Below are 62,102 nucleotides of genomic sequence, written 5' to 3'. Positions count from 1 at the left end.
GGCACGAATGATCATGCGGCCTGGCCATGACACGGACGGATTATCACCACGTAAAAGGGCCTAAAGTCACCATGTTAGGTCTTCTGGGACTAGTCACCTCTGGGCTATCCACCTCATATTGGAGGTGCACACTGGCTAGATAAAGTATAAGGAATACACTATCTTAGAAAATCCATGTAATCATAACTAGAGATGAGCGAACCGGGAACAGGTTCGAGTCGATCCGAACCCGAACGTTCGGTATTTGATTAGCTGAGGCTGCTGAAGTTGGATAAAGCTCTAAGGTTGGATATATGGATACAGCTAATGACTATATCCATGTTTTCCACATAGCCTTAGGGCTTTATCCAACTTCAGCAGCCACCGCTAATCAAATGCCGAACGATCGGGTTCGGATGGACTCGAGGCTGCTCCAGGTTCGCTCATCTCTAGTCATAAGCAAAGAAAAAAGCCCAAGATAGAAAAAAGTATGTACATCCCAATGTAAAATTGTAATATACCTCATTGAGAATAGCAGACTAAAAACAAACCCTATACAGAATATAAAAACTAACCTGAAGAAGGACACAATCTCACCCTACCTTACTAGCCTTCTTTCCTCAATATCACAGTAAAGTCACAGAAGAAGTGTGCACCACGCTATATGCACTAGAATGATGAATAGCAAATCATAAATACATATGGACCATAAAGGTATAAAGCAACAAAGTGCAGCAAATACAGTAAACACTAAAGATAAACACTTAGTTATATGAGTACAATAAAAAGAAGGTGCAATGAGCAACCTCACCAATGGATCCTTCTACACCCAGTAACAGGAGGAAGAGCGGTCCTGGCACGATCTTGCCCCACACATTTCGTCACTATAAACCTGACTTCATCAGGGTTAAGACCTCTGTCAGGACTCCCTGGAAGCCAATCACGGTGAGAAAACCTTCCCTTCTATCTACAAGGATTTCAAGACACGAACCTGAAATGTTTTCAATCAATGTCTTTCTGATCATCTAGGAGGCTTTGCAATCTGTAAGGTGGATCCAAGAGAGCTCGTATCAGATTAGAAAAACATGGCTGATTTTGTCCAAAAACAGTGCTACACTCCTGTACAGGTTGTATGTGGAATTGCAGCTCAGCCCCATTCACATCTGCAATACCAAACATAACCCATGCACAGAAGTGGTGCTATTTTTTAAATATTTATTTTAGAAAGGGAGCAGGACCCACTTCAAGAGCACTGCTGCTGCTGAGATGGCAAGGACGCCCTACCTTGTATAGACACCTTGTGTAGAACTTTTGGGCACTTAGAGATGCAGGTACACACTCTCACTTTCTACTCTCTGGAGCACAGAATACATACAGTACCCAAACTCCCACTTCCTGTGTTCTGTCTTGCTGTTACTAGAGACAGATCCTCCCTAACAGCACACAGTGGAAGGCAGATTGCAGAGAAGAGAGACACCTAGTGGCCAAGATTTTTTGTTAATCGATTAGTAAAAATGTTAGGATCACATAGAGAAAGGGTTATTTGAAATGACAATGACATTTTAAGGGGCGCAACAATAGTAAATGTCCCCCTTAGACCTTAAAAATAAGTATTTAAATAAATGGATCTTTAAAATGTATTTGCAAAAATCTTTTTGCAGTGTGGCGTTTGCATCTTACACCAGGCCCCCTTTAGCCACACCTGCAACCACTTGTCATATAGTCCAATTTTTTTTTGGGGGGGGGGCCCACATAAGTAACATGGGGTAGTATATATATCAAGTCTTGTAAGTTTGCCGACTTTCTTGTGTAGAAATAAAAAATAAAAAAAATAATGCACAGCTCTCATTTTTTACAAAAATTTGCAACTAAATAAAAAGAAAGAAAAAAAAAGCATGTTTTCTGGAGTAAACATTGATAAATTCTCTCCACAGATTGTAAAGACAATTATATCATATAATGTGATAATGAGAAAATGATTAAAATGAACAATAAAGAATAAAAAAAAACTAAATCTATGTATAAAAAATTCTCGATACGCAAGACAATTGCTGAACAGCAAATAGCCGGAGTTGCAGGGCTCTTACAGCAAAAAATAAAATAGTCAAGACTCCATAAAAAAAAGTCAAATATTACATCCAGAGTTTGTCCTCGATTAGGTCATTATATATATATATAGATTTGCACATATATATAGATGAGTAGCCGTATATGGCACGAGAGTTTAGTCAATTGATAGTTTTGGATAGCCAATGGTATTATTACGTTGTAGTTATATAGATGGCTGCCCGGGATTAGTAGTAATAGTATTCCAGTAACTTTAGAGCCAGGCACCCTCCATATCCGTCTTGTTTTATTAGCCTGTGGGCGCAAAGGCCAGACAGAACACCTGGAGCTTCCCCCATTATCTCGATACCAGATCAATATGGCTGGTAGAAGCACTACACATGATTGGTAATTATTGCTGTCAATATTTAACACGATCCCTGACTATATATGTATTTCCTGTTAGTGTATATGTTTCCTCTTTGTTAACCCTTTCGTGTAGCTGTGTAATGTCACTCACTTTTATGTTTAATATATGTGTACGTCACATGACCCAGTGGGGAGAGCTTTATAAGACACATAGGAGGTGCTATAAGTGAGGTTTGATACTGAAGCGCGTCAGACACCTGACTTGTGTGTGTCGCTCCCTTCCACTTTTACATGGATCAATAAGGGATATGTGATTGGTTTTGCAAGAACGGTGGTGCTGGACATTATCTCTTCGTATCCTTGGACATTGCTCTCTCCACCAGCGGATCCGTGCACAGGCGGCTCCTTCACTCCTATGGTGAGCTGGCATATCCACTTGTCCGGTGTTTTTTTTTCTTTGATTAACCTGTAATATTATTACACTCCAGAAATGTATTCTGATCTCTTTTATTGAGTTTACCATGGCCACTTTATCTGGCAGAGAGTTTCATAGTCTCGCAGCTCTTACAGAACAGAATCTCTTCCCTGCTTGTGGTGAAACCTTCTTTCATCTAAACGTAAACGACTAATACTGCCCCCCTAACAATGACCCACTAATACTGACCCACTAATACTGCCCCCCTAACAATGACCCACTAATACTGACCCACTAATACTGCCCCCCTAACAATGACCCACTAATACTGACCCACTAATACTGCCCCCCTAACAATGACCCACTAATACTGACCCACTAATACTGATCCACTAATACTGACCCACTAATACTGACCCACTAATACTGCCCCCCTAACAATGACCCACTAACACTGACCCACTAATACTGATCCACTAATACTGACCCACTAATACTGACCCATTAACTCTGACCCACTAACTCTGACCCACTAATACTGACCTACTAATACTGACCCACTAATACTGACCTACTAATACTGACCCACTAATACCGATCCACTAACACTGACCGACTAACACTGACCTACTAATACTAACCCACTAACTCTGACCCACTAATACTGACCCATTAACTCTGACCCACTAATACTGACCCATTAACTCTGACCCACTAATACTGCCCCCCTAACAATGACCCACTAACACTGACCCACTAATACTGACCCATTAACTCTGACCCACTAACACTGAGCTACTAATAATGACCCACTAATACCGATCCACTAACACTGACCAACTAACACTGACCTACTAATACTGACCCACTAATACTGACCCACTAATACTGACCCACTAACTCTGACCCACTAATACTGACCCACTAATACTGACCCACTAATACTGACCTACTAATATTACCCTACTAGCACTGACCCGCTAATAGTGACCCACTAACTCTGACCCACTAATACTGACCCATTAACTCTGACCCAATAACACTGACCCACTTATACTGACCCACTAACTCTGACCCACTAATACTGACCCATTAACTCTGACCCACTAATACTGACCTACTAATATTAACCTACTAGCACTGACCCGCTAATAGTGACCCACTAACACTGACCTACTAATACTGACCTACAAACACTGACCGACTAATACTGACCCACTAACACTTGCCCACTAACACTTACCCATTAATACTGACCCACTAATACTGACCCACTAACACTTACTCACTAATACTGACCCACTAACACTTACTCACTAATACTGACCCACTAACACTGATCAACTAACACTGACCCACTAACACTGACCTACTAATATTGACCCACTAACACTGACCTACTAATATTGACCCACTAACACTGACCCACTAATACTGATCCAATAACAGTGACTCACTAACACTGACCCGCTAATACTGATCCACTAACAATGACCCACTAATGCTGACCTACAAACACTGACAACTAATACTGATCCACTAATACTGACCCACTAATACTGACCCACTAATACTAATCCACTAATACTGATCCACTAATACTGATCTACTAATACTGATCCACTAACACCGACCAACTAATACTGACCCACTAATACTGACCCACCAAAACAGATCTACTAATACTGAGCCACTAATACAGGCCCACTAATACTGACCCACCAACACTGACCCTCTAATACTGACCAACTAATACTGACCCACTAATACTGATCCAATAACAGTGACTCACTAACACTGACCCACTAATACTGATCCACTAACAATGACCCACTAATACTGACCTACAAACACTGACCCATTAATACTGACAAACTAATACTCATCCACTAATACTGACCCACTAATACTGATCCACTAATACTGATCTACTAATACTGATCCACTAACACCGACCAACTAATACTGACCCACCAACACTGACCATCTAATACTGACCCACTAATACTGACCCACTAATACTGACCCACCAACACTGACCATCTAATACTGACCAACTAATACTGACCCACTAATACTGACCCACTAAAACAGACCTACTAATACTGAGCCACTAATACAGGCCCACTAATACTGACCCATTAATACTGACCCACTAACATTGATCTACTAATACTGACCCACTAATACTGACCCACTAATACTGACCCACTAACACTGACTCACTTATACTGACCTACTAAAACTGACCAACTAACACTGATCCACTAATGCTGCGTTTACACGGAACGATTATCGTGCGAATTTGCATGATAACGATTGAATTCGAATGATAATCGTACGTGTAAACGCAGCGAACGATCAAGCAGAAATCATTCATTTTGATCTTTGAACATGTTCTCAAATGGTCATTGGTCGTTCGCAAAAAATTCGCAGATCGTTCCGTGCAGTCGTTCACCGATTTAACCTATGTTCGAGATAGGCTTAAACGATCGCAAAACGATCACAAAACGATTTTTCCATATGATATATCGTTCCGTCTAAACGCTGATCGTTATAAATAAAAACGTTACTTCTAAATCGTTAATTGTACGATAGGGCAAATTATCGGTCCGTGTAAACGCAGCATAACACTGACCCATTAAAGTGACTCTGTACCCACAATCTGACCCCCCCAAACCACTTGTACCTTCGGATAGCTGCTTTTAATCCAAGATCTGTCCTGGGGTCCGTTCGGCAGGTGATGCAGTTATTGTTTTAAAAAACACTTTTAAACTTGCAGCGCTGTGTCTAACAGCCGGGGCTTACATTTCTATATGCATTAGGCTGGCACCACCTCTCTGTCCTTCCTCCCCACCCTCCTCATGATTAGGAATACTCCAGGCAGATTGCTTCCTATTCCCCTTCTGTGTGTATAATGAACATGGGCTGGATCGTTAAGACACCTGTGCAAAGCTCAAACAGCAGTAAATGTTCCTGGATCATTCCTAATACTGAGAAGGGTGGGGAGGAAGGACGGAGAGGTGGTGCCAGCCTAATGCATATACAAATGTAAGCCCCGGCCGTTAGACACAGCGCTGTAGGATTAAAAGTTGTTTTTAAAACAATAACTGCGTCCCTTGCCGAACGGACCTCAGGACAGATCTTGGATTAAAAGCAGCTATCCGAAGGTACAAGGGGTTTGGGGGGTCAGATTGTGGGTACAGAGTCGCTTTAATACTTACCTAATAATACTTACCCACTAGCACTGCCAAAAACGCAGGAGGGTTAAAAATACCTAAACTATAGAGAGAGAGTGTGCAAGGTCCAGCACAGCCACAGCCAAGAATATATCTATCTGTCTTTTATTATCCCAATATCTTTTTGCAAATAGAGAAATCATGTACATCAGATACTACAACAAGGGTGGGAATACTTTATACAGCGAGCCTGTATGTGATCCCATGTGCGTTTTTTTGTCTGACGTTTGAGATTTAGGATGAAGGGACTGTAGATTCTGGGAGTTTAGATTAAAGCCAATTGTCTTTACCTTCAGTCTGCCTCTGTGTGTTATGTGCTAACCCTATCTCCAATATCCCATTAGTTATAGTGTGCTCCATTATTGACAACATGGGCCAATGTTAATCTTGCTCAGTGTGTGTTATCCATCACCAGCCATGCATATTGCCATACCTCCCAACATTTGCTGAGAGCAAAGAGGGAACGTGCCACGCCCCCATAGCCACGCCCATAGCAATGCCCACATAGCCACGCCCCACACACTTTCCCATGGGGCAGCACCATATATTGCAGAAGCCAGAACTGGATTCATACCATGCCGTCACATTGTTACTGACCAAATTGAGTAAACCAAGACCAATAAAACCAGTATATAAGAAACTAATATTACCACAACTCCTTCATGGCATGACTGATACCACCACCATACCATTACAAGACCAATAATACTACTAGTATATAAAAAAAACAGAATTACTTACGGTAATGATGTTTCCATCAGCCCATGACAGCACCCCTGGAGAGGACCTCCCACCGCTTGACAGGAAACCTGAGAAGATAAAAGCTGACACACCTCTCCACACCTTCAGTTCATATAAAAGTACTCCAGCGGAGCAAACATATCGTATGATATCATAGAAAAATAGAAAGAAAAATAGAAAGAGAAATCAATAAGGTAAAGTAAAATCAGTAGGGTGGGTATACCTGGAGGGGTGCTGTCATGGGCTTATGGAAACATCATTACCGTAAGTAATTCTGGTTTTACCCAGACGCCCTATGACAGCACCCCTGGAGGATAAGCAAGTAAATGGGACAACAGCAGAAAGAACCTTGCGCCCAAAGGACAGGTCAGAAAGAAGATTCAGTTGGAGTCTATAGTGACGTAGAAAAGTGTGAGGAGAAGACCATGTTGCAGCCCTACAAATCTGATCTAGAGAGGCGTCTGCTTTCTCTGCCCAAGATGTGGCTACTGCTCTAGTGGAGTGTGCGGAAAAGTATGCAGGCGGGTCTTTCCCCTGAGAAGTATAGGCTAATGAAATTGTATCTTTAATCCATAATGGTCGGTCTAGAGGCTAAAGTCCCTTTGTTCTTGCCTGAGAACTGAATTAGTAGGTTTTCTGATTTCCTAAAGTCCTTGGTAGACTCTAAATAACTTATCAAGCATCTCCTGACATCTAAATTGTGAAAGTTCTTTTCTCTATCATTCTTGGGGTTGTTACAAAAAGACGGGAGAATGATATTCTGGTTCTTATGGAATTCAGATACCACTTTAGGAAGAAAGGATGGTAAGGTCTTCATTGTTACTCTATCCTCCAGGATAAGGGTATGAGGAGGAAAGGCTGATAATGCCTGGAGCTCACTAACTCTCCTAGCAGAAGTTATTGCTAAAAGAAAGGTGAGTTTAAGGGTTAGCATTTTTAATGATAAAGACTCTAACGGCTCAAATGGTGGTTTAGTCAAGGCCTCTAGGACTAGGTTTAGATCCCATGGGGGAATAGTAACCCTGACTGATGGATTTAATCTGACTGCCCCTGTGATGAATCTTTCTATTAAAAGGTTATCTGCTAGCTTATGGTTCAGAAATGTACTTAGGGCTCAAATCTGAACCTTGAGGGTGCTAGGCTTTAAGTTTTTATCCAGCCCTGCCTGCAGGAAACTAAGAATTAATGGGATGTTAGGTTCTCCTAGGGGGTCTTGTTTTCCCTAAGAAAATTTTAAAAAGGCCCTCCATGTCCTTAAATAGATAGAAGAAGTTACTTCCTTCCTACTTGCTAGCATCGTGTTTATGACATCGTCCGTGAGGCCCCTACCTCTTAGGATTAACCTCTCAGCATCCATGCAGTCAAGTGCAAGTGTGGGCAGACCGGGTGCTGTACTGGGCCCTGGGAGAGGAGATTCTCCTCCGGGAGAATCCATGGCTGGGCAATTGATAACTTCCTTAGCAGCGTGAACCATGGTCTCTTTGGCCAAAATGGAGCTATGAGAATGACGCGGGCTCTGTCTTCTATTATCTTCCTCAGAACCCTGGGGATCAGGTTGAGAGGGGGAAAGGCGTAAGCGATCTCTCCCTTCCAACTCTGGGAGAGTGCGTCTACTGCCGCTGGGCAGTCTGCAGGGCTGAGGGAGTAGAATTTTCTGACCTTCCTGTTGGCTCTGGTTGCGAACAGGTCTACTGATGGAGTCCCGAACCTGCTGATGATTTGCCGAAACACCTTCTCGCTGAGGGACCACTCTGATTGAGTTATTTTCACTCTGCTCAGAAAGTCTGCCTGGATGTTCTGGTCCCCCTTGAGATGAACCGCTGTTAATGATAGAAGGTGTTTCTCTGCAAATAGAAAAATCTGGGATGATAGTTGCAGCAGAGTCTGGCAGCGTGTTCCTCCTTGATTGTTTATATAAGAGACTGCTGTGGTGTTGTCTGAGTATACTAACACATCCTTTGAGGACACTAAATGGACTAGGTCTTGTAGGGCTTGAAAGATTGCATACAGCTCTTTGAAATTGGAAGTCTGCTGTCTGAGATGAGGAGACCAACTGCCCTGGATAAAGGTATTTTCCAGGTGCGCTCCCCAACCCCAAGGGCTGGCATCCGTTGTTAACCTCAGTTGCTGTGTAGGAGACCATCTTACCCCCTTCTCCAGATTTCTGGGGTCCGTCCACCAAAGAAGACTTATCCTTGCTCTTGAAGATAAGTGGAAGGTCTGGTTTAACATTCGCTGACTGCCATTCCATGCCTGAAGAATGTCCCACTGTAAGGCTCTGGTTTTGGACTGGGCCCAGAGAACTGACTGGATACAAGACATAAGCAGGCCCAATACCGACATGGCCTGTCTTAACACCGGCTTGGGACAGAGAAAGAGTTCTGCTCTCCTGATAACTACTTCCCTCTTTGGAGGAGGGAGGAGGGATAACTGTTTCTCTGAGTCTAACAGAGTGCCCAGAAACACGCACTGCCTGGAGGGACACAGATTTGATTTTTTCAGGTTTATGTTCCACCCTAGTTTCCTGACAATGTCCGACACTAGCTGGATCTGGGCTTGAAGACGAGGGATCGAGTCTGCTATCAGCAAGAAGTCGTCCAGGTATGGTACTATGAGGATATCCTGTTTTCGGATATAAGATGCCATATCTGCCACAATCTTCGTGAAGGCTCTTGGCGCCTGAGAGACTCCAAATGGTAGAGCTCTGTACTGGAGTCCATTTACCTGCTATACACACTGCCACTCTGAGAAATTTTTGATGGATCGGATGGATGGGAACATGATAATATGCGTCCTCCAGATCTATGGACGCCATGACGCAATGTGGGGACAACAGATTTATTGTGGCCTTCAAGGTCTCCATACGGAATTTCTTGCATAGTAAGAACTTGTTGAGACCTTTCAGATTTATGATGACTCTGTAAGAACCGTTTGGTTTTCTTACCAGGAACAGCGGGGAGTAAAACCCCTGCTGACGCTGTGATGGAGGGACTGGGATCAAAACATTCTTTTTGATGATAGACAAAACTTCTCTCTCTATAATTACCTGTTTTGTCTGATCTGACAAGATTCTGGTGGGGAGGAACCTATCTACTGGTGAGCTTTTGAACTCCAGAAGCAGACCAGAGGAAATTGAATTGAGGACCCAAGGACTGGGAGATATTTCCCTCCAGGCCTGGGCAAAAAAGACAGGCGCCCCCCCCCCACCTGCATCCCGTCATTGTTGAGGGGGTTTAGACTTATCATCCTTTGAATTAAACAGGAATCCTCTGCCTTTCCCTGGCACTCTGAATTTCCTGTTGTCCTGGTTTGAACGAAAGGGTCTCCTGGACTGTCTTCTGCCACGAAAGGCCTCCTGTTGTTTGGGGGGAGCTGGAAATTTCTTCTTGTCTGACGCCTTTTCCAAGAGAGAGTCTAGAACAGGACCAAACAATAATTCACCATTGCATGGAATACCACATAATTTCCCTTTTGCAGCTACGTCCCCCTTCCATGACTTGAGCCAGAGTGCTCTTCTTGCAGAATTAGACAGTGCCGCCGCTCTTGCTAACATTTTTATGGTGTCTGTAGAGGCGTCTGCCAGGAAGTCTACTGCTTTAGATATCACTGGTAAATCCTCAAGTACCTTAGTGGTATCTTGATCGTTAGTTAATTGAGTCTTAAGTTTAGTTAACCACATTCGCAGAGGTCTTGCCACACAGGTTGCTGCGACACTGGTTCTTAATGCACCTGTGGCTGCTTCCCAAGTTCTTTTGGAAAAATAATCAGACTTTCTGTCCATGGGATGAGAAAGAGTTCCAAGATCATCAAAGGGAAGGCTATTCTTTTTTGCAATTTTTGCTACCGGTGCATCAATAGCTGGGGCTTTATTCCACGAGCTACATTCACCTTCATCAAAAGGATATGAAAAATTTTCGGTCTGGGTTTTGCCACTCATTGTCAATTAAAGCTTTAATACTCTTATGTATAGAGAAGGCACGCATCTTTCTGGGGGCTAACCCTTCATATAAGGCATCCTCAGGTGATACAGACACCCAGGGGCGTAACTAGAAATGGCTGGGCCCCATAGCAAACTTTTGATTGGGGCCCCCACCCCCTCAATCGACCACTACGCCATCAACACACTCAGCTCTACACAGGTTCTGTACACCATATAAATTACAGTACAGTTATATTAAGTGACTCACAGGGGACGTCTTCTCTGATCGGAGTTGTTTCCTTCATTTTCTTCTTCATCCTTCCTGGGCCATTAGAACTTCTCCGAGCCACGAATCCACAGAATCTGCCAGAGAAACATATTAGGCTCCTCACTATGGCACCATCCTCATCTCTATACAAACTGCACATCTGTATTGGCCCCTTTACCCCCTTGTTTAGTGGATAGCCCTGACACTATGTGATCCCCTTATAGTATATGCCCCTCTGTGTATTCCCCCTTACCGATGCTACCCTTGTTGGCCCCTTATAAATTACCCCCCGTGTTGTCCATCCCCCTTAAAGATGGTCCCCCATGTTGTCCCCCTATAGATGAACTCTCATTTGGTCCCCTTATAAATGCCCCCTCATGGTGTCGCCCTATAGATGGCCCCCTGTATTATCCCCCTATGTATACCTCCCTGTATAATCCACCATAGATTGGCACCCCTGTATTATCCCCCATAGATGGCCCCCTGTATATCCCCCATAGATGGCCCCCTGTATATCCCCCATAGATGGCCCCCTCTATATCCCCCATAGATGGCCCCCTGTATATCCCCCATAGATGGCCCCCTGTATATCCCCCATAGATGGCCCCCTGTATATCCCCCATAGATGCCCCCCCCTGTATATCCCCCATAGATGCCCCCCTGTATATTCCCAATAGATGTCCCCCCTGTATTATCCCCCATAGATGGCCCCCCTGTATATCCCCCATAGATGTCCCCCCTGTATATCCCCCATAGATGGCCCCCTGTATTATCCCCCTATATATACCCCCCTGTATATCCCCCATAGATGGCCCCCCTGTATATCCCCCATAGATTTCCCCCCTGTATATCCCCCATAGATGTCCCCCCTGTATATCCCCCAGTATATCCCCCATAGATGGCCCCCTGTATATCCCCCATAGATGTCCCCCCTGTATATCCCCCATAGATGTCCCCCCTGTATATCCCCCATAGATGTCCCCCCTGTATATCCCCCATAGATGGGCCCCCTGTATATCCCCCATAGATGGCCCCCCTGTATATCCCCCATAGATGGCCCCCCTGTATATCCCCCATAGATGGCCCCCTGTATATACCCCATAGATGGCCCCACCCTGTATTATCCCCCTTTGCAAAGCAGATAGAAAATAAAAAAAAAACACAACTCACCTAACTCCCCCGTCGGCTGTCTTCTCCTCTTCTCCCGGGGAAGCGTCCTGGGGATTCCCAGGCAGCACAGGTGTCGGGCTCAGAGTGGCTCAGTGTCCGCCGGGGCAAGTACTTCCGGCGCAGGGTGCATCTCTAACAAGTGCTCCTGTGCCGGAGATACAGGCTGGGGGCGGACGCTGAGCTCACCGGTACCTGTGCTGCCGGGACAGCAATACGGTGGCAAGGGGGGGGCAGCATACCCGGAAGCACCGGTACCAGTGAGCTCAGAGTCCGCCCCTAGCCTGTACACAGGAACGCTTGTTAGTGCTTGAAGTCCCTGCGCCAGAAGTACTTACCCTGGCCCCCGGCGGACGCCAAGCCACTCTGAGCCTGTCACCTGTGCTGCCTGGGAATCCCCGGGACACCTCTGGACCCAGGGGCGTAGCTAATGTCTCCTGGGCCCTGGTGCGAGAGGCCAACTTGGCCCCCCCCCCCTCCTTTCACGACCAAGTGATGCTATTGGTGTGTGTGTGTATAAATATTATATATATATATATATATATATATATATACACCAAGACAGATATTACGAATAACACCAGCATATTGGAAGAGAAAGTATTATCACCGTACATATTACTGCCATACTGTTACCGACCAAATCCTATATACTGAGACCAATATTACCAGTAATACCAGTATATAGGAAGGAAACATTACTGCCACACCACAACCACTACCATCACCACCATATTGTTACTGACCAAATCCAGTACACTAAGTCACCTCATCCAGTCATATAGAGGTGGCCCCAGCTCTACACAGGTTCTATACACCATATACATTACAGTGCAGTTATATCAGGTGACTCACAGGGGACGTCTTTTCTGATCGGAGTTCTTTCCTTTTCATCTTCTCCATCCGTCCTGGGCCATTATGAGAACTTCTCCGAGCCACGAATCCACAGAATCTGCCAGACAGACATATTAGTCTCCTCACTCTGGCACCATCCTTATCTCTATACACACTGCACATCTGTACTGTCCCCTTTACACCCTCATTTAGTGGGTAGCCCTGACTCTATGTGACCCCCTAATAATATATGCCCCCCCCTCTGTATTCCCTCTCTCCCTATGTTGCCCCCCCCCAAATAGATGGCCCCTCTCCCCCCATGTTGCCCTCCTTATAGATGGCCCCCTCTCCCCCCACCCTCCCTTACAGATGGCCTCCTCTCCCCCCCACCGTCATAGATGCTTCCTCTTCCCCCCCATCCTCATAGATGCCCCCTCTTCCCCCCACCCTCATAGATGCCCCCTCTTCCCCCCCACCCTCATAGATGCCCCCTCTTCCCCCCCACCCTCATAGATGCCCCCTCTCCCCCCCCCCACCCTCATAGATGCCCCCTCTTCCCCCCCTCCATATAGATGCCCCCTCTTCCCCCCCACCCTCATAGATTGTCCCCTTTCCCCCCACCCTCATAGAAGCCCCCTCTTCCCCCCACCCTCATAGATGCCCCCTCTTCCCCCCCACCCTCATAGATGCCCCCCTCCTTCCCCCCACCCTCATAGATGCCCCCTGCTTCCCCCCACCCGCATTGATGCCCCCCTCCTTCCCCCACCCTCATAGATGCCCCCTCCTTCCCCCCACCCTCATAGATGGCCCCCTCCTTCCCCCCACCCTCATAGATGCCCCCCTCCTTCCCCCCACCCTCATAGATGCCCCCCTCCTTCCCCCCACCCTCATAGATGCCCCCTCTTTCCCCCCACCCTCATAGATGCCCCCCTCTTTCCCCCCACCCTCATAGATGCCCCCCTCCTTCCCCCCACCCTCATAGATGCCCCCCTCATAGATGCCCCCCTCCTTCCCCCCACCCTGCAGGCTGATAAAAAAAAAACAAAAAAACTTAACTCACCTGACAACGCGCTCCCACGTTGATTCTCCTCCTGGTCTGTCCCCGGCTGCTGCGCGGCTGCCGGGGGTGTCGCGTCTTATCCCCGGCAGCGCGCATCCCAGAGCTCCCTGCGCGCCGGAACCGGAAGTCAGGTCCCAAGGCGCGCAGGGAGTTCTGGGATGCGCGCGCTGCCGGGGGAGCAGGACTCTTGTGACCGCAAGCAAAATAATGCTTGCAGTCACAAGAGTAATTGATCGGGAGGGCCCCGCGGGCCCCACTTCGTGGCCACTGCCTGGACCCCAAACAGCTGTAGCACCCGGGAGGCCTGCTCGGCCGCCGGGTGCTACAGGCTATGTGAGCTCCGGGGGCCCGCGCCATGGGCCCCCGATACGGCGGGGCCCCGTAGCGGCCGCTACGGCTGCTACGGCGGTAGTTCCGCCACTGCAGACACCTCTTCTTCCACTATATTCATAGAGGATCTGATTGCTTTAATAAGCTGTTCAGTGTCTTCTGTGGGACAGAGGGCTCTAGAACTGGAAGGTTGCTCCTGATCATCATTAGAAGAAATCAAATGTACTTCTCCTTCCTCCTGATCCTCACTTGGAGCTATAACAGGTTCGGAGGTTAATGAAAACATAGGAGCAATGAGTGGGGCTTCTGCAGCTGGTCTATCCAACCCTAGATTTCTTAGGGAAAGCTGTACTTCATCCCTGACCACTTGTTTTAAGTTATCAGCCAGGGAAGAGGCTTCCTGAGCCACCAACTTATCCACACAATATTGGCAAAGTGATCTAGTATAATCGTCGGGTAGTAAATTTCCACATTCCCCACACTCTTTATGATGGTGTTTAGATGATCTCTTCCTATGGGATCTATCAGATGCCTATAAAGCAACAATGCAATGCAGAATTAGCAAGATAGGAAAAAAAGGGGGGATACTCTCACCAACATGTCCCCTTGCCTTCAGGTACCGTGTCACGGTCTTCCCTGGAAGATTTGGATGACCTTTCATGGCGTCCCCGCTCTCTCCTGCCCGAACTCTAAGACATACTGTCGGCAAGGCAGGTTGTTATCTCCAGATAACTGTAGGCTGGCTGGGTGAGTCCTCCTCCTGGACGCTTAGGAGCATGGACGAAGTGCTGGAGTGCCCCTGGCCCTATAAACCCCCGGATCCGCCCCCTCTACATCTGCTGGATGCGGCGTCCCGGCGTCTGACGTCATCCGCCAGCGCTGCGCACTGACGCGTCACTCCAGACAAGTACGCGGCGTCTGACCTCATGACGCGTGCGTACGCACGTAATCACGTGACCCGGAAGCGACGGGGCCTACTGCACCGCGGCACCCCGAGCATGGTGGCAATGCGCCCCGTGAGCGGGCTGGTGGGACAGACACGGCCTACCCAAACCACAGCCCCCGGAAGACCCCCACCCGGAAGCGGAGGCCCCTCGGGAACCGCAGGAGCTCTCCGCACCCTCCAGGGATCTCGGACCCAGATTTATCCGGCTGCTGTCCGCAGACAGACTTCTGCCTCCAGGGAGCCCCACTACCTGCAATTAGCGACGGGGGACCTGCAGCCAAGAAGGTATGGAGTTTATGCCATCTTCACCCAGGATGGGCTCTTCTGAGGCCTCCTATCCGCAGGACAGGAAACCTGAACTGAAGGTGTGGAGAGGTGTGTCAGCTTTTATCTTCTCAGGTTTCCTGTCAAGCGGTGGGAGGTCCTCTCCAGGGGTGCTGTCATAGGGCGTCTGGGTAAAAACACATTATCACCACAACGTGACCACTATCATTACCACCACATAAAGACTAATAGCACCATACCAATCCTAAATAACAAAACAATACACAATACAAAATACAAACACCAGGACCCCCCATACATTGGCTCATACAGAGGTAGATACCAATGGTATGCTCTGCACACCATGTAAGTGATTACAGTACAGTTACATAGAGTGACTCACAGGGGACGTCTTCTCGGATTGGAGTCGCTCACTTTTCCCTTCTTCTCCATCTGGCTCGCCCATCATGAAGACATCTCAGCCATAACCTGTCCCCATAGAATCTGCCAGACAAAACCTTTTAGGTTCTTCGCTTCAGCACAATCCTCACCTCTATACAAAGTGCCCATCTGTATTGCTCCACATTGTAACACTGAATCCTCAAACAGTAATTAGTAGAAATCGCATAGAAGAAAAGCCCCGATATCTGCCCTCATATAGTAGTTAAGTCTCTTTGATTCTATATAGTAGCTAGGCCCTTTTGTGCCCCTATATAGTAGTCAGGCCCCCCTATGTGCATCTGTATAGAATTTAGGCCTCCCTGTGCAGGTAGCCCCCCCCCCCCCCCCCCCCAAATAGGTAGTGTCCTCAATGTAGCTAATCCCCCTGTAGGTAGTCCCCCTGTTAGTTAGCTCCCAACCCCTAAGGCATTTAGCCATACCCCCTATAAGTAATCTCCCTGATAGTTAAACATCCCCCCCCCCAATATATAGTAACCCCCAATGTAGGAGGCATCCCACTTTAGGTAGTTAGTTAGCCCCACAGCAGATAGCATCCCCTTGGTAGGCACTCCCCCTGGTAGTTAGCCCCCTGCCCCTTTAAGACATCTACTCTGTTAGGAAGCCCCATTCACCTGCTCTGTAGGCATCCCCACTATGATTTAGCCCCCTCACGCGAATGTTGGCATCTACCCTGGTAATTGCCCCCCTACCCCACGCCATGTAGGCATCCCCTTGTTACTTAGCAGCAGCCCAGAATCAGGACTGTCCCACTGGATGCGGGACAGTTGGGAGCTATGCATATTGTTGTGTGAGATGGGTGCAATCCATGACCAACCATGCATATTGCTGTGTGACATGTGTGCAATTCTTGACCAGCCATGCATATTGCTGTGTGAGATGTGAGCCCATTATTCGTGTGTAACCGCTGATCCCGGATCTAAATGGGCAGCTGGCAACATTGAGATCCATTGACAACTTGGAAAGGAGTCTGCCAAGCACTGAGGTAGATGGGGGAGAGGGTGATAGTATGGAGGTGCAGGAGGATGAGGCAGCTAGTTGGGTGACAGTTAGAAGACAGGGTGGAGGGAAGAGTCCCAGGGAGGTTAGTCCTGATCTGGCACACCACAACAAGTTTGCCAAGTTGGCGGATGAGGGGGATGTTAGTTCAGCAGTGGTATTGCTGCCGCAGGACACTGACTGCCAGGGGATTGTTTGCTCCAGTAAGGTGGGTTACAGGGCAGGCCAGACAGGTGCTGGTAGTGGGGGATTAAGTTATTAGGGGGCAGGTGGTGATTTGTAACAAAAACCGGGACCAAACAGTATGTTGCCTACCCGGGGCTCAAGTTTGACACTTCAGGACAGAGGATAGAGCACATAGAGGTCCTCAAAAAAATTTTCAGGGACCTTGACAGAACCCTCAAAGTCCTGCACAGACTTTTATTTTTCAAAAATACCACTGCCATGCACTTACCTCCCCAGCTCCAGTACTGGGGCCCGCTGTCCTCCGCTCTGGTGCCCAGTCCTGGGCTGGTACCTGGTCTACAGAAGGGATTTGGGTTCCCCTCTCAGCCGCTGATGGGCCAAGTGGGTCTTACAGATCACATCTTAGATCCTACTCGGACCTAGAACCGGCCAGGGAACGGAACGGAGGACAGTGGACCCCAGCGCTGAGCCAGGGAGGTAAGTGCATGTTATTTTGTTGACGCACCTCCCTGGAAAAAAAAAAGTCAGTGCCCGAACTTCTCCTTTAAGACAAGGGCCTCCAAGGTCTTGAAAAGTGCAGTTTGGGCCGACCTCTCTGATAGGATAAGTAATGTCACCTCTGAGGGAACACCTAGGAAATAGGGACCACAATGGTACACAGATCTAGTCCCACCCCCAGTGCATTAACACCGCTCATTTACATATTAATAAAACTGAAGATTTAAAGAAACCGTCCCTTTACGCCTGTGTCTGAGGTTTTGTATTGAACAATTGGAATAGTATAATATAATATTATAATATAATATGAATGTGGATATCTCTCATTACAGATTCCCAAGCACAGGCTACTTCTGTGCACACCTCTCCTGACTATAAGCTATATCATCTACAGCAGATCCCTAATGTGAGTATAAAGGTACACCAGAAAGCTTTGAAAAGTTCTATTTAAAAAAAAAAAAAAAAAAAAAAAAAAAAAAAGGTGAATGTCTGGAGTGGAGGAAGAAAAGAGCAGGAGGATGCATAGGAAACAGATAGAAGGGTGGACAAGAGAAGGGGAAAAATTATAGGCACAATGGAGTTTCAGTAGTGCTAAAGCTGAGGCCAGTCACACATAATAGTGATCATGGCCCAACATAGTGGACAGATCGCAGCACCAAATTGAGCATTGTATAGTTAAATCATTAGATAGCAGCAAAGTAGGGAAACACAAAGCAAAATATAACATTAGGAAGCTTTATGCATATACAACCTACATTGATGAGGCATTATATGACATTGTGATATCGCTGCAACCATCCAATGCTTCAATACTTCAATGCTGAAATACTTCAATGGAGGTAGGACTTTGTATTGGGATACTACAAACTCCCCCACTTTAGAAAAGCCATGGCATTCTATTTGAGGATTGTTAATAAAACACATAAACGAAGAGTTAAACACCTAAACAGTTTGAAAAAAAAAACAAACAGAATTTATAGCATTAAACGTTCTCTGTTTGAGATAGACTCTTGGTATTATATTACATATGTCCATAAAACGTGCAGATGAAGAGGAAATGTGGCCTGGGTCCTAGACATGAAGATACAATATCTAGTCCAGGCTTTAAGTACTGCTCAGTTTATGGCTCAGGTAACCATTTTGTAAAGCATAAAAACAATATAAACTAATATGTAAAGCTCAATATGCAGGTAGTGCCAGGAAATGCAGATGGCAATATAAATTGTCATATGTAAACAAGGGCTTGGTCTTGTAAGCCACAGACAGGACCTTGAACTGTTGCATATACTGCTGGTATTCTATGTGCAAAACATTCCTAAATGCCATTACCTTTATGTGACCACATTGTTTCCTGATTGACATCTTGTTGATTAATTTCTACAATAAATATCCTAATTGCATTTTCACGTGCGGAGTTCCTTCTTCCAAGTATTTCTAGGCCTTGCCCTTTTCCAGCACCATAATATCAGGGCTCACACAATGTGGAAACACTACATTGGAAAAGCTGTGTGTGAGCTTTTCTGTGTGTCTCCCCCTCCTCCCCCCTATCTTCTGAGACTGCTGATATAAACAAGTCACTGGCAGGCTGTATCTGCAACATTGTAGCTTCTTTGTAATGCTGGGAGGGTTATTCTGAGGTCAAGTTGCTTATGAACTCACCGTGATTATCCCTCCCAGCAATACAAAGAAGCTACAAAGTTGCAGATACAGCCTGCCAGGGACTTGTTTATATCAGCAGTCTCAGAAGGAAGAGGGAGGGGGAGACAGAGAGAAAAGCTCACACAGATTTTTGTATCTTCAGCAGAAAGCAGCAACTGAGAACTGGGAGGAGACTGAATAGATAATAACAAGTATGGAAGGAATTGTTAGTCACACCATGGCCAGCAACATATCAAAAGTTATGTTTAAGTGGAATACCTCTTTAAGTTTACAGTTACAAGTGATGTCCCCTTGCCATCATGCAAACCCAAAGTCTCCACAGTGCCCTCGCTATAAATATGGGTGGCATTAGCTTGGTTTTATACACCACAATCTCTTCTAGATGCTTTCCAAAGGAGCCTTCTACAACGTCATGGGGAGCGTCCATTGTGTGGGAAGGAATGTTTCAAGAGGAGGAAAATCGTGTTCATCAGGCTCGTGGGACTGTGGTTGGCCTCTCGGTATTCGCAGTTGGAAAGTGAGTGATCGTAATCTACTGTATTTTCTAAAGCATCTTACAGGATACATGTGGGCTGTTATGTGGCAGTTTATACCAAAGTGTTGGAGGGTCTTTTATTAAGTGGTCGTCTTTTCCATTGGACTTAAAGGGGGCTCCTCTGCGCCCTTAACTGACTATAAAACTTCATGAAATCTTATGACTTCAAAGTGGTTCCAAAATGGCCGACAATGTCTGCACCTTTATGCCTCTGATAGCAGTTCAATGTTTTCTCATTTGGGCCTATATTTTCATTTTCTCCCATCAGGTATCTTGACACTTACCTAGAAGTTTTTCTTGTCTCTGCTAATCGCTATTTCATGCCTGGCCTGCCCTGCATAGTCTATATCCTCACTGACCTTCCATCAGATGTGCCCAAAACCAATGTGCGGCCTGGAATGTCCCTCACCAAGCTGCAGGTGCCCAAGCGACCTCGCTGGCAGGACATCTCTATGCTGCGTATGAAGGATCTTAAGGATCTAGTGTTGCCTCTGGCTCGGGATCAAGTGGATTACCTTTTTTGTATGGATGTTGATCAGGTATGATGACTGTCGGTCAGTGGTCTACAACCTGGAGCTTTCCTACTGCTGTGAGATGTATATCTACCTTACATTTCCTTCCGTACCTTTAGGTATTTACCTCCAACTATGGACCGGAGACCCTTGGTGACCTTGTGGCCCAGCTTCATTCTGGATATTACTTAGCAGACAGAGAGAAATTTCCCTACGAGAGGAATCCTTTGTCTACAGCCTTCATAGCCCCATCATTGGGTACGTTTTACTACCACGGAGCTGTCTTTGGTGGAAAGCCCGCTTACCTCACCAACCTGACCTCCAGCTGCCTGAGGAACATCCTGAAGGACAAGGAAAGGGGACTGGAAGCCATCTGGCATGATGAAAGCCACCTCAACAGGTACCTAGCCCTGGAACGCTTACCATCGAAGGTGCTATCACCCGAGTATTGCTGGGACAACAGGTTATGGCTGAAGTATCACAAACTGAGTTGGCTAGAGAAAAAGTATTATAAAACACGAGCATAACCTGGACACATAAAGCCCGGAGAAGGATTTTTGCATTGAACATTGAATGACGTGAAACTGACACTTATACAAGGGGGCCATGTCTCATACCCCGTGATGTACACATAAAGGGGAAGATTTATCAAACATGGTGTAAAGTGGAACTGGCTCAGTTGCCCCTAGCAACCAATCAGATTCCACTTTTCATTACTCACAGACTCTTTGGAAAATTAAGGGTGGAAATGGGTTGCTAGGGGCAACTGAGCCAGTTTCACTTTACACCATAGTTGATAAATGTCCCCCAAAGGATCCACAGAATTTTGAAGGATAATACTTATATTTTTTACAAATAATATTTCATAACAATAATAATAAATATAATTTATTTTTGTTGTAGTGAAATCAGGACTCTGGGAAGTCTGGGTAAACCCCCAGTATATCTATAATAGCACAATGCCTAAATACCATAGGGAATTCAGATTAATACCATTACTGTCTTAAAGTGCCCATACAATACTGCTATTCAGCTGATAATACCATTCAGTGTCTAAATATTATCGTAGTGCAATACCTAAATAACACTGCCATGGAGCATCTGCAAGTGGTATTGCCACTTGTACATTGTTATGGGGGCAGCCATCTTGCCTAGGCTGAAACCAATCAGATTCCACTTTTCATTCCTCCCAGACTCTTTGGAATCTGATTGGTTGCTAGGGGCAATGCTACTTTAAACCAGTTTGATAAATCTCCCCCATTACTTCTAAATAAATTCCTTGAGGGGTGTAGATGACAAAATACTGAGGGTCTGTACTGGTTCCTAAAGATATGATAGTCACCATGTTGGAAGTCTGTGGTTAGTTTCATAAAAATACTGACACATGGAAAGACCCTTCAAATAATGGGAGCCTCGTGGACACGGAGTGCTATAAGAGGTTTACATGACAAGTTCTGTCTTTATTGTTTCTCATACAATTAAATAACAGGGGGGGTTATGGGTAAATATACAGCAGCAGCAGGGGGGCTCCACTAGCATCCTCAGGATATGTCTTGTAAGAATGCGGCCACATAGACGCCAAGCCCCTCCTGCTATACACAACATGGACACTTGCACTCCACATACACACAGGCACAGGGGATACCGGCGGGACGCTCAGTAGTTGGTGAAGCGATAGTTGGGGTGCAGTTCGGCTTTCACGTCACACACCAGGCTCAGTAGTCTCCTCAGCACCACCTCTTTATTCTTCCCATGACTGCTTTGGACCATCTGGAGCGTGTGCCGGGTTCGGGCCTCAATCTCGGAGGAGAGGTCCCCCTGGGTGCCCAAGGCCTGTATGATCAAACAGAACATATATAATGGGAGACATAATAAGGTGACATCACAGAAATGGTGCTGTACTCAATGTCAGTCTGCCGCAGATAAAGCTGACAAAATAATATCTAGATAAGATAGGGCATGGCTCCTCCCAGGAATGGGTATCTCACCTGGACTTATTCTAACCCACCATATATACTACTCATACACCCACTAGCGGCTCAATGATATCGGTCTACGTACGGTGCGTTGCTGGCTCTGGAACTCCCGCTCTCTTTCTACCCGATATTGTTCGATCTCCACTTGGGCCTCCTCTTTTGCTTGCTTCAGCCTCCGGGCTTTACCTATAGGTGATAAACAGACATTAGATGTGATACTGCCATAGCAATGGATATACTAGGTATTGGTGCCTAGACGCATCCTAGGAGGGATCCAATAGGATTTCAATCGCCATGGTGAATACTTCATGTTGGCCATTTTATGTTCCTTGGAGGGCTTCCCAGCAAAATTGGGGTTTTACTTCCTTAAAGGAGAGGTCTGAATAGGGTAGAGGATTGGGTCCAACATCTGGCCCAGCAGCTGTCATTATTGATATTTTCTATATAAAGTGTACCAGTCATTTGGAATCAAATTCTGATATCTCAAGGAGAACACTGAGGCCCTGGACGATTAGGTGATCGAGCCAGGAGAAGCCTGTGCAGTGTCCCAGAACAACCCTTCTCATGCTCGCACTTGTATTATAACCAATCTGTTCTGGAAAGCTATGGTCCACTGCAAACTGCCTGTATTGTGTTACCCTTCTCAGTATTCAGATCTGCTATTCCATTCATTTATTGTATATCTATTCAGGTATTTATGTCGCCCCCCCAGTGTTCAAGTATGGTACTTCTCATCTATATTTCTCTGTGTATGTAGGGTCTCGAAACTCCTGTCCCTGGGCTTATTTCTTTGTCGGACCAGCTGTACATTATAATGTCGTCCTTTATTTTAATTGTCATTACAAAAAGAAAATAATTTGTGGAGTGACATTGAAAAAACACCTAAATAATATACAGCTGGCCCCTGGCACATATGGAGCGGCCTCAGCTCTGACCTGGCTTCACCTCCCCCTCTGCACTATTGATGTCGGTGTATGTAGAATTTGGGAAGAGGTTAATAAAGATGGCCATGGCCTATTGTACTGTCACTCGTGTCATTATTTATTTAGTTATTATATATAAGGGTGTAAAGTGATTCCCGTGTAATCCACAGGGATAGAGGTTGTAAAGAACATTGCCTGGACGCTGCATCTGTCCATAGTAATACATCAGTGCGGGGATGTGTGGCCCCCAGACCCCGGAGACAACTGAGATAACTGAGAGCCCAGTGGGGCCCCCGGCATCCCAGCTGTCACCTGCACGACCAATGGCACGTCATGGGGAAGCACTACTAGTAATGAAAGTATATGCATAGATAGGAGATTGATAGATAGATAGATAGATAGATAGATAGATAGATAGATAGATAGATAGATAGATCGATCGATAGATAGATAGGAGATAGATAGATCGATAGATAGATAGATAGGAGATAGATAGATAGATCGATAGATAGGAGATAGATAGGAGATAGATAGATAGATCGATAGATAGGAGATAGATAGGAGATAGATAGATAGATAGATAGATAGATAGATAGATAGATAGATAGATAGATAGATAGATAGATAAGAGATGTCTATGGGTTGTTAGATGGCTCTCCATGTTTGTAAACTGTGGATAGACATAGATATGGGATATAGATGTCAGTGTGTCTCTTACGTTTCCTGGCCTCTGACACCCTCTCGGCCGCTCTCTTCTCCGCCTGCAGCAGCTGTTGGATTCCCTGGGACTGGCTGGTCATGGTGTCACTGTAGTGATATATAATATAATATATACAGATCTTCTATCAGTCGGAGGCTTTGGGTATCAGTGTTTTTCTTGCCGTCCCTGTGTCCTCTGCTCTGACTGCAGTCACACACTCCTCCTCCTCTCCCTCCCCCCTCACTCCCTCCATCCTCAGCATCTTCTCCCTCCCCCATTACACATAGCTGTACCTCCTCCATCCTCAGCATCATCCTCTACATCCGGCTCCAGGTATCCCTCCACTGCTCCTCTCCTACATATAGGCGATGTTCCCACGTATAAACAGCGGCCGTTCTTTTCATAAAATGTACGGTGTGTGGACATATCCATAATGCAGAAAGATACAGACACAGATGGACCAGCCCCCGGGGTCACATATTTAATATCCAGCTGCATTACTGTTACATTCGCTATAGTTATATAATAATAGTTTGCACACACCCAAGCACCCCGGGGGGACACCCCAGGTCTATATACACTAATACCAATTTTGTGGGATTGATTTTCTTAAAATTGCTCAGAACTGAAGTGGATTCGATCATTGCCTCTAAATGGATGGGAAAATCTGAATAGACCGATGTACACAGATCAGCCATAACATTAAAACCAACTGCCTAACATTGTATAGTGTCCTTTTGTGGTATCATAACAGCCATTACCAGTCAGGTCCCAGATCTCTAATCCCTGTAATGTGTCCTCCTGACCCTGGACCCCATATCTCTGTCACACCCCCCCCCCCCACACACACACCTGGACCCCATATCCCTGTGATGTCTCCTGTGGTATCAGCATCCTGTAAGGTGTGAGGTGCCGACCCCATATCCCTGTGATGTCTCCTGTGGTATCAGCATCCTGTAGGGTGTAAGGACCCCATATCCCTGTGATGTCTCCTGTGGTATCAGCATCCTGTAAGGTGTGAGGTGCGGACCCCATATCCCTGTGATGTCTCCTGTGGTATCAGCATCCTGTAAGGTGTGAGGTGCGGACCCCATATCCCTGTGTTGTCTCCTGTGGTATCAGCATCCTGTAAGGTGTGAGGTGCGGACCCCATATCCCTGTGATGTCCCCTGTGGTATCAGCATCCTGTAAGGTGTGAGGACCCCATATCCCTGTGATGTCTCCTGTGGTATCAGCATCCTGTAAGGTGTGAGGTGCGGACCCCATATCCCTGTGATGTCTCCTGTGGTATCAGCATCCTGTAAGGTGTGAGGTGCGGACCCCATATCCCTGTGATGTCTCCTGTGGTATCAGCATCCTGTAGGGTGTGAGGTGCGGACCCCATATCCCTGTGATGTCTCCTGTGGTATCAGCATCCTGTAAGGTGTGAGGTGCGGACCCCATATCCCTGTGATGTCTCCTGTGGTATCAGCATCCTGTAAGGTGTGAGGACCCCATATCCCTGTGATATCCCCTGTGGTATCAGTATCCTGTAAGGTGTGAGGTGCGGACCCCATATCCCTTTAATGTCTCCTGTGGTATCAGCATCCTGTAAGGTGTAAGGTGTGGACCCCATATCCCTGTAATGTCTCCTGTGGTATCAGCATCCTGTAAGGTGGGAGGACCCCATATCCCTGTGATGTCTCCTGTGGTATCAGCATCCTTTAAGGTGTGAGGTGCGGACCCCATATCCCTGTGATGTCTCCTGTGGTATCAGCATCCTGTAGGGTGTGAGGTGCGGACCCCATATCCCTGTGATGTCTCCTGTGGTATCAGCATCCTGTAAGGTGTGAGGACCCCATATCCCTGTGATATCCCCTGTGGTATCAGCATCCTGTAAGGTGTGAGGACCCCATATCCCTGTGATGTCTCCTGTGGTATCAGCATCCTGTAAGGTGTGAGGACCCTATATCCCTGTGATATCCCCTGTGGTATCAGCATCCCGTAAGGTGTGAGGACCCCATATCCCTGTGATGTCTCCTGTGGTATCAGCATCCTGTAAGATGTGAGGACCCCATATCCCTGTGATGTCTCCTGTGGTATCAGCAGCACTGTAAGGTGTGAGGACCCCATATCCCTGTGATGTCTCCTGTGGTATCAGCATCCTGTAAGGTGTGAGGACCCCATATCCCTGTGATGTCTCCTGTGGTATCAGCATCCTGTAAGGTTTGAGGACCCCATATCCCTGTGATGTCTCCTGTGGTATCAGCATCCTGTAAGGTGTGAGGACCCCATATCCCTCTGATGTCTCCTGTGGTATTAGTATCCTGTAAGGTGTGAGGTGCAGACCCCATATCCCTGTGATGTCTCCTGTGGTATCAGCATCCTGTAAGGTGTGAGGACCCCATATCCCTGTGATGTCTCCTGTGCTATCAGCATCCTGTAAGGTGTGAGGTGCGGACCCCATATCCCTGTGATGTCTCCTGTGGTATCAGCATCCTGTAAGGTGTGAGGTGCGGACCCCATATCCCTGTGATGTCTCCTGTGGTATCACCATCCTGTAAGGTGTGAGGTGCAGACCCCATATCCCTGTGATGTCTCCTGTGGTATCAGCATCCTGTAAGGTGTGAGGACCCCATATCCCTGTGATGTCTCCTGTGGTATCAGCATCCTGTAAGGTGTGAGGTGCGGACCCCATATCCCTGTGATGCCTCCTGTGGTATCAGCATCCTGTAGGGTGTGAGGTGCGGACCCCATATCCCTGTGATGTCTCCTGTGGTATCAGCATCCTGTAAGGTGTGAGGTGCGGACCCCATATCCCTGTGATGTCTCCTGTGGTATCAGCATCCTGTAAGGTGTGAGGTGCGGACCCCATATCCCTGTGATGTCTCCTGTGGTATCAGCATCCTGTAAGGTGTGAGGTGCGGACCCCATATCCCTGTGATGTCTCCTGTGGTATCAGCATCCTGTAAGGTGTGAGGTGCGGACCCCATATCCCTGTGTTGTCTCCTGTGGTATCAGCATCCTGTAAGGTGTGAGGTGCGGACCCCATATCCCTGTGATGTCTCCTGTGGTATCAGCATCCTGTAAGGTATGAGGTGCGGACCCCATATCCCTGTGATGTCTCCTGTGGTATCAGCATCCTGTAAGGTGTGAGGTGCGGACCCCATATCCCTGTGATGTCTCCTGTGGTATCAGGATCCTGTAGGGTGTGAGGTGCGGACCCCATATCCCTGTGATGTCTCCTGTGGTATCAGCATCCTGTAAGGTGTGAGGACCCCATATCCCTGTGATGTCTCCTGTGATATCAGCATCCTGTAAGATGTGAGGTGCAAGTTCCATGGATGTGAATTGTTTTTCCAGCATATTTCACATTACTGTGTACAATGGTTGGTAGGTGGTCGGTGTCAGTAACATCCACCAGCGAAGAGGAGTCATCATGGGCGTCTGACCGGTCTGTGGCTACACCGTCCCATTCAGAGAACTTTCATGCACTCCCATGGAGCATAGCTCTATAATCTATGGACTTTTTCCTAGGAACACACAGCTGAGGCTGTCCTACCAAGGAGGCCTGGCACCTAAACAACTGTGTTAACGACAGAACAAAGCTCAGCACAACTGTGATTGAGGGATCGTGTGACTGATTGGTTTTCAGCTTTGTAATTTGCCTCAAGTTCTAGCATCACAGCTAAAGGTCCCTTAAAGGGTTTGTCCACTTTGTAGTAAAATGTTCAGAGTACAGGAATATAAAGTGTACTCCCTGCACTTACTGACAGCAGCCCCCTGTGTACTCCCTGTATATACTAAGAGCAACTCCCTGTGTACTCACTGTATATACTGACAGCAGCCCCCTGTGTACTCCCTGTATATACTAAGAGCAACTCCCTGTGTACTCACTGTATATACTGACAGCAGCTCCCTGTGTACTCACTGTATATACTAAGAGCAACTCCCTGTGTACTCCCTGTATATACTGACAGCAGCTCCCTGTGTACTCACTGTATATACTGACAGCAACTCCCTGTACATACCAAAAGCAGCTCCCTGTATATACTGACAGCAGCTCCCTGTACTCACTGTATATACTGACAGCAGCTCCCTGTGTACTCACTGTATATACTGACAGCAGCTCCCTGTGTACTCACTGTATATACTGACAGCAGCTCCCTGTGTACTCACTGTATATACTGACAGCAACTCCCTGTACTCCCTACACTTACTTACAGCAGCTCCCTGTATATACTGACAGCAGCTCCCTGTGTACTCACTGTATATACTGACAGCAGCTCCCTGTGTACTCACTGTATATACTGACAGCAGCTCCCTGTGTCCTACTTGTAAATACTGACAGCAGCTCCCTGTGTACCCTATAGAGTTAACATCAATCACCCCTCCTCCAGGCTGTGCCGTCCTGCTCTGTGGCGATTCTGTCCATAAGATGGCCGAGCATGAAGGAAATGATCTGGATGACGACTACTCACTAGTCAGACTGCTCAATCCACAGGGCAAAAAAAAAAAAAACAATAGAATAAATTAATTTCAAAATAATTTATTAAGTAGAAATCTATATACTTTTTGGCTTAGAGGCGGAGTCCGCTCCATATCTGTATCAATATTTTCCAGTATGTGACCTGTAAACTTGTGTAATTCATTACCATTTGCCCACAAAAAGCAATGGTCTCCAACATGTGGCTCTAGTTTCTTCGAAATTACAACTCCCAGTATGCCTTACCGACTGCTGGGACATGGTGGGTGCTGTAGTTTCGCAACAGCGGGAGAGCCACGGGCTGGAAACGTAGAATAGCAATTAAATATAGCTTAACATATGCATTTATACTCATATAAGGCAGTAAGAACTCTCCACATTTCAGTAATATACAGATGTAGCAGATCCAAATATTTTACAAAGTGATGAATTTCCCTAGAAATGAGATGATAAAGGTGACCGCGCTGATCTCCATCTGTGGCCATAAATCACTGTTCACATACATTTTCAATCTCTGACTCGCACCCCATGGTTGCGGCAATGTTAATCTGTATATTAGATACACAGTCTGTGTCCTCATTCATTATAGCGATCAAATAAGATTCCAACCCGCAAAAAAGTGTGAAGTATAATTGGTGAAAAAAATTCCAAATCCAACATAAAGGAGACCACGGAGTCACCATATGAAGGGCTCTCCCAGTGGCTTTTATGGGGCCAACTTGGCACCAGGAACCTGGTAGTCACAAGAAACAGTGGTTAGCTAAAGCAGACAATCCCTTTAATGTGATCTCTTACGAAGAGAGATCATAGGAGCGAACTCAAGAAAAATCTTCTCGAGTCCGTCCGTCTCCTCCTCCAGGGGGTCAGATGTTGCCGTATAGATTGACTTTCACCATAGCGATGGACTCTGTGATGTCTTGTCTTCCTTTCTCGTAGATGATATAGAGGTTCTCGCTGTCCTCAATGTGACGGGACAAGGTGGTGAGGCTGGAGTAGCCGCTGGCTCCTGGCCAGATCTGGATGGAGTTCTGTTCCCAAGAGTCCCCAGAATTGAAGCTCCAGCGAAGAGTGAGGTTGACTCCTGAGGAGAAGGGACAAGAAGAACGTAAGAAATAATGGGGCCGCAGGAGGATCCTGGGGGCACAGGTTTGGGGTATGCCACTCAGGTAAAACCAACAGTTCCCCTCAGGAGACTAACAATTAATTCCATACATGTCATTACCTTATCAGTCTCCTTCCCCCAGTTCTGAACTGCTGCAAAAAACTGTGTGTGATCTTTTCTCTTTGTCTCCCCCCTCCCATCCGAGACTGCTCATGTAAACAGCATTCCTGGCCGGCTGTCTCCGCACTCTGTAATGCTGGGAGGGATAATCACAGTGAGGTCACCAGCAACTTGACCTGAGTTAATCCTCCGGGCATTAGAGAGTGCAGAGACAACCAAAAAGGGATGCTGATTACATGAGCCGTCTTGGAAAGGAGAAGGGAGGAGGAGGAGGAGGGGGAGGAGTGACGGAGTGAACTGCTCACACACATTTTTCTGCAGCAAAAAGCAGCAGGCTCAGAACTGGGGGAGGGAGACTGAATAGATAAAAAACAAGTATGGAAGGAATGGTTAGTCTCCAAGAAGGGGGATGACTCAACATATATTTTACTTGAGTGGTATATCCCTTTAAGGAGATGCACGGTGGATGCATGCAACAATCCTATTATAAATGAGACATTTACAGACAGCTGTGGTGATAGATAGAGATATATATATATATATATATATATATATATATATATATACATATACACACACACACTCACCGGCCACTTTATTAGGTACACCTGTCTAACTGCACGTTACCACTTAATTTCTAATCAGCCAATCACATGGCGGCAACTCAGTGCATTTAGGCATGTAGACATGGTCAAGACAATCTCCTGCAGTTCAAACAGAGCATCAGTATGGGGAAGAAAGGTGATTTGAGGGCCTTTGAACGTGGCATGGTTGTTGGTGCCAGAAGGGCTGGTCTGAGTATTTCAGAAACTGCTGATCTACTGGGATTTTCACGCACAACCATCTCTAGGGTTTACAGAGAATGGTCCGAAAAAGAAAAAACATGCAGTGAGCGGCAGTTCTGTGGGCGGAAATGCCTTGTTGATGCCAGAGGTCAGAGGAGAATGGGCAGACTGGTTCGAGCTGATAGAAAGGCAACAGTGACTCAAATAGCCAACAGTTACAACCAAGGTAGGCAGAAGAGCATCTCTGAACGCACAGTACGTCCAACTTTGAGGCAGATGGGCTACAGCAGCAGAAGACCACACCGGGTGCCACTCCGCTCAGCTAAGAACAGGAAACTGAGGCTACAATTTGCACAAGCTCATCGAAATTGGACAGTAGAAGATTGGAAAAACGTTGCCTGGTCTGATGAGTCTCGATTTCTGCTGCGACATTCGGATGGTAGGGTCAGAATTTGGCGTCAACAACATGAAAGCATGGATCCATCCTGCCTTGTATCAACGGTTCAGGCTGGTGGTGGTGGTGTCATGGTGTGGGGAATATTTTCTTGGCACTCTTTGGGCCCCTTGGTACCAATTGAGCATCATTGCAATACCACAGCCTACCTGAGTATTGTTGCTGACCATGTCCATCCCTTTATGACCACAATGTACCCAACATCTGATGGCTACTTTCAGCAGGATAATGCGCCATGTCATAAAGCTAGAATCATCTCAGACTGGTTTCTTGAACATGACAATGAGGTCACTGTACTCCAATGGCCTCCACAGTCACCAGATCTCAATCCAATAGAGCATCTTTGGGATGTGGTGGAACGGGAGATTGGCATCATGGATGTGCAGCCGACAAATCTGCGGCAACTGTGTGATGCCATCATGTCAATATGGACCAAAATCTCTGAGGAATGCTTCCAGCACCTTGTTGTATCTATGCCACCAAGAATTGAGGCAGTTCTGAAGGCAAAAGGGGGTCCAACCCATTACTAGCATGGTGTACCTAATAAAGTGGCCGGTGAGTATATATATATATATATATATATATATATATATATATATATATATATATATATATATATATATATATATATATATATATATATATATATATATATATATATATATATATATACACTTCTATAAAACTTCCACCAAAACATGGCGACTGAAAATCTTACTGTGTGCCTGGTTAGCTGGGTTGACAAAGTAGGTGATTCCGCCCTTGTATAAAGCGCCGGCGGCCACCGCTGGGTCCGGTAAGCCCTCATCGAAACGAACATTCTCCAGAGGAAGCGTATCACAGCCGTCGGTGGAGAGGGCCACAATGCGGCAGCGGCAGTGATAGAAGTACTGGTTCCTGGCGTTAATGACCACGGTGCCATCTGGGAGTTCATAGGGCTGTACGGAGAGAAGAGGAGGCAGTCAGAGGAAGCAGAGAGGACTGTGGGTAACATATAGCCAGTATCTCCGAGCCGCTTACCTGACACTCGTCCGGGCTGAAGTCTCCCAGTCGCTTCTGTTTTTTAAATGGAAGCCCCTCCAGATTTCCACCCTTCTTCCAGCTATTCCCATGGTCGTCACTTAATAGACAGAAGATCCCGTCCTCATCCAACGTCCCGTGACCGCAGACAATCAGACGCCCCTTCATCGGGGAAATCTTTTTCTGTTAAGAAAGAATTAAGGAGAGTTTGTATTAGTCACAGATCCCATAAGTGTCCTGATGTCTGCACCTAACGTCTTACACCCTCTCTCACACATAACTGGCAGACATAGCTTTCAGGCAAGTACTAGTCAGCCATCTTAGATATACGGCCAGCATTACAGAGTCTCCCCTCACCTGGATTCCATACCCTGGACCAGGGGCAAACATTTGGGTACCGATCTCATGGGAGATGTTCCTTGGAATGCTCCAGGTGACGCCATCATCCGAGCTGTTAGTCACCATGACGCTGGCAACTCCGCACTGCAGGTAGTGGGCACAGAGAGAGTACACCAGGAATATATTCTTGGTCTCATCATCCACCACCACAGCGCCGAGATTGAGTCCGTCTGGAGCCGTCCCATCATCCACAATGAAGGCGGTCGGGCCCCAGGTGTAACCTGCAGACGCAGCAAATATTTCACCATTTATACACCAGTTGTAGTGGCTAATGTGATGTAGCAGAGGTGTATAATATTAACCGTGAGTGTCAGGTAATAGTGAGTGTGATTTCCCCTCGGCGGTTCCCGCCTTACCTCCATCATGTGACCGCCGGGTGGCGATGAACTTTGCCCCCATGTCAGAGGCAGAATGCTTCCGAGCTTCAGAAAATGCAAGAAGATGCCCCCGAGGGGTGTAGGTGATCAAGGGAATCCGGTACGTGTCCACCTCCCCGATCATTCTCCCGCTGACCCACAACAACTGCTCCATAGTGATGACTGGGGAGACCTGCGGGCACAAGAAGAAAGAGCGGGGCATCGTGATATAGAGTTATAATCCTTCATTTGGCATCAAGGCTGGAAGGTGCCCTAGGGAAAAATAATAACATCATGTGACTGGTGTGTACCCCCCCCCCAATAATGTATCCAACTGTATCTCATCTTGTATCCAGGCTAGAGGAGCCCAACTGTATCTCATCTTGTATCCAGGCTAGAGGTGCCCAACTGTATCTCATCTTGTATCCAGGCTAGAGGAGCCCAACTGTATCTCATCTTGTATCCAGGCTAGAGGTGCCCAACTGTATCTCATCTTGTATCCAGGCTAGAGGTGCCCAACTGTATCTCATCTTGTATCCAGGCTGGAGGAGCCCAACTGTATCTCATCTTGTATCCAGGCTGGAGGAGCCCAACTGTATCTCATCTTGTATCCAGGCTAGAGGTGCCCAACTGTATCTCATCCTGTATCCAGACTAGAAGTGCCCAACCGTATCTCATCTTGTATGTAGACTAGAGGTATCCAACCATATCTCATCTTCTATTCGGGTACAGGTATCCAACTGTATCTCATCTTGTATCCAATCTAGAGGGTGCCCTATGGGGTCCTAGAGAGCTTCTGCACAATTGGGGCATAGAGGCGGCTGGCACTATAGAGGTTGGCACACAGTGACTGGCAGCAGGTCAGGAGGAGGCGCCATGGTTGGACTAGATAAACCGGTGTAGCGGCTCAGTCTCTGAGTCTCCATTCCCCGTATGGAGGAGCTGAGGGTGCGGCGCGGCGCATGACGGAGGAGCTGAGGGTGCGGCGCGGCGCATGACGGAGGAGCTGGGGGTGCGGCGCATGACGGAGGAGCTGAGGGTGCGGCGCATGACGGAGGAGCTGAGGGTGCGGCGCATGACGGAGGAGCTGAGGGTGCGGCGCATGACGGAGGAGCTGAGGGTGCGGCGCATGACGGAGGAGCTGAGGGTGCGGCGCGGCGCATGACGGAGGAGCTGAGGGTGCGGCGCATGACGGAGGAGCTGAGGGTGCGGCGCGGCGCATGACGGAGGAGCTGAGGGTGCGGCGCGGCGCATGACGGAGGAGCTGAGGGTGCGGCGCGGCGCATGACGGAGGAGCTGAGGGTGCGGCACATGACGGAGGAGCTGAGGGCGCGGCGCATGACGGAGGAGCTGAGGGTGCGGCGCGGCGCATGACGGAGGAGCTGAGGGTGCGGCGCGGCGCATGACGGAGGAGCTGAGGGTGCGGCGCATGACGGAGGAGCTGAGGGCGCGGCGCATGACGGAGGAGCTGAGGGTGCGGCGCATGACGGAGGAGCTGAGGGTGCGGCGCGGCGCATGACGGAGGAGCTGAGGGTGCGGCGCGGCGCATGACGGAGGAGCTGAGGGTGCGGCGCGGCGCATGACGGAGGAGCTGAGGGTGCGGCGCCGCGCATGACGGAGGAGCTGAGGGTGCGGCGCCGCGCATGACGGAGGAGCTGAGGGTGCGGCGCCGCGCATGACGGAGGAGCTGAGGGTGCGGCGCCGCGCATGACGGAGGAGCTGAGGGTGCGGCGCGGCGCATGACGGAGGAGCTGAGGGTGCGGCGCGGCGCATGACGGAGGAGCTGAGGGTGCGGCGCGGCGCATGACGGAGGAGCTGAGGGTGCGGCGCGGCGCATGACGGAGGAGCTGAGGGTGCGGCGCGGCGTATGACGGAGGAGCTGAGGGTGCGGCGCATGACGGAGGAGCTGAGGGTGCGGCGCAGTGTATCAGATGATCAGGCCCCTTATCACTGTGTCTAACCGTCACATCAGACACCACACAGCAGCATCCTCCACAGCCGGACGTGGCGTATTAACCCTCTGTGTGCTGCAGCAGGCACTCAGGACATGCTGGGAGTAGTAGTTACACCACAGCCAGCGTCTGCAGATCATTGCACTAACACCTCGCTGGTCTGTAGGGCTTATACATACATATCAGGCACTGCAGCACGTATACAGGGCTGAGGGTCTGCTGCAATGTATCAGCTGCAGTACACAGCGCTATGTGAAGGGATTGCCATGTAAGCAGTTGTATTTTATGTTTACGTCACTGAGCTGGCGTCTCCCTTTACGGCTTCTCTTACCTCAGTTAGGGGGGCACAGGCGCCCATGTTCACCAGGGTTATCACCAGCAGCGCTATAGAGAGGCGGCAGCCGGGTATAACGCCGTCCATAGTGAGCGCTGTCACCGTGTCCTTCCTCTATAGCAGCAGCAGCTCAACGGACATCAGACCGCAGACTACCGGAGCCGCAGCTTCCTCCCCAACAGCGAGGTCACATGACCAGCTCTGGGTCAGCTGACGGCTTCCTGGTAAAGCACATGACACTTCCTGATTGGCTGAAGGACCAGTGTGACGTCACGTGACCCGCTTCTATGTGTGGTCTGCTGTGGTAGAGAGGAGGGGGCAGGGAGTAGGGATAGATGTGAGATGCTCTGCAGGTAGTCGGGGTGCACTGTCCTGATGGATATGAGATGCTCTACAAGGAGTGAGGACTCTGTCCTAATAGATATGAGATGCTCTGCAGGGACTGGGGACTCGGGGTGCACTGTCCTCATAGGAAGGAGATGCTCTGCAGGGACTTGGGTTTCTGGCTGCACTATCCTCATAGGAATAAGATGCTCTGCAGGGACTGGGTGCTTTGTCCTCATAGGAATGAGATGTTCTGCAGGGACTTGGGTTTCTGGCTGCACTGTCCTCACAGATATGAGATGCTCTGCAGGCACTGGGGACTCTGGGGGCACTGTCCTCATAGGAATGAGATGCTCTGCAGGGACTTGGGTTTCTGGCTGCACTGTCCTCATAGGAATGAGATGCTCTGCAGGGACTGGGGGCACTGTCCTTATAGGAATGAGATGCTGTGCCCTCATAGATATGAGATGCTCTGCAGGGAGTGGGGACTCTGGGTGCACTGTCCTCACAGATATGAGATGCTCTGCAGGCACTGGGGGCACTGTCCTCATAGATATGAGATGCTCTGCAGGGACTGGGGAGAACTGTCCTTATAGGAATGAGATGCCCTGCAGGGTCTGGGAGCACTGTCCTTATAGGAATGAGATGCTGTGCAGGGACTGGGGACTCTGGGGTGCACGGTCCTCATAGATGTGAGATGCTCTGCAGGGAGTGGGGACTCATAGGAATGAGATACTCTGCAGGGACTATGGACTCTAGGTTCAGTAGCCTCATAGAAATGAGATGCTATGCATGGACCGGGGGCTCTGGGTGCACTGTCCTTATAGGAAAGAGATGCTCTGCAGGATTGGGGGCTCTGGGCAGGGGCGTAGCTAGGATTTATGGGGCCTGTACAGGCCCCTCCTCCCCTACACAAACTACTGCATATATAAATATTCGGTAATGGGGCCAAAAAATAACATCTCTTGTGGCCGGAGGCAGAATCCTGGCTGCAGCTACAACAGTGACTGGCAGAGCAGAGAGCCAATGGCTACTTGATCTGTCAGTCCACTGTATTTAACTATAAGGGCCCATTAGGAGCCTAATGGTTATATACATAGGTGCAGGAGTAGAATACCTTCTGCTTAACCCCTTATGTACTGCAGTGTGTAAGTGATACAAACCTCACTTACATGGGACAACACAAAAAGAGTTAAAAACAGAAGACAAGGAGCACTCTACTTCACTGCTCATGCACTGATAACCTCTGCAGAAGCTTTGCAGAACAGTGGCCAGATGTTATCATTGAAGCAGAAATCTCCTTGTCTTCTGCTTATTAACCCTTTCTTGTGTTGCAGCATGTAAGTGAACACTGAGTCACTTACACACAGCAGTATATAAAGGGTTAAGCAGAGGGACACAAGATGGTTCTTACCTTCCCCATGCATCCCCAGGCCCCATAGCAGCTGCCTGCCCTGCCTCTATGGTAGCTACGCCATTGGCTCTGGATACACTGCCCTTATAGGAATCATACAGCACTGTACCCGTATGATCGTGCATGTGTGTAGAGGAGCGCTCTGATGCTACTAGGGATGGGGAATCTGTGAAGCTCCAGTTGTTGCAAAACTACAATTCCCAACATACTTTGGCTCCAGTGATTAACATTGTAGTTCTGCAACAGCTGTGGGTTCCCCATCCCTGGTCCAGCATAGGGGGGAGGGCACATGAAGAATGGAAGCTGAGAAGTGGGTTAGCTGGTCACACATCCATGATGTCCGTCGGATTGGCACGTAGTTTTTTTTTTTTTTTTTGGCCAATACAGAAAAAGTTTTCCCCAATGAAGATGCATCTGATTGTCTGCTGTCACAGAACGCGGATGCAAAAACAGCGCCACCCCTGTCTTCAGGTTGTGTGTGGTATTACAATTCAGCTCCAATCACTTCAATGTAACTGAACTGCAAAACCCCTTTGGAAAGTAGAGGTGAAACTGTAGACTACCCACTTGGGGGGGTTCACCTATCTACTACAGACCCATTATATGGGTTAAGCTCTACCTACTCACTATATAGTAGTCACTACATGTGGGGCTCTACCTGACTACCTACTGTATAAGGAAATGTATGCGGCAGAAGGGGGGGGGCTTAACTACTGTGCAGGGATTACAGGTGTGTAGCGGTAAGGAAAAGGTGGGAGATTCTTGAAAAAGAAGTCTGTAGCAAATTCTGAAGAGATGGTTAATGGTCGGGAATCTTCATGGTGGTCTGGGCCAAACTGAGAAGAAACAGGAAATAGGACGACTCCAATCAGAGAAGACGTCACTGCAGATCCGATATACAGTTAGGGATCACCGCAGACACTATGTACAGCAGGGATCACTGCAGATCTTACGTCCAGCTGGGATCACTGCAGATCCTATATACAGTTGGGGATCACTGCAGATCTTATGTACATCTGGAATCATTGCAGATCCTGTGTAGAGCTGGGTCACTGCAGATCCTATGTACAACTGGGGATCACTGCAGACACTATGTACAACTGGGATCACTGCAGATCCTATGTAGAGCCAGGATCACTGCAGATCTTATGTACAACTGGGGATCACTGCAGATACCATGTACAGTACAGCCGGGATCACTGCAGATCCTATTTACAGCTGTTATCACTGCAGATCTTATGTACAACTGGGGATCACTGCAGATACCATGTACAGTACAGCCGGGATCACTGCAGATCCTATTTACAGCTGTTATCACTGCAGATAATATGTACAACTAGCATCACTGCAGATACTATATAGAGCCGGGATCACTGAAGATCCTATGTAGAGCGGGGATCACTGCAGATCCTACATACTGCTGTTATCACCGCAGACACTATGTACAACTAGGATCACTGCAAATCCTATGCAGAGCCGGGATCACTGCAGCTCCTATATAGAGCCGGGATCACTGCAGCTCCTATATAGAGCCGGGATCACTGCAGCTCCTATATAGAGCCGGGATCACTGCAGCTCCTATATAGAGCCGGGATCACTGCAGCTCCTATATAGAGCCGGGATCACTGCAGCTCCTATATAGAGCCGGGATCACTGCAGCTCCTATATAGAGCCGGGATCACTGCAGCTCCTATATAGAGCCGGGATCACTGCAGCTCCTATATAGAGCCGGGATCACTGCAGATCCTATATAGAGCTGGGATCTACCATTGTATGGGAAGAATATTAGCTCCTACTCTATTACTTCATGGTGTACTATTATACATAGATTTGTATATTACTTACAGTCACCTAATCCTTATCCAGTTCATCCGCAGACTGTGTATCTGTCTGTTATATGTTATAAATGTCATATAATGTTATTTTGCCGGGGGGGGGGGGGGGGGGGGGGGCACCTGGCAGAACAAATATCTTGAGGTTCCTGCCCCTGCTGACCACTGCCTATTATACACACTGACCAGCTCCCAGTTACTCGCTCCTCACGGACTCTCATACCAGCAGCAGCTCCTCACGGACCCTCATACCAGCAGCAGCTCCTCACGGACCCTCATACCAGCAGCAGCTCCTCACGGACCCTCATACCAGCAGCAGCTCCTCACGGACCCTCATACCAGCAGCAGCTCCTCACGGACCCTCATACCAGCAGCAGCTCCTCACGGACCCTCATACCAGCAGCAGCTCCTCACGGACCCTCATACCAGCAGCAGCTCCTCACGGACCCTCATACCAGCAGCAGCTCCCATATAAAACCGGAACATCTTCTCATCACATGGGAAATAAGTTGGACGTAAGACATAAAAGTGCTGAATAAATAAAAAGAGGTGAATTTATTATAATCCTCATAAATTCCCTGTACAATATGTTCTGGTGATGGTGGATGATGAGGCTCATGGTGCAGCAGGAATGGGAATGACAAGGCACGGGGATGGTGAGGCGCTATGTGTCCGATAGGCGGAGGAGGGTCCCGGACGGGGTGGGGACACTGAAAGACAAGAGAACTGTATAAGCACAGGATCCCGGATAATACATAAGCAGTTCATTCTCTAGTACTCACCAGTCTACCAGCCCGGCCCCGATGATGTCATGGATGTGATACTCCATTCCTAACTGAACTGCGGGTGGAGATTTCCGCGTGGACAGATCTGTGAGGAGGACCTCTTTATATCGGGAGCGTCTGATCTGTGATAAAAGTGCTTTCTGTCCTGCATGACACATGGAGAGATGAGGACAAGGCATTACAGACAGAGGATACACAAATCAGGGATGTATAGTAGTGCCACACAGCTGGCGGTAATAAAACCACATGACCTATGTGTCCGGGAAATAAGGGGAGCCCTGGGGTACACAGGTCACCCTAAGCACTGTCACCTATGGTGGCTAACAGTCCCTAAGGGCATTAGGACCATATTCCAATACATATACCATTCTCACTAGCACAAAGTCAGGAGAAAGTACTTTACTACACGTCTGACACTATGAATTAGCATTACAATGACTCTGAGATGAGGATGTTATAGGAAGATGGCATGAAAGCCAATGCTATTAGAAGGACACTAGGATGATTTCTAATACTAGTGACAGGATGGGTCATTACCTTTTATAAAATGTTTGTTAAACTTCCCAGTTCCGGGAATAGACAGCCACCAGCTCCCGGCATCCCTGACGGTGAGGAGCCCGGCCCGGACCAGCTGCCTGAGAGAGAAGCTTATGGTGAGAGGAATCACAGCAAAGCCTAATCACCTCCTATTATATATTCCCCCATCAGTATGGGAAGACGTGACTGGAACTGGAGATTCACAGTGAGGACCCAGCGAATACTGAAGGAGAATGAAAATCTGGGGGTCTGGGGTAAAACCCAAGGGTCCCCCTATACCTATGCTCCTGTTTATCAGCATTATAATGTGATTTATTAACATGGGCCAAGCTTAAAGGAGAGTTCAGGCGAAATGTAATTTTTAATATGTTATTACATAAGGAAAGTTAGACAAATTTCAAATATACACTAAAGTGCTATTTCCCTCAATTTAGTAGACCAGACAGGCTCAACTCTCTTAAAAAAATGTGACGTCACGAATCAGAGCAGGGCCGGGTGTAATTCCTATGACGCGTCCAGCAGGGGGCGCAGTGTATGGAGAAATTACATAGTAAGAATAACTATATCACAAGTGCCAGCAGCCCCATCCACGGCACATAGGATGGGGCTGCTGGCTGCCTCCCCCCCCCCCCCCCCCCAACAGTAGACCCCAGACCAGCCCCCCCCCCCCCCCTAAAAACCCCAAACTATCCCCATCAGAAGTGCCAGCAGCCCCGCCCACGGCACATAGGACGGGGCTGCTGGCACTTGTAGTGCGGATGCGGCTGGTCTGGGGTCTGCTGTCGTGGTGCCAGCAGCCCTGTCCTATGTGTCGTGGACAGGGCCACTGGCACTTCTGATGGGGGTAGCTTGGGTTTTTTTTTTGGGGGGGGGCAGGGGGCAGCCGCACTACAAGTGCCAGCAGCCCCATCCTATACGCCATGGACGGGGCTGCTAGCACTTGTGATGGGGGTAGTTTGGGGGTCTTTAGAGGGTGGGGGTGTTCACTGGGGGCTTCTGGCACGAGGGCAGCCGCACCACAAGTGCCAATAGCCCCATCCTATGTGCCGTAGGTAAAGGGGAAGCTGGAGAGTGTGGCAGCTAATATCTGTGACGTCAGGAGGTGAACTTATATTTCTTCTTACTACTAAGCCTGTAACACAATGTTATATCCTTACGTGATCTCTGCATCGCTGAACCTGTGTCTCTCCATCATCTCCTCCCGGTTGTAGCTGATCTTAGAGGGATTGAAGAGGCTGGAGTCCAGGAATCGCCGGACAACGTTGGCTCCAGACTTTCCATCTACGCTTTTTAAGACAAAGCTGAGAAAATCTTCATTCCTGACCACAAGGAAAGTGTCAGGATCAAAGCCGGGCTGGACAAGGCAAACCTCCCCCTTCTGTTGTAACGTGCTCTACGAGAAAAGGAGAAATTATCATCAATAAGACACAGACAAGAAGTGTCCCCCCCCAAATAATATAACTACTATAATACTGCCCCCTATATACAAGAATATAACTACTATAATACTGCTCCTAAATACAGGAATATAACTACTATAATACTGCCCCCTATATACAGGAATATAACTACTATAATACTGCCCCCTATATACAAGAATATAACTACTATAATACTGCTCCTATATACAAGAATATAACTACTATAATACTGCTCCTATGTACAAGAATATAACTACTATAATACTGCTCCTATATAAAAGACTATAACTACTATAATACTGCCCCCTATATACAGGAATATAACTACTATAATACTACCTCCTATATACAGGAATATAACTACTATAATACTACCTCCTATATACAAGAATATAACTACTATAATACTACCTCCTATATACAAGAATATAACTACTATAATACTGCTCCTATATACAAGAATATAACTACTATAATACTGCTCCTATATACAAGAATATAACTACTATAATACTGCTCCTATATACAGGAATATAACTATTATAATACTGCTCCTATATACAACAATATAACTACTATAATACTGCTCCTATATACAGGAATATAACTATTATAATACTGCCCCCTATATACAAGAATATAACTACTATAATACTGCTCCTATATACAAGAATATAACTACTATAATACTGCTCCTATATACAAGAATATATAACTACTATAATACTGCTCCTAAATACAGGAATATAACTACTATAATACTGCCCCCTATATACAGGAATATAACTACTATAATAATGCCCCTATATACAGGAATATAACTACTATAATACTGCTCCTATATACAAGAATATAACTACCATCGTTGCTCACAGCCAGACGAAGCGCCGAGTAGGCGAGAAACAATTGTAGCTGTAAGGAGCACACCTGCGTAACACCTTCCCCCTCCCAGCTCCAGCCTCTGGTGTATGGATCAATAAACCCTTCTTTCTGCAGACCGGTGAGTGCGGATTCCTTTCTCTCCATTCGTATATTCCATTGTTCTCGGCTGTTTCCTGCACCCCGATCATACGAGGTTTACCTGCACTGGACATTGCTGCGTATTCCCTAGCTCCCGGTCCCACGCTAGTGTTGTTATCTGCTGGTGCCGACTGAATTCCTCTCACCCGTACTATAACTACCATAATACTGCTCCTATATACAAGAATATAACTACTATAATACTGCCCCTATATACAGGAATATAACTACTATAATACTGCTCATATATATACAAGAATATAACTGCTATAATACTGCTCCCTATATACAGGGATATAACTACTATAATACTGCTCCTATATACAAGAATATAACTACTATAATACTACTCCCTATAATACTGCTCCTATATACAGGAATATAACTACTATAATACTGCTCCTATATACAAGAATATAACTACTATAATACTGCTCCTATATACAGGAATATAACTACTATAATACTGCTCCCTATATACATGAATATAACTACTATAATACTGCCCCTATATACAAGAATATAACTACTATAATACTGCTCCTATATACAGGGATATACTACTATAATACTGCTCCTATATACAGGAATATAACTACTATAATACTGCCCCTATATACAAGAATATAACTACTATAATACTGCTCCTATATACAGGGATATACTACTATAATACTGCTCATATATATACAAGAATATAACTACTATAATACTGCTCCTATATACAGGAATATAACTACTATAATACTGCCCCTATATACAAGAATATAACTACTATAATACTGCTCCTATATACAGGGATATACTACTATAATACTGCTCATATATATACAAGAATATAACTGCTATAATACTGCCTCCATGTGTAGGAATATAACTCACCAGTAACCTATCTACAGTGGTGCGATCTCGGATGAGACTGTACAGCTGATGTCTTAAGATCATAGGGGGGAGAGTGTCATTAAAAAGTTTGCGAGGGAACAGAGCCCAGAGATATGATAAGGCCTCCTGAGGTTCGTCTGTGAAATCTGAGAAGATGTAAGAAGAAGGTGAAGCGCAGTGCGGTATAATGCGGTAGAATATAATATTATACAGAGGAATAGAGACGTTATCAGAATACAGGACAGAGACAGTGTCCATATTGATCTACACTCAGCGCTAGTGACCAAGTGATCATAGATCCATAGTAACCAAGAGCAATGGTATAGGCAGTGCCCTGTCACCAGTTACATGCTGCCCGATACATGGGGACAGGCTCCCCTATTACGATACAGCCCCTGGGGCACAGTGGTGGGGGCTATTAGTTCTCATTACTTTAACCCTAATAGATGCCCTCATACAGGGCACCTAATACAGAAGTCATGTCCTTACCTGGATATGGTGACGGATAAACGTTCACATCAGAGTTCAGATCTTCATCCCTTGGTTTCTTTACTTTGAACGGGTCACAGATCAGCTTGCGTTTGCGGTCCATGAAAGGGAAGGGGGTAGGGGTCAGGGGGGCAGATGTCCGGCTTCCTGCATAGAAGGGAACAATATGTGTTAGTGACACTATAGACTACAGGGTGGCGGCAGTACCAGCTATGAGAGACAGACCCATCACCCTCCTCATTATACACGGGTGTATGCGCCGTCTGTAAATAGAAGTGGCGCCTCCACCCACAATAATCACAGTGATACATCGCCAAATGCAGATTAACATATGGCATTAAAAACAGCTAGAAAACTGACATGGGGGGCAACTGTGCCTGGCGTACTGACATAGGGGGCACCTGTGGTTGGTGTACAGACATGGGGGGCACCTGTGACTGCTGTACAGACATGGGGGGGGGGGACACCTGTGACTGCTGTACAGACATGGGGGGCACCTGTGGTTGTTGTACAGACATGGGGGGCACCTGTGGTTGCTGTACTGACATGGGGGGCAACTGTGCCTGGCATACTGACATAGGGGGCACCTGTGGTTGCTGTACTGACATGGGGGGGGGACACCTGTGACTGCTGTACAGACATGGGGGGCACCTGTGGTTGTTGTACAGACATGGGGGACACCTGTGACTGCTGTACAGACATGGGGGGCACCTGTGGTTGCTGTACAGACATGGGGGGCACCTGTAGTTGCTGTACTGACATGGGGGGCACCTGCGGTTGCTGTACAGACATGGGGGGCACCTGCGGTTGCTGTACAGACATGGGGGGCGCCTGTGGTTGCTGTACAGACATGGGGGGCACCTGTGGTTGCTGTACTGACACGGGGGGCACCTGTGGTTGCTGTACTGACACGGGGGGCACCTGTGGTTGCTGTACAGACACGGGGGGCACCTGTGGTTGCTGTACTGACATGGGGGGACACCTGTGGTTGCTGTACAGACATGGGGGGACACCTGTGGTTGCTGTACAGACATGGGGGGCACCTGTGGTTGCTGTACTGACATGGGGGGCACCTGTGGTTGCTGTACTGACACGGGGGGCACCTGTGGTTGCTGTACAGACATGGGGGGCACCTGTGGTTGCTGTACTGACACGGGGGGCACCTGTGGTTGCTGTACTGACACGGGGGGCACCTGTGGTTGCTGTACTGACATGGGGGGCACCTGTGGTTGCTGTACTGACATGGGGGGCACCTGTGGTTGCTGTACTGACATGGGGGGACACCTCTGGTTGCTGTACTGACATGGGGGGACACCTGTGGTTGCTGTACAGACATGGGGGGCACCTGTGGTTGCTGTACAGACATGGGGGGCACCTGTGGTTGCTGTACAGACATGGGGGGCACCTGTGGTTGCTGTACTGACATGGGGGGGGGCACCTGTGGTTGCTGTACAGACATGGGGGGGGGGGCACCTGTGGTTGCTGTACTGACATGGGGGGCACCTGTGGTTGCTGTACTGACATGGGGGGCACCTGTGGTTGCTGTACTGACATGGGGGGCACCTGTGGTTGCTGTACTGACATGGGGGACACCTGTAGTTGCTGTACAGACATGGGGGGCACCTGTGGTTGCTGTACTGACATGGGGGGCACCTGTGGTTGCTGTACTGACATGGGGGGGGGGCACCTGTGGTTGCTGTACTGACATGGGGGGGGGGCACCTGTGGTTGTTGTACTGACATGGGGGGGGGCACCTGTGGTTACTGTACAGACATGGGGGGCACCTGTGGTTGCTGTACTGACATGGGGGGCACCTGTGGTTACTGTACAGACATTGGGGGCACCTGTGGTTGGTGTTGGTGTGTGTGGTGTGCTAATCAGTTACAAGTATTTGAGTACTGTGTCACACAGATCACTGTCCAGCCTCTTTCCGGGGAGGTACAAATGTCAGTGCACACAATGTACCTGCACCTCAGTTCCTAGCCTGGCTGGTACTTGTAGTTATCGGTCAGTATACCTTGTAACCATAGAGATATCTCTGCCCCATACTTACCTCCACTCTACACGTCTCCTCTTGTCTGCCGCACATATACACGGTCCGGCGTCTGAGCGTCTCTACGGCTGAGATTTTTGCGTTACCCAGCGGCCATTTTGTCGGAGACCACGGCCCATTATTACACCCTCCGTATAAGGAGTCCTGGTGTTACTGCGGCCACAGGAGACGCGCCCGTATGTTGTGCGCTGTTTGTCCTCTAGTGTAGATGACGTGTACGGGAGCCGAGAGGGTCAAACATCCCGGCGCCTACATTTAACGTCATCACTCCTCTTAAAGAGATAAACACGGAAAATGGATGGAACTGTGCATACAGCCAGAGACAGAGGAGGTGAGGACTTGTAGTAATTACATGGAGGAGTTGTTGCTTAGAAAAGCAGAAGCAGCGCCACCTCTGGTTCTGTCAGGTAATGTGAAGCTGTGGCTCACAACCAGGGTATTGTATTATCAACCATATTACTTATAATGGATGGTGTACACAGTGACAATATTGCTGTAGATGGCGGCAGTACTGCTCCTGGTGGCGGCAGTAGTGCTCCTGGTGTCCTGCTGGTGGGGGCAGTAGTAGTGCTCCTGGTGCCCTGGTGGTGGGGGCAGTAGTAGTGCTTCTGGTGCCCTGGTGGTGGGGGCAGTAGTAGTGCTCCTGGTGCCCTGGTGGTGGGGGCAGTAGTAGTGCTCCTGGTGCCCTGGTGGTGGGGGCAGTAGTAGTGCTCCTGGTGGTGGGGGCAGTAGTAGTGCTCCTGGTGGTGGGGGCAGTAGTAGTGCTCCTGGTGCCCTGGTGGTGGGGGCAGTAGTAGTGCTCCTGGTGGTGGGGGCAGTAGTAGTGCTCCTGGTGGTGGGGGCAGTAGTAGTGCTCCTGGTGCCCTGGTGGTGGGGGCAGTAGTAGTGCTCCTGGTGGTGGGGGCAGTAGTAGTGCTCCTGGTGCCCTGGTGGTGGGGGCAGTAGTAGTGCTCCTGGTGCCCTGGTGGTGGGGGCAGTAGTAGTGCTCCTGGTGCCCTGGTGGTGGGGGCAGTAGTAGTGCTCCTGGTGGTGGGGGCAGTAGTTGTGCTCCTGGTGGTGGGGGCAGTAGTTGTGCTCCTGGTGGTGGGGGCAGTAGTAGTGCTCCTGGTGCCCTGGTGGTGGGGGCAGTAGTGTTTATTGTTTATCTTCTGTTTTTCAGCAAAGAGCCATAAAAGAAGCCTTGACCAGGACACGGCAGATTTCCCACCATCCAAGAACCCTCACGTCTCCTCTCCTCCTTTCAGGACTCATCCCTCCTTCTACCAGGGCTCCTTCCCCTTTTACAGACTGCCCTCAGAGCTAGGGTATTTCTCCCTAGATGATAAGCGATGTTACCATGGGGATGCCCGACGCCTCCGCCATCTTAGCCTCCCTGCGGGGATGGATAGTGGAGGAGCCTCCCTCGGATGGGACCTGATGGAAGGATTTGAGGATCGCTACGTACGACGAGACGAAGAGGAGAAGGAAGGACTTCTGCATTTCTTAACATGGGTGAAAGAGAACAGGGGGCGCCTGCAAGGAAATGAACATTCTGGTAGCAAAAGGTGCGTAATACGGGAGGAGATGGGGATCTGGTGTGTATATAGGATCGGTTGTATATAGTAAAACTTTGTTGCCCAAAGCAACCAATCAAAGTGCAGCTTTCGTTTTTCTCTTTCACATTCATCATGGTTGTAAAGCAATGAAAGTTTCTGAAAAGCCTTGAAATGCCGAGTGTTTGGGTTCTAAGAAGTTGCCGAACCCGGACTTAAAATTCGCTCATCTCTAACTATAACCTGTTCTGTCCTGCCTCCAGGCCGGTGGACCGAGACTTTGTCACCTGGAGGGGTCACCTGACTAAAATTTTGTGCACCCCGTATGAGACCCAGGAAGGCTGGATCCTTGCCGTTACTCTGTTTAAGGGCACCCTGTATATCAACGAGAGGGAGACCGCAACCGCATATAAGAGGAGGAAAGAGAGGACTCCGGAGCAGGAGAAGCTTATGTATTCTGGATACAAGTTTGAGAGCTACATGTGTGCAGGTCTGTCCATCTCCGTCATGTTGTCACCTCTCCCTGCTGATACCATGCACTCAGAGCAATCTGTAATATAAATGTCCAATCATTTTCCTGCCCAGATTCTCCTGATGGCGCTCCGTGCCCTTCTGAAGTTGTGAACACCAATGAGGCATATTGCAGCGTCTTGCTAGGTCGCCTGGCATCCCATTCTTTCCTGGTTTCTGGAGAGGTGGACTGTAAAGACCCGAACAGCACTAATCCCTCACCTCCATCTTGTTACGTAGAGCTGAAGACGAGTGCCCAGATACGAAGCCCACACCAAGAGCGCAGCTTCCGCAGGTGCCAGTAATAGCCAATGTTATACTGGTTACCAGCCCTCAGTCATTGTATGGAAAATGAAGCTTTCATCTCTTTTCCTTCCAGGTATAAGCTCCTGAAGTGGTGGAGCCAGTCCTTCCTGCTTGGGATTCCTCTCATCGTTGCTGGATTTCGGAATCCGCAAGGAAGAATCGTGTCTCTACAGAAGTTCAGAACGTCAGAGATCCCTCACTTAGTGCGGGTAATATTAGGGGACTGTTGGTTATCACTATAGTTGAGCAAACTTTGAGCGTTCTTGGGTTTGTCTGAACCTGAGTATGCAGCATTTGATTAGCTGTGGCTGCAGAAGTTGGATGTAGCCCTAGGAAGTCCTGGAAGACAAAGTCCTGCATAGCCTATGGCTGTATCCATGTTTTCTCAGACTCCCTAGGGCTACATCCAACTTCAGCAGCCACTGATAATCAAATGCTAAACACTTGTGGTCAGACAAACCCAAGCGTGCGTTTTACACTATTGTCACCCCAAGGCAATGTTTAGATGCTGTATGACACGGCCAGTGTCTGAGAAGATCATCCCGCCCGGTACTGCAGTACCGTCTAGATGATCTTTAGCGCCTCTGAATTCTGATGCGGGCGCATCCATGCACGTTCGAGTCAGAATTCCCCACTGCACACAATGGAGCGTGCGGCCGGAGCTGCACGCTCCATAGTGTGAACTGACAGGGTTTTCTGCGGCCACTATTCAACGAATAGCGGCTGCAGAAAACTGACTTGTCAGTTTTCTACGGCATCACTAGGAATCCTGGCCTGAGCGTATACTCTGGGGGAAAATAATCAAACATGGTGTAAAGTGAAACTGGCTCAGTTGCCCCTAGCAACCAATCAGAATTCACCTTTCATTCCTCGCAGACTCTTTGGAAAATGAAAGGTGGAATCTGATTGGTTGCTAGGGGAAACTGAGCCAGTTTTACGTTACACCATGTTTGATAAATCTCCCCCCCATGTGTATACACTCCGGCTGGGATTCCCTTACCATGCAGCACAATGTAGGTAAAGGATTAATCACGGCTGTGTTGCAAATCGGCAACAACGGCCATGATTAATAATTTACTTGCATTGTGTGAACATAGCCCAATAAAACGCTGTATAAAGAACAATGTGTTTGTCCTTTGTGCAGGGTGACCGGCAGAGCTGGGATCCGGCCGTTTGTATGAACTTCTGTAACGCCTTCCTCAGTTATATCAAGCAGGTGGTGACCACAGATGACCCCAGGTAAGGAACCAACAACAGTGAACGGCGGATCTGGTGATCCTTATATGAAGATGTGTCAAGTGTAGTAGATCAGTCACCTCAGCTTCTGCACGGAAATAGAGGAGTGACACTGGTGGTCACGGCCAGGTTTGTAGGGTTTGGAATTCTAAGCAATATCTAGATCCGATCATTTATAATATATAGAGACTTAGGGGGAGATTTATCAAACATGGTGAAAAGTGAAACTGGCTCAGTTGCCCCTAGCAACCAATCAGATTCCACCTTTCATTTTCCAAAGAGTCTGTGAGGAATGAAAGGTGGAATCTGATTGGTTGCTGGGGGCAACTGAGCCAGTTTCACTTTACACCATGTCTGATAAATCTCCCCCTTAGAGTCCTGACCCTGTCCTGCTAGGCATAGGGGATGTTATTATACACAGGGGGTGATATTATTTTCAGGGCTCCTGCTTTCTATGGCCTTGTTGTTGATGCACCATTATCACACACACTCTCTTCTCAGGGTTGTCTATGTCTTCTCCTGGGAGCCGGGTCAGGACGTCACTTTCACTGTTGAAGCAGATTCTGATAAGTTGGTCGTCCCAGACTGGTACGTGCGGGAATTATCATAGACCTCTGTCTGCAAAATGAAGACGCTGAACCTCTGTACCCTACTGATACTAGAGATGTGAGCGGGGGCTGAAGTGCTTGTCTTCTGACAGTATGGAGTCTGTCAGCAGGAAGGATGGAGCACTGGACTTCTCTACCTGAGGCTGGTCCTCGATTTTATGCAGCAGGGTAATTGATCAATTAAATGGAGATTTATTTTAGACTACGTTCTGTTATTTTCTGTATGAACCTAAATAATCATTAGTATTGATCGCTGGAAGAACCTAGAGCTGCTGTCTACTAGAAATAAAGGATGATCTGCAGAGCTTTGATGCACTGTGATTGCTGTGTACAGGGGTAAGTATCACCTATGCTGTATCATATTCATAAGAGTGGGTATACAGCACATATCTACAGGCCTGGACCCCCCTGCTCCTTCCTATGACCCGACTACTATATTCTAGTCCCATGGGAAGGTTTCAAGGGGTATTCCCATCTCGGCTAATATAGTCATACTTGTAGGGCTGCTCAAATTATATATTTTTGCAAATGCAAACGTGTCTGATATGCTGCTCTTTTCCTCTCCTCGTTCAACAGCTCATTGTCTAGGTTACTGAGCATCATTCTGCTCTAAAAACAGTGGCCTGACTGATACATGTAGACATATATATTATATATGTATAAAGACATAGGGGGAGATTTATCAAACATGGTGTAAAGTGAAACTGGCTCAGTTGCCCCTAGCAACCAATCAGATTCCACCTTTCATTTTCCAAAGAGTCTGTGAGGTGAGAAGTGGAATCTGATTGGTTGCTAGGGGCAACTGAGCCAGTTTCACTTTACACCATGTTTGATAAATCTCTCCCCACAGTGTATATGTTCTGTATAATATGTGTACTGTAGCTACATACCAGTCAGGGATGTGCACACCCGGTCTGCCATCACAAGTGGTGACCCTTAATGGCAGTCACAATGTTACTCTCCCTCCCCCTCTCTTCTCCCACAGACACAGCAGGTTCCTTCCCTAGTAGTCGCAGTAAGGCCTCAGCTGTTGGCTCCTCTATTTAAGGCGAGAACAGCCTATTGCTTAGCGACACATATAGGACTTCACTGTCCTGTACACTGCTGTTGAGATGAAGCCACCAGGGCTGATTTTGTAGACCACCTTGTATTGTCCTGACTGATTATACTATTCAATAAAGCAGCCAAGTCATGCAATGGTGTGGTGTACTGAGGACCTCTGGGAGCCCAGGGAACGTAAGTATATATATATTTTTTCTTATTTAGAGCAGCTCCGATGTTAAATAATTAAAAAACAAAAAAAAAGAAAAACACTTTAAATCTATAATATCCGCAGTTCATAGAATAAGGCTTTTCCTACCTGCTGAAGTGACAGATGATGGGTCACTGGGCTGACGTTTCTCAGAGGAGTCTTGTAAGACTGGGATCTCATCAGGAAGAACTGTACAAGTGTCAGAGCTGGACCTGAGCACCAAATTGAGACACCCTGCCGGCTCCCTCATCTATACCACGCTCTGCACGACCCCCTGTCACTTCATGTCACACCTGCTACATGTATTCAGCAATACCGACCCTTTACTGACATTATGTCAGTAACAAATATAATGTCACAATTCAATCTAATTTTCATTATTGCTGTTTACTCCTAGTGCAACAGATTTTCTTTATTAAAATGTCTGCTTACTGTCACTGCTGCAGTTGGCTGTGTGAGCTCTATTTTTTCCTATGCACTTGTCCACAACCTGTAAGATTCTCCTTTCTAGACTGCCTTGTATCTGCTCTCCCCTTTTATATACAGCCTGTGTGATTCTCCCCTGCAGGCAGCCTTGTGTCTTCTCTCCTCTGTATCTGCAACCTGTGTGAGCTGTCCTTCAGGGTTTCTCTCCTCCCTTTTAACTCTTTGATTTGGTGTGTAACTCAATCCCAATTTGTTATTTCTAACACTGAGGGGTATTATGCATTAAAATGGACCTTGACTCAGGGATAGACAGGGATTATAGAATTTATCCATATTCCATCTCCCTTCACTTCATCCATCCATCCCATCCTTGGATAAACTTGATGGACGTGTGTCTTTTATTAGCCGTACCTACTATGTAACCTCTCTGACTTGTTGCCACATTGTTGTCTCGTCATTAAACCAGGAATAAATCATAGACCATTATAATCCAGTATGTGACCCTGTGGCCGTGTCATGCGGCCGTGAGGGAAGTATATGACAGCTTTCTCAACCACCTTGTTGGTCAAGACGTTAAAAACAACCAAGTCAGCTATTTTGCACAATGTGTATAACACCCATTATTTGAGAAAAACAGGAAATGTTTTTTTTATCCTTCCCTCAACATACAGTCCCATGTAAAGACATTACTCTCTTCCCCTTCGACCCCTCTTACATACAGTCCCATGTAAAGACATTACTCTCTTCCCCTTTGACCCCTCTAACATACAGTCCTATGTACAATACTGTGTATGCCAATCATCAAATAAAAGAAAAAAAGCAATAGGCGCTGCATGGGCAGGAAAATAACTCGAGTGGACAGTATGCAGGCTCACCTAATGGGGGTCGCATAACACTATTCAGAGCTTGAAGTATCAGTAGGATTGCAGCCCGCCACCTTCCGGTAACCTGACCAGGAGTTCCATTGGCAAGATTACCACATAGAAATAGCGGTGACTTTCCTGGTGCAGTCTGTCTGGCCTAGGAGTCTAATATCTGGATCACTGGGTTACCTCAATGTTACCAGATACTGACCCCACATTCTGCTGTGAAAGATTTTTTATTTGCATTCAGCTACACGTTTAGAGAAGGCCCCCCTTGTCTTCATCAGGCATCTATGTGCTAATAAATTGGTGTAAAGTCGCTGCCTGGTAATATTTAGATGTATCTGGAAGGTTTAATCCTCTGCTCCAAGTGCCTTTCAAAGCCCTCGGGGTGAAAGGTGTGCCGATACTGAATTAGCTCTTAAAGGGCCAGTAACACATTTGTTCTTAAAGGGCAGGATTAAACATTCTCTTAACCCCTAGATGACTCTGGACGTACGGATATGCCCCTGCCGTCTGTCACCAGAGGACACTGGATTTACCCGTAAATCCTAAGTTCCTTATGCGCTATGAAACAGCTGGCCCCCACCTGCTATGAAGCGTGTTTCGCGCCAGAGCACACTTCATAGCAGGTGGGGGCCGGCTCCAATCAGCAGCTAGGCCCTCACCGTTAATGACAGGCTGCACCGATCGCGCTGCAGCCTGTCATTAACCCCTTAAACGCCGCAATCACGTCGTTTAAGTGTAAGTGACAGGAGCAACTCCTGTCACTTACCGTCCAATCTACACAAATATGGTGTTAATAAAAACTAGAGATCGTGGCGCAAAAAAATGACACCCCATACAGCCCCATAGGTGAAAAACCAAAACCGTTATAAGAGTCACAGTACGGCCATTTTATTAATTAATTGCAAAAAGGATTTCATTAAAAAAAAGATAATAATTATAATAAAACATTAGAGAATCTGTATAAACCTGCATATGATTGTGTTCGGACCGACCTATAGAATAGTTGTATCATAACGCTTTTACCATATAGTGCATTACGTAGACACAGGAACCCCCCAAACGTTACCGTATTGCATTCTTTTTTCCAATTTCACCAATTTTTATTTTCATAAATGATATTTTTAGGGTTCCATCATACATGTTATGGTAGAATGAAAGACGCCATTACAAAGTACAACTATTCCTGAAAAAAACAGCCCTTACATGGCCCTGTAGGTTAAAAAAAATTAAAGTGCTAGAGCTCTTAGAAAGCGAGGAGGAAAAAACAAAAATGTAAAAATGAAAGTTGGCGCGGTCCACTGGGTCATTTTGGGCCTGGTCTTCAAGGGGTTAAAGGAGCTTTTCCAAATAGTGACAGAGCAGTTTTTATTTCTGGAAGGGAATGTCTGGGATCAGTAATCTGCTTATAATCCCATAATGTATTTCCACCAATATCATAGCTGCAGATTTCCCACAGATCACATAGCACAGGGTAGATGTAGATGGTAGTTGTACATGGTAAAATGGCACCATAGAAATCAACTTGCCCCATTCTACCTGGTCTCTTAGCTACTGTATTGTTCTGATCCACCAAAATCCAGGGGCCCCGGATAGGCTCAAATTTAGGCATGGCTCCGGGCTTCATTCACAGGATCGCAACATGGATCCCCTAGCAGTGCAGCCCCCCTGCCACCCGGCAGCAGAGATGACAGGAGCACATATTGTGTTCTCCTGTCATCGCATCTGACCACTCACCTACTCCCCCCGTGCCGGCCGGCTTACACACACTCACAGGAAGTGACCTCGACTGCGCTGCCGGGAGAAGAACCTAGCGTAGTCCAGGCCACTTCTAGGCAACATGTAAGCTGGCCGGCATGGGGGAGTAACTTACAGGTAAAGTTAATCTAGATAGCAGCCAGAGATTGTACACATCCGGAAGACAGAGCTATCAAGAGAGATGAGCGAATAACCCGTCTATACCAAACATATCATTTTGCTTGATCGGCATGCGGCCGCTGCCTTTCAACTCTGTTCCGCTCCCTGACGCTCCATCCTGGGTGTCGGCAAAAGCTGGATCTAATTCTGGGAAGCTAAAGAAAAGTTTCCCAGGACTGGCTCCAGCTTTTCCCGACACCCATGATGGAGCGGCAGGGAGTGGAACAGAGCTGAAAGGCAACAGGCTGATAAGCCGCTTGCCGATTAAACGAAGCACTATGTTTTGTTTAGACTAGCGATTTCCCTTACGTCCCATTGGCATCACAACATATGGGGTAAATTCGCCCCTGCGAGCCCCTGGGACGAAGGAATATTTAATGAAAAAATAACAATTAAATTTTAATCCCCTCCTCCATTAAGTATAAATAGGCTCCACCTCCCCCTAGACCTCAGTCTTTTTTTACTTCATTGCTGTTAAATATTATTCAAAATGGTTATGTCCTTCATTTATCATCTCTTCCTCCTCCAAGATTTCTTCTGTCAAGAAATCTTAAGCCAGAAAGACACTTAGTCCTAGAGACAGAAATTCTTTACCTCCTTTCCATTGAGGCTCTAGAGGATGTTCCTCTATCTGAGATTGGTCAGGGAGTTTACTCCCCAGTGTTACTAGTGCTGAAGCCATCCGGAAATTGTAGGCTTATTATAGATTTGCGATATCTCAACAGGTGCATCGTAAAGAAGACGTTCCACATGGAGAACATAAGATCGGTAAAATCTATCCTCCAGGAGGGAGATTTTATGGTCACCATAGATCTACAGGATGCATATCTTCATGTACCGATTCTGAAGGCTCACAGGAGAGCCTTCGCCATCCAAATCCAGGGGAAGGTAAGACACTTACAATTCAAAGTCCTTCCATCCGGAATACCTCCGCACCCTTTGTTTTCACAAAGGTAGTGTCACCATGATGGTTCGCTTCCGTTTACAGGGGATAAAGTTATCCCTTACCTGGACAATTGGTTGATTATGACTCAGACTCAGGATCTTCTGAGAGTTCAGTTGAACTATGTCCAGGACAATGCAGAAGGTTGTGAAGGAGTGGATCAGCTCACCTGGAAATGGCAGACAACAGGCTCCCTGGATGTTGGAGGGGGATGGGTGGGTGCACGGATCCTGCACGCGGCCGAGCGTGGGTTCACAGTAGGAATTGAGGAAAGGAGAAGGTGTACGGTCCAGCACTCCAAAATGTTCGGGGAAAAAATATGCTAATAAAACATAACTTTTAATCTATGCTGTTAAAATAACGTGTTTAAAACCAACGCGTTTCGCGCCATGGCGCTTAATCATGGTTGTAAAAACAAATGGACTATCATGTCTTATAAAGGTTGCAACAACCTAGCATGAGCGCCGACGTGGCGAGCTCATGTGTGGAATGATTAAACCAGATCTACACGTCATTACGTGATGGGTCATATGACTGATAGCGTTGCCTGGACATCATGTTTAGTTTGAGTCATGTGATTGATCATGTTACCTGTGCGCCAGGTTAGATTTAGCAGATAATGAGACTAACCATTTTAGCTAGACGCAAATACGCAAGGTCTGAATGCGGTTAGGTGTAATAGTATAATAAATCGTTTTTGTAGTTCATTCCATGTGGCATTCTAGTATTTAGGCGAAATATATATTCGGCTTCTTTGTGAAGAAGCTTTCTCCTCCAGTCGCCTCCTCTTATAGGACTGGGAACTTTTTTTATGCCGTAACATATAAAACTGTCAGTGTTGCCACTGTGTGTTTGTAAAAAATGTTTAGAGGCACCAGAGGCATTAAGTCCCAATCCACTCCTGATGCTTAAAAGGTGTTCTCCTATGCGTTTTTTCAAGGGTCTGATAGTGCAACCCACATACTTCAAATTGCATAGAGTACACTCTATTATGTAAATGAGATGATGGCTGTTACAATTGATAAAGTCTCGCACCGTGTAGTGGACATTATTGGAGCTGTCTGTGAAATTGGACTTGGTTTCCAAGAATTTGCAGGTTTGGCACCTGTTCACACCGCATTTAAAGTTGCCTGTGATCTTGATACTTTTGGTTACATCCTCTGTAGTATACATGCTGGGGGATAACAGATCTTTTAAGGAGCGGCCTCTCCTGGCTACACATCGATGTCCTTCATCCAGGATTTCGGCCAAGATGTCATCCTGTCTCAGCAAAGGTAAGTTTTTGTTTAAAATGGCCACAATTTTTTCATATTCTGTACTGTATTGTGTAGAAAAAGTTACAGGTGTATTTGTGGTAGTGGGATGAGTATGATTTTTGGGATTTTTTGTTAACAAATCATTTCTGCTCCTGTTTTTAATTATGTTTTTTGCTCTTGCTATGGTGCCTTGTTTATATCCTCTTTGTTTCAGACGTTCACTGGCTTGGTTGCAATGTGTATTGAAATCTTGCTCATCAGAGCAGGCACGTTTAATTCTGGTTAATTCACCCACTGGGATGGATTTTAGAGTATGTGCTGGGTGATTGCTTGTTGCATGAAGAATAGTGTTCCCAGCGGTGCTCTTCCGATACAAGGATGTTTGTACTGATTTACCAGTGGTTGGTGCTTTGAGTAATATATCCAGGAAGGGTATTTCTGTTGTTTGTAGATTAGCTGTAAAGCGAAGATTGTGAGGATTATTGTTTATGTATTCTACAAAGGATTCCACGGTTCGCTGTTCTCCCGTCCAGACCATCAAAATATCGTCGATAAAACGACCGTACCACTTGATGTGTTGATGAAAGGTATTCTGGGGGGAGAAGATATACATCTCTTCCCACCAAGCAACATACAGACCTGCGAGTGTAGGTGAGAATTTAGCCCCCATTGGGGCTCCTTGTATTTGTAGAAAATATTCCCCATTAAATGAGAAAAAGTTATGTTTCAGAAGGAATAGTGTAACCTCAATAATGTACTCGCGTAACTCATGGCTATAGTTGCTGTATTTGTAGAGATGGTGGGCGAGTGCAGTTATGGCTTGATCGTGTGGAATGGATGGATACAATGATATTACATCACAACTAAGCCACTTGTACTGTTTGTTCCATGTAAAATTATTGAAGGCTCTGAGGACTGTGCCGCTATCCTGTAAATACCCAGGTACTCTTTTAACCAAATTTTGTAGCAATTCATCCACCCATTCACAAACCTTTTCATTAAGTGAACCAACACCCGAGATGATTGGTCGCAATGGTGGTGGGTTTTCTCCTTTATGGATTTTGGGTAATCTGTATAGTATGGGGGTAGTAGGGTGTTCAGGAACGAGATCCTTCGCACGTTTGTCATCTATTATCCCCAAAATCACGCCTTCCTGTACTAGGTTCACTAACTTGGCTTTGAAGATGTTGGTGGGGTCAGATGTTAACTTCTTATAGGTGGTGGTATCATTTAAAATATTGTAAGCCATTTTGCAGTACATTTCTTTATCTAACACCACAATCTTGCCCCCTTTATCCGCCATTCTCAGGATAATGTTTTTATTATTCTGTAGAGATTTTATTGCTTGCTGTTCTTTAAAATTGGTGTTGGATTGTGGGTGAGAAGTTTCCAATTCCTCCTTCAACTTCCTAAGGTCCCTTTCCATACAATTCTGGAAGTGGTCCAGTGCTTCCACTCGTGACTTGATAGGATAATAATCTGGGTTGGTATGTTTAATAGGGATATTGTGGAAGGAGATTGTGTCCTCCGTGCGTTCCTCAAACTCCAAGTCTATAAGAAGTTGTAGGTTGGTTTGTTCTTGGGATGTGAGGTCTGTAAAATTATTGGTTTGTGCATTGAGTTCTTCAAAAAGATTTTTATTGTTAGTTGGAGTGTCCATATGGGTATTAAGAAAGTGGCGTCGAACAGTCAGCAGTCTTGCAAATCGGTTTATATCGACTAGGGTACCAAATAGATCGAAATGTGCTGTGGGTACAAAGGTAAGACCCTTGGATAAGATTTTAATTTCATCTGTGGTTAGGATGGTTTTGGAGAGATTCACCACATTGGATGATTCTATATCCAAGGTTTCGTTTGAGCTGTTACTATGTTGCACTTGAGTGATGTCTGTGTGAACAGTGTTTAAGGTTAGTGGTTCTTGCGATTTTTGCGTGCGGGGTATCTCCCTTGTGAGGGGATTATGTTTTCTTGACTTATGTTTCCTCCCCGCACGCCTGATGCGTTTTTTGGAGGTGGATTGCGGTTCACATCATTATTAGTGTTCCAATTGGTGCGTTTATGTTGAGGAATGCTGCCTCTTGATTCCTGTCCTCCCAAGTTTGAGTTCCATGTCCGACTTAATGCCTCTGGTGCCTCTAAACATTTTTTACAAACACACAGTGGCAACACTGACAGTTTTATATGTTACGGCATAAAAAAAGTTCCCAGTCCTATAAGAGGAGGCGACTGGAGGAGAAAGCTTCTTCACAAAGAAGCCGAATATATATTTCGCCTAAATACTAGAATGCCACATGGAATGAACTACAAAAACGATTTATTATACTATTACACCTAACCGCATTCAGACCTTGCGTATTTGCGTCTAGCTAAAATGGTTAGTCTCATTATCTGCTAAATCTAACCTGGCGCACAGGTAACATGATCAATCACATGACTCAAACTAAACATGATGTCCAGGCAACGCTATCAGTCATATGACCCATCACGTAATGACGTGTAGATCTGGTTTAATCATTCCACACATGAGCTCGCCACGTCGGCGCTCATGCTAGGTTGTTGCAACCTTTATAAGACATGATAGTCCATTTGTTTTTACAACCATGATTAAGCGCCATGGCGCGAAACGCGTTGGTTTTAAACACGTTATTTTAACAGCATAGATTAAAAGTTATGTTTTATTAGCATATTTTTTCCCCGAACATTTTGGAGTGCTGGACCGTACACCTTCTCCTTTCCTCAATTCCTACTATGTCCAGGACATACTTCAACAATTAGGTTGGCTTATCAACACAGAGAAATCAGACTTAATTCCTAATTCCTCCTCGTCAGGTATCCATAAGAACATAAATGCACTTTCTAGGGCTCCTTGCCTCAGCTGCGGACGCGGTGCCATGGGCGTTATGGCACATGAGATTTCTTCAGAGAGAAGCACTAACAGTATGGAACCGAGGACTGAAGGACTTGGATGCGATGCATGTTCTATCGACTCAAACAAGACATTCTCTAATGTGGTGGAGACAAGTCAAACATGGAGTTTTATTTTCAGAACCACACTGGATAACCATCACGACAGATGCTTCAGGAACAGGTTGGGGAGCTCATCTGACAGTCATCACAACTGCAGGATCTTGGAGTCAACAGGAATCCGCTCTGCCCTCCAACGTGAAGGAGCTCAGAGCGATTTACCTAGCTCTTCTTCATTTTTCTCCTCCTATTTTACAGAGAGCAGTCAGAATCCGGATGAAAGACATGACCTGTGTGGCGTACCTAAACAGGGAGGTACCAGATCCCCTTCTCTCCTCAGGGAAGTAGAGAAGATTTTTCGGTTGGGCAGAAACCAGAATAACCAGACTCTCTGCGATTCATATCAGGGGTGTCGACAATATATTGGCGGATTGACTGAGTCGAGGCCTGACGTTACCGGGGGAATGGTCTCTCTCAAGGAGAGTGTTCATTCAGTTAACCCAGAGGTGGGGGCTTCCTCAGAGAGACCTCATGGCATCAGCAAGCAATGCCAAACTGAGGAATTTCTGTTCCCTTTACAGGGCAGACAATCCCACGGTAGTGGACTCAATGACAATACCATGGACATACCAGCTGGCGTATATCTTTCCTCCCATAGCCATGATTCCCAGAGTTTGACGAAGATCAGTCTAGATCAGTCGTCAGTAATAATAATAACTCCCTTCTGGCCGAAGGGGTCATGGTTCACCCTGCCCATGAATATGAGCAGAGAGGAATTTTGGAGATTACCTCTGCATCCGGATCTAATATTCCAGGGTCAATATCTGTGCAGGAATCTTTCCAGCCTCAGCTTGACAGCTTGGAGACTGAGAGGACCGTATTAGACTCTAGTTTTTCTGAGAAGGTATAGTATACCCTTGCTCACGCTCGTAATAGCACTACAAATAAATCTTATGCACATATTTGGAAGATTTTCAAGATTGGTGTGCAAGCAGGAGTATTGATGGACCTAAACCTTCTACTCCACAGTCATTGGAGTTTTTACAGGAAGGCTTCTATAAAAGATTAAAACCTAGTTCCATCAAGGTGCAGATAGCAGCCCTTTCTGCACACCTAAACTCACGTTTCTTTCAGATCTTGGAGGTAAAGAATTTTGTTAAGGCTAGACTAGGCCTAACCTGGTAAAGCAGGTAGACCCATGGGACTTATCCTTTGTGTTGAGACGCCTGTGTCTTTAAGCCTTGGGAGGAAGTAGACTTCAAGTTAACATTGAAAGTTTCTCTTTTACTAGCCATTACCTCTGCTAAGAGAGTTGGAGAACTTCAAGCCCTTGACTCCGCACCTCCATACGTGATTTTTTTTCCCAAGACAAGGTTATCCTTGGGTTCCTTCCAGGATTCCTGCCTATGGTGGCTTCATTTGCCAACATCAACCAGCCAATAGTATTGCCTGTATTTTCTCCTACTGGATCATCTAAAGAAGACTTGGATCTTTCTTTATTGGACGTATCCAGAGCTATCAAGATCTATCTACATAGAGTAGGTGATTTTCGTAAAGACGAGAATTTCTTTATCCCTTTCGCAGGAAAGAACAAGGGGAGAAAGGCTTCAAAACCTTCAATATTCAGATGGATCGGTGACTCCATTGCCTTATGTTACTCCTCTGCTGATCTGGATCCACCAGAATTTACCAGGGCTTACTCTACTAGAGCTGTGGCCTCCACTTGGGCAGAGCGTGCCGCTGTGCCACTTGAGGACATATGCATTAAGTCGTCTTTGACTACCTTTGTGAGATATTTCAGGCTGGATACTTATTTCTTGTCAAGAACAATCTTTGCAAGATCTGTTCTTAATGCGGACGTAATAAATAACCCGCCCATTGCTTGCTAATTCCCCATATGTTGTGATGCCAATGGGACGTAAGGGAAGCTAAAATTATTATGTTAATTTGTTTTCCCTAAGACCCATTGGCATCACAAGACTCCCTCCCTGTGTTTTATGTTTCTTTATAATTAGACTGAGGTCTAGGGGGAGGTGGAGCCTATTTATACCTCATGGAGGAGGGGATTAAAATTTAATTGTTATTTTTTCATTAAATATTCCTTCGTCCCAGGGGCTCGCAGGGGCGAATTTACCCCATATGTTGTGATGCCAATGGGTCTTAGGGAAAACAAATTAACATAATAATTTTAGCTCGCTCATCATTTCGCACCCCATTTCACGCGTGATCACTGCAAGAAAAAAAAAGAGCACTGCAGTAGGCAGAAGGCGGCTTGGAACAGTTTGGTCGCAGCGGTTCGCGGCTTCCTAATCAATCACAAGGGTGACAACTGTGAACACCGGGCTCAGACTCTAATAAGGAGCTTGGTCATGGTCGGGCATGGTCTGCATAGTGGAGTCTACAGCCCTGTACTCTGACCCAGGAAGTCTCCCTCACCTTCCATATCATGGCAGATCCACTTCCTTCCTACTTCATGCTCCCTGCAGTCCCTGTCAGCCCTTGTATTTACCATCCT

The 62,102-nt window shown here is 46.9% G+C and overlaps 5 protein-coding genes across 6 annotated transcripts; 2 read left to right on the top strand and 3 right to left on the bottom strand.

The window, feature by feature from the left end:
• Positions 1-2,648: 2,648 nt before the first annotated feature.
• Positions 2,649-21,172, top strand: LOC138765772 (N-acetyllactosaminide alpha-1,3-galactosyltransferase-like). Its single transcript, XM_069942825.1, has 5 exons — positions 2,649-2,812; positions 18,052-18,125; positions 19,761-19,895; positions 20,182-20,452; positions 20,545-21,172. The coding sequence occupies exons 1-5, from the start codon at positions 2,810-2,812 to the stop codon at positions 20,950-20,952; spliced, it is 891 nt and encodes a 296-aa protein (XP_069798926.1). The 5' UTR covers positions 2,649-2,809; the 3' UTR covers positions 20,953-21,172.
• A 526-nt stretch (positions 21,173-21,698) lies between these two features.
• On the bottom strand, positions 21,699-24,223 carry ATP6V1G2 (ATPase H+ transporting V1 subunit G2). Its single transcript, XM_069942824.1, has 3 exons — positions 24,043-24,223; positions 22,487-22,587; positions 21,699-22,258 (listed from the first exon to the last, which is right to left on the bottom strand). Exons 1-3 carry the CDS (start codon positions 24,122-24,124, stop codon positions 22,082-22,084), a joined length of 360 nt encoding a protein of 119 aa, XP_069798925.1. The 5' UTR covers positions 24,125-24,223; the 3' UTR covers positions 21,699-22,081.
• Positions 24,224-28,538: 4,315 nt separating this feature from the next.
• On the bottom strand, positions 28,539-35,217 carry NEU1 (neuraminidase 1). The gene is made up of 6 exons (XM_069942823.1): positions 35,009-35,217; positions 32,726-32,918; positions 32,328-32,590; positions 31,971-32,153; positions 31,669-31,888; positions 28,539-29,570 (listed from the first exon to the last, which is right to left on the bottom strand). Exons 1-6 carry the CDS (start codon positions 35,096-35,098, stop codon positions 29,353-29,355), a joined length of 1,167 nt encoding a protein of 388 aa, XP_069798924.1. The 5' UTR covers positions 35,099-35,217; the 3' UTR covers positions 28,539-29,352.
• Positions 35,218-39,110: 3,893 nt separating this feature from the next.
• STK19 (serine/threonine kinase 19) lies at positions 39,111-45,980 on the bottom strand. The gene is made up of 7 exons (XM_069943926.1): positions 45,769-45,980; positions 43,716-43,862; positions 43,227-43,372; positions 41,061-41,296; positions 39,904-40,001; positions 39,364-39,511; positions 39,111-39,291 (listed from the first exon to the last, which is right to left on the bottom strand). Exons 2-7 carry the CDS (start codon positions 43,816-43,818, stop codon positions 39,246-39,248), a joined length of 777 nt encoding a protein of 258 aa, XP_069800027.1. The 5' UTR covers positions 43,819-43,862; positions 45,769-45,980; the 3' UTR covers positions 39,111-39,245.
• On the top strand, positions 45,775-50,160 carry DXO (decapping exoribonuclease). 2 transcript variants are annotated; one of them, XM_069943925.1, is made up of 7 exons: positions 45,775-46,099; positions 46,928-47,312; positions 47,564-47,790; positions 47,886-48,105; positions 48,190-48,325; positions 49,261-49,355; positions 49,854-50,160. In XM_069943925.1, the coding sequence occupies exons 1-7, from the start codon at positions 46,063-46,065 to the stop codon at positions 49,960-49,962; spliced, it is 1,209 nt and encodes a 402-aa protein (XP_069800026.1). In that variant the 5' UTR covers positions 45,775-46,062; the 3' UTR covers positions 49,963-50,160. The 2 variants fall into 2 exon arrangements, with proteins under 2 accessions (XP_069800026.1, XP_069800025.1); XM_069943924.1 differs by having other exon boundaries at positions 46,094-46,175.
• The last annotated feature ends 11,942 nt before the right edge of the window (positions 50,161-62,102 follow it).

The sequence above is a fragment of the Dendropsophus ebraccatus genome, chromosome 10 (genome assembly GCF_027789765.1).
Source record: "Dendropsophus ebraccatus isolate aDenEbr1 chromosome 10, aDenEbr1.pat, whole genome shotgun sequence".
In the NCBI taxonomy this organism is placed as follows: Eukaryota; Metazoa; Chordata; class Amphibia; order Anura; family Hylidae; genus Dendropsophus; species Dendropsophus ebraccatus.
This window is presented reverse-complemented; position numbering and strand designations above follow the sequence as displayed.

Excerpts from the sequence above, each read along its gene's own strand:
- LOC138765772 (XM_069942825.1), top strand. Across the intron at positions 19,896-20,181 it reads TCGGTATTCGCAGTTGGAAA|GTATCTTGACACTTACCTAG; the intron begins GTGAGTGATCGT and ends TTCTCCCATCAG. Across the intron at positions 20,453-20,544 it reads TTTGTATGGATGTTGATCAG|GTATTTACCTCCAACTATGG; the intron begins GTATGATGACTG and ends CCGTACCTTTAG.
- ATP6V1G2 (XM_069942824.1), bottom strand. The coding sequence starts at position 24,124 with ATGACCAGCCAGTCCCAGGGAATCCAACAGCTGCTGCAGGCGGAGAAG. Across the intron at positions 22,588-24,042 it reads GGTGTCAGAGGCCAGGAAAC|GTAAAGCCCGGAGGCTGAAG; the intron begins GTAAGAGACACA and ends TATCACCTATAG. Across the intron at positions 22,259-22,486 it reads TCCAGAGCCAGCAACGCACC|GCCTTGGGCACCCAGGGGGA; the intron begins GTACGTAGACCG and ends TTGATCATACAG.
- NEU1 (XM_069942823.1), bottom strand. The coding sequence starts at position 35,098 with ATGGACGGCGTTATACCCGGCTGCCGCCTCTCTATAGCGCTGCTGGTG. Across the intron at positions 32,591-32,725 it reads CCGGCGGTCACATGATGGAG|GTTACACCTGGGGCCCGACC; the intron begins GTAAGGCGGGAA and ends CTGCGTCTGCAG. Across the intron at positions 29,571-31,668 it reads CCCAGCTAACCAGGCACACA|GAGTCAACCTCACTCTTCGC; the intron begins GTAAGATTTTCA and ends CCTTCTCCTCAG.
- STK19 (XM_069943926.1), bottom strand. The coding sequence starts at position 43,818 with ATGGACCGCAAACGCAAGCTGATCTGTGACCCGTTCAAAGTAAAGAAA. Across the intron at positions 41,297-43,226 it reads CCACTGTAGATAGGTTACTG|AGCACGTTACAACAGAAGGG; the intron begins GTGAGTTATATT and ends CTTTTCTCGTAG. Across the intron at positions 40,002-41,060 it reads TTCAGCGATGCAGAGATCAC|GCAGCTGGTCCGGGCCGGGC; the intron begins GTAAGGATATAA and ends CTTCTCTCTCAG.
- DXO (XM_069943924.1), top strand. The coding sequence starts at position 46,121 with ATGGAGGAGTTGTTGCTTAGAAAAGCAGAAGCAGCGCCACCTCTGGTT. Across the intron at positions 46,176-46,927 it reads GCCACCTCTGGTTCTGTCAG|CAAAGAGCCATAAAAGAAGC; the intron begins GTAATGTGAAGC and ends TCTGTTTTTCAG. Across the intron at positions 48,106-48,189 it reads CAAGAGCGCAGCTTCCGCAG|GTATAAGCTCCTGAAGTGGT; the intron begins GTGCCAGTAATA and ends TTTTCCTTCCAG.